Below are 72,089 nucleotides of genomic sequence, written 5' to 3'. Positions count from 1 at the left end.
CCACCTATAATAGACATATTTTGCAATATATACCATGCATTCAGGCCTCTTGCCATAATTTTTCTTAATACTCCCAATATATATTCATAATCCTGACCTCCAACCTCTCATAATATAACATTTTATCAACACACTTCTTTATATAGGTGGAATTACATTTTGTTAGGAGATGCTAAGTATGTGCCAACTTAACATGAATTGTCTGAGAAGGGTTTGATGCCATTTTCTTTTAGTATCCTTTCCTACATTCAGTGATCCACGGAGATAAAGGTGGTAATTATTAAAAATGTTTTCTTCTGTTCCTTTTGTATTGCATGCATTTTTTATGAAGCTGTCATTGTTAAATCTCTCAGTGTCCCTCAATTTCTTATGCCCAGTCCTTTTTTGTCACTAGTTAGCCTGTGGAGGCAAATAATATGCACAGAATTATTCTGTCCATCAAGTTTTCTAATAGTCAATATCCTGACAAGGATCGCTGAGTGTTTATCAGCTGAGATATGGATAGTCCCATTAAGTTATCTCATGGTTACATTATTCAGAAAGTTCTATCTCTCTAGCCACAGTTGACTGGATGTATTTATGAATGCTCTTTAGTTGCATGAAACATTTTTTGGATATGATACTTGTTGCACACCATACACATATCATGTGAACCGTGTCTCAGCCTTTGTTACTTATTAGTTGTTACATATTTGAGTCTGCAAGAATGAGGTTTAATCCTATGGGCACTGTAAAAAGCAACAGAGAGTCCTGTGGCACCTTTAAGACTAACAGATGTATTGGAGCATAAGCTTTCGTGGGTGAATACCCACTTCGTCAGACGCCGGCGTCTGATGTCGTGGGTATTCACCCACGGAAGCTTATGCTCCAATACATCTGTTAGTCTTAAAGGTGCCACAGGTCTCTCTTGCTTTTTACAGATCCAGACTAACACGGCTACTCCTCTGATACTTGACACCTATGGGCACTGTAATTGTGCACTGTATGTATCATGGAGTAAGATGATGTAAGACATGACATTATGCACTGTTCCTATAAAGTTTAAGTTTCATTCAGGTGGAACTACATGGATTACCTGTGGAGGAGGATCTGGGCCAGTAATGACCTAGACTGAAGTATTGATTTCACAGCAAATAACTGGGATTTCTTCTCTTTAATTTCAGTTACTTTTCAGTTGATTTGGCATGACTTTTAAAGGCACACACAGTAGTAGACAAACTGCATTTAGGGACAGCATATCATTATTTATTTGCTCCAGCGTGTATTACCCAAGAAAAGCAAGCAGTTCTTTGCCTTCAGTGGGAAAATTCACAGTGATTCAGCACTTATTGAATGCATTAGATGACTGTGCTAGAGTAAGAGAATTGTGGTTGTGATGGATAGCCCTCTTAGCTTTAAGTTTTGATGAATTTTTTTCATCAGAATTCAATTTTGACTAACCATCTCCTCCCCACCATTTTTTTCTGCCCACCTCTAGTCTTGAAAGATGAGACAGACTTTTTTTGCTGCCAATGTTGAGGAATATGTAAAGACCTACAATATAAGTCTTTACTAAATCATTGCTGTTGTAATTGGGAGATGATGAATGTGACCTCCCTTTTGTCTGGTGCTCATAGATACTGAAATAAAAGAGTGGGTTGAAGTGTCTGATACTGCATTCAAGTCAATGGGAATTTTACTATTGACTTTAATAGACACAGATTGAAGCCCTAAATTCACAACATGATACTGGAATTTTCTATGGACACAACATTTTAGTCACAGTCCTATGATTTTTAAATTAGGCTACATATTTTTTTTAATCAACCACTTAGAGTGTTCAGTTGGATAAGAAATTCCATTTCACAAAAATATATCTCTAGGATATTATCCACTAAGGAAGGAGACAAATTGTTAATTCAGCACATATTTTCCCACATTTTTTCTAAGGAGAAAAGAAAGGCTGGTGGCATAAAATAATGCATTATTGTTTAATTCTGAAATAAAAAATATATACAGAAAAGAAAGAAAATCTTACTATTTCTTCAGAGGTACACAAAAAACCTTTGATGTGCTGTGAGCATGAAAACAGGTTAAAACTGAAATATTTGTATATGCAACATCTCATTTTACATTACAAACATTTGTTTCTTCTAAAATCAAAATTTCCTAAGTGGTTTCATTTTTAGTACATTTTTATCAAAATTATATGAACTGCTTTCCATGAGGTCTATCCCTTTACCATGACATTTCATTTTTGATTCATCCTATAATAAAACCAATATGATTATTAAAATCAAAATGGCCACAATATTAGAGCTTTCTTTTTAGACAAGAAAAATGAATGCAATTTACTAATTGATAGGGAATAAATTGACCCCTAGTTTAAGGTATATAGTATTTACAGTATGCCTAATTTTCTTTCATTGCTGAATCCTGGTACGAGAAATGTCCCACCTCCTTATACCAAATACAACTCTCCCCCCCCCCCAACCCTGCTCACATGCACATACCATAATTTTTCTAGAAGTCTGCCTTTGTTACCATTCACTCACATTGGACTGGCCATGTAGGGTGGCCTGCTGCCAAATAAATCAGCTACATTCACCTTCCACAGTTACTAATAAAACCATGTATTTTTATGGGGTTTTTTGGGGGGGTGGGGGGGAGGTTGTCACAGATTCAGAAACTAATTAAAGTCCATCTTTCAAACAGCTTCCTTTCAAAACTGATCTAAACGTAGTTTCTAGCAGCTAAACCTGTGGGACTTTTGTACTGGAAGGGCAGATGAGCTGGGTTATCAATCACATAAACCTCTATTAATTTTATCACAACTCTGATGGCTGTTGACATTAAATGGCACAAATTTGGCCATTGTAGTCTCTGAGGTAGTGCATCTTCACATCCTATCAAATGCTAATTATATTTTTGACCTTAAAGACTAGACAAAAATTCATCCCATTATGCAGCCCCCATTCCCTTTCTCCCCATAGCAGAAACACTTTTGCACAGGCCATTTCTCTGACCACACTGCTTTGCTAGTGGGTTTATTTTTTTAAAAATGTATTTTAGCATTCTTATAAGATTTCAATAGCTATTCTAGTGAAAGGCTTGATACACAGTAGAGCTGACATTAGCGTTCACTGCGATGAAGAGAAGAGACTGCTTGGTGATGAAGACATTTCAAGGACACCACTGGTATGGAAGAGCTTTCTCTCTGAGTCAGTCAGTGTTTCAGATTGCTTAATTACAGCAAATTCACGCAGGTAACTGTGATGAACACATGGAAAGCCATTAGGAGGTCTCGTCTATTGTTTAATTTCAGAGAGGAAAAAGATAATTGTTGAAATGGTGAAAGAGCGTTCTGTACAAGCTTTTCATAGGATATCGCTGCTTGTCAGTCACCGAGGAAATCCTAAAATAATTTGTATCATATTAATATTAGACATATTGTTATTCAATAAAAAGGCCTGGACATCTCTGTTCCAAGGTCAGTTGAAGAGTAATTTTAGATGTTCTTGGAATTCAATAGGATATTGTGTGTCTTATTTATTTGGAATTGCTGCTGTTCCTCCTCCTCCTCCTCCATCCCGCCCCCCCCCCCCCGCCATTGCTGGAATTTTAGTTTCTTTACTATAGTTTCTATTTGATTGACAATTAAGCTTGCAGATATGCAGTGTGTCCCTTACTAGTTAATATGACAGGTGTTTATTACATCCAGCTATTGCTTCTTGTTGATAAAAAGAGTGTGAATATACTGGGTCTGTGTGCCAATTTCCCCCCCCAGACAGTCAGGCTAAGCTTCCACTGAAATAAATGGGAGTTGCAGGCATGGATTTAAGGGAAGAATTTGGCTCTGATTTATCGGGCGGGGGAGATTGGCATAAACCACAAACTTAGAAGCCAGATCTAAATAAAGATATGAACTCTTCATAGATCAGGGCTGCTGGGTCTAAGGATTTGTTTGATAATAAAGATAGGATCCGTTTGCAAAATGTGGATCCAGATTTTTAACAACCACAAAGGTTGTTGGATTGAACATAAGAACAGCCATATTGGGTCAGACCAATGGTCCATCTAGCCCAGTATCCTGTCTTCCGACACTGGCTAGCGTCAGACACTTCAAAAGGAGTGAACAGAACAGGGTAGTTTATTGAGGGATACATCCCTGTCATCCAGTCCCAGCTTCTAGCTGTTAGAGGTTAAAGACACCCAGAGCACTGGGTTGCAGTGCTGATCATCTTAGCTAATAGCCATTGATGGAGTTATCTTCCATGAATTTATCTAATTCTTTTTTTAACCCAATTATACTTTTGGCCTTCCCAATAACCCCTGGCAATGAGTTCCACAGGATGACTGTGTGTTCGCTGTGTGCAGAATTACTGCCTTCTATTTGTTTTAAACTTGCTGCCTATTAACTTCACATGGTGACCCCTAGTTCTCGTGTTATGTGAAGGGGTAAATAACACTTCTTCTTTCACTTCCTCTACACCATCCACGATTTTATAGCCCTGTCATAACTATAAAGGGAAGGGTAACAGCTCTCCTGTGTACAGTACTATAAAACCCCTCCTGGCCAGAGACTCCAAAATCCTTTTACCTGTAAAGGGTTAAGAAGCTCGGGTAACCTGGCTGACACCTGACCCAAAGGACCAATAAGGGGACAAGATACTTACAAATCTTGGGGGGGGGGGGAAGGCTTTTGTTTGTGCTCTTTGTTTTGGTGGTTGTTCGCTCTTGGGACTGAGAGGGACCAGACATCAATCCAGGTTCTCTACATCTTTCTAAACAAGTCTCTCCTATTTCAAACTTGTAAGTAAACAGCCAGGCAAGGCGTGTTAGTTTTCCTTTGTTTTCTCAATTTGTAAATGTACCTTTTACTAGAGTGTTTATCTCTGTTTGCTGTATTTTGAACCTGAGGCTAGAGGGGATCCTCTGAGCTCTTTAAGTTTGATTACCCTGTACAGTTATTTTCCATACTGATTTTACAGAGATGATTTTTACCTTTTTCTTTAATTAAAAGCCTTCTTTTTAAGAACCTGATTGATTTTTCCTTGTTTTTAGATCCAAGGGGGTTGGATCTGTATTCACCAGGAGTTGGTGAAAGGAAGGAGGGGGGATGGTTAATTTCTCCTTGTTTTAAGATCCAAGGGATTTGGATCTGTATTCACCAGGGAATTGGTGAATGTCTCTCAAGGCTACCCAGGGAAGGGAATCAGCTTTGGGATGGTGGCAGCGGACCAGATCTAAGCTGGTAGTTAAGCTTAGGAGTTTTCATGCAGGCCCCCACATTTGTACCCTAAAGTTCAAAGTGGGGAAGCAGCCTTGACAATTTTATAGCTCTCTCTCATCTATCTCCTCAGTCATTTCTTTTCCAAGCTGAACTGTCCCAGTCTTTTACATCTCTTCTCATATGGAAGTTGTTCTATGCCCCTAATCTTTTTTGAGACAGGATGACCACAATTGCACACAGTATTCAAGATGTGCATGTGTCATGGATTTATATAGTGACATTATGATATTTTCTTATCTTATTATCTATCTCTTTCCTAATGGTTCCTAACATTCTATTAGCTTTTTTGACTACTACTGCACATTGAGTGGATGTTTTCATAGACTGACCCACAATGACTCCAAGATCTCTTTCTTGAGTTGTAACAGCAAATTTAGACCCCATTATTTTGTATGCATAGTTGGGATTATGTTTTCCAATGTGCATTACTTTGCATTTATCAACATTGAATTTTATCTGCCATTTTGATGCCCAGTCACCCAGTTTTGTGAAACCCCCCTGTAACTCTCCACAGTATGTTTTAGACTATCTGGAGTAATTTTTGTATTATCTGAAAACTTTGCCACCCCACTGCTTACCACTTTTTCCAGATCATTTATGAATACATTGAACAGCACAGGTCCCAGTACAGATCCTTGGGAGAACCCACTATTTACCTCTCTCCACTGGGAAAACTGACCATTTATTCCTACCCTTTGTTTCCTGTTTTAACTACTTACTAATCCATGAGAGGACTTTCCTTCTTATCCTATGACTACTTACTTTGCTAAAGAGCCTTTGGTGAGGGACCTTGTCAAAGGCTTTCTGAAAGTCTAAACACACTATACCCACTGGATTACCTTTGTACACATATTCGTTGCCCCCCCTCAAAGAATTCTAGTAGATTGGTGAGGCAATATTTCCCTTTACAAAAGCCATGTTGACCCTTCCCCAACATATTTTGTTTATCTATGTGTCTGATAATTCTGTATTTTATTATAATTTCAACCAATTTGCCTGGAGCTGAAGTTAGGCTTGTAATTGCCAGGATCGCCTCTGGAGCCTTTTAAAAAAAAATCTTCATCACATCAGCTATCCTACAGTCATTAATATTAGACATATTGTTATTCAATAAAAAGGCTGATTTAAGTGATAGGCTACATACGACGGTTAGTAGTTCTGCAATTTCATATTTGAGTTCTTTCAGAACTCTTGGTGAACACCATCTGGTCCTAGTGACTTATTACTGTTTCATTTATCAATTTTTTTCAAAACCTCTTCTATTGACACCTGAACCTGGGGCAGTTCTTCAGATTTGTCACCTAAAAAGTATGGTTCAGGTGAAGACTGTAGTGAAGACTGATGCAAATAATTCATTTAACTTCTCCATAATAGCCTTGTCTTTCCTTGAGTGCTCCATTAGCACCTCAATTGTCCAGTGCCCCTATTGATGTTTGGATGGCTTCCTACTTTGAGGTACTTAAGATTTTTTGCTGTTAGTTTTTGTGTCTTTTGCTAGTTGCTCTTCAAATTCTTTTTTGGCCTGGCTAATTACACTTTTACATTTGACTTGCCAGATGTTATGTTCCTTTCTACTTTCCTCAGTAGGATTTGACTTCCCATTTTTAAAAGATGCCTTTCTCTCTAGCCACCTCTTTTAGTCTATTTAGTCCTCTTACTTTTTTCTCCTTTTTTTATTTGGGGTATACATATAGTTTGACCTTCTATTATGTTGTTTTTAAAAAGTTTCCATGCAGCTTGCTGGCATTTCTCTCTTGTGAATGTTCCTATTAGCTTCAATTTAACTAGCTTCCTCACGTTTGTGTAGTTCCCCTTTTTGAAGTTAAATTCTACTGTGGTGGGATTGTTGGTATTTTCTCCCTTACAAGGATGTTAAATTAAATTACATTATGGGCACTGTTACAGAGTGGTTCAGTTATATTCACCTCTTGGATCAGATCCTGTATGCCACTTAGGACTGCCTCTCTCCTTGTGGGTTCCAGAACTAGCTACTCCAAGAAGCAGTCATTAATGGTGTCTAAATATTTTGTCTCTGCAACCCATCCTGAGGTGACATGTTCCAATCAATATGGGGACAGCTGAAATTCCTATTATTATTGGGTTTTCTGTATTTGTAGCCTCTCTAATCTCCATGATTATTTTACAGTCACCACCACCATCCTGGTCAGAAGTATATTCCTACTGCTGTACTCTTATAATTCAAGCATGGAATTTCTATCCATAGAGATTCTATGGTACTGTTTGAGTCATTTAGGAATGTATTTGGCTCTATGCTTTCTTTCACATCTTGTGCTGTTCTTCCAGTCATTGCAAATCCAGTTATCTACATTTCTAATAATCAAATCCCCTATTACTATTACCTGTCTCTTCCTAATAACTGAGGTTTTCTCCTCCAGGGTGCTTTCCGCAGAGTGAGAGGATGCCATGACATCATCTGGAAGGAGGATCCCAACTATGAGATTGTTTCTCTCTGCTCTAGCTTATGTTCTCCTTCCCTAAGACTTTCATCCTCCTCAACAGCACAGAAGCTATCACACTGGGGGTCTCATCTGTGTATACTTCTGTCTCCCTTGGCTCCTTCAGTTCAGCTACTCTGGTCTCAAGAGCCCGTACTCGGTCTCTGAGGGCCATAAATTACTTGCACAACATATGCCACCTGCCCATAAGGCAGATAGTCATACATACTGCATTCAGTGCAATAAACTGGCTAGCCCCCACACTGGTGCTGGACTGCTGCCTTTATTCTTGTACAGTGTTGTTTTTGTTTATTTGTTCTTTATGTGTGGCTTTTTTCCTGTGGTGGAGGGACACTCACTGGCCTAAATTTAGAGAATGTTTATTAGGTGTTTCTGGCTATCATGCTCCCCCTTTAAATTCCCTTGCAAAACTCCCGTTTGCTGCTTCTGTTCGCTAGCTCCACTGGTCATGTAGGAGATGGTTTTTAAACCCCTCATGTCCATGAGTTCTGGTTGGGTCAGGCATATATCTACCCAGCAGGTAGAACATTATGCGAGGAGAATTTCACAACCTGTTTGTTCTTTAGAATTGTAGATTCTTCATCATTTGGTGCCTTTATATGTCCTTCTGAAAGATGACCTTGCTTAACCAGCAGATAGGGGCTTGAAGAAGGAATCATTGGGTAAGATTCTGTGGCCTGTGTTATGCAGGAAGTCAGACTAGATTATCATATGGTCCCTTCTGGCTTTATAATCTATGACTCTGTGTATGGTCTTGGGGAAAGAAATGAGAGCCACTTTTCTTACAATCAGCTCCTGGTGGCTCTCACACCAGGGGCAACTGTATAAATCTTAGCCAAGACTGAATATCAGCATTACGTCTGGCAGAAGGGTGAAACAGTTTTGTATATGGTCATCGCTGTTACAAGTGACCACTTACCAACAGTTGCTACACCAAATAGCTGAGATATCACAGTTATTTTCTTTTGTAAACATAAGGAATAATTCATAAACTGTAATGTGCGAACTGCTGGTAATTTATGAAATTGCAATAGTGACCCCTGTACATATATAGAGGTGAAAGAGGGATCACGGATGGGTAAGTCACATACAGATAAAATGAGTGTTCCCATAATAAAACAGTAGGAGATTTTTAGCCATTGACCTTTATAGTGGGATGATATACTCATATGTTCAGAAACTTGAGAAGAGAATGGGTACTGTGGGTGCACTTTAAGTGATTTCACCATTTTGAAATATAATAGTAAGTCAATATACATATCAGCATGGGATTAACATTAGAGCCAGTAAAATTTCCCAAACAGTAACTTTTAATTGTGTGATGCACTATGAACACACATATATGAACACAGGGTGCATATTAGTCTATTATTTAGTCCACATTTTCACCAGTGTAACTCCATTGACTTCAGTAAAGTTGCTAGAGACTGTATAACCTGGCTGGTAAAGCACAAGTCTAAAACTCAAAAGATCTAGGTTCAATTCCCAGCTATTCTAGTGGATGAGTGGAGCAGTCATTTCACGTATACCTCAGTTTCCCCATTGATTAAAGGGGGTAATGATATTTCTCTCTTTCCTGCATTGCTTTGAGATCTACGGTTGAAAAGCTCTATGAGCTCAATATTAATGTTAGGTTTACTGGTGTGACTCAGCATTGTTTGGCCTATAAACTTATATTTAAAAGAATCTGTCTCTCAAATGTGTGAGCTATATCTTACATTAAAATTCTTATAACGGAATGAGGAAAAGTGTCATTTACAGTAAACAAAGCCTGCAGAGAAACAATATTCAGCTATAATTAAATAATAAGAATCAAGAGGCAGTTCATTTCTGGGGAATTATTACTGCATGTCTCCTAAGTGAATTATGAGAGACACAAGCCTGAAGAACTTCAACAACTCAAGAAAGGGTTTGGGAAATTTCCATTTCATTTTTTTAAGGAAAAGAGACCGTACTGCATCATATTGACAGTGAATTATTGACACAAGGTATGACGACACCATTAGCAACCACTCAGAAAGGTGGATATAAAACAATAAATATACAGTGCCATTATAGTCTATCAAACGCATTTACATTCTGGCACTTCTTAAAGTTTATTTTTCAGGTACTACATTGTAACACTTTCTTTGGAATGTAAATATTATTTTGGCATATGATATACATGCAGAAAAGTAGACGGTAGAATTCTTTATGATTTTTAAAGATATTGTTTGTGCCTGCAAAACATTAAGTATCTCAGTTGCTTTTTTTTCAAAATTCCCAACACTGATTAGTCCATGTTAAGGACTAATTGCTTGCCAAATTTCATTAATTTGATTTTAAACCAACAGCTGAATTATATGAAGGCAAACAAGCTTCAAAACAGGTAAACTTCTGTTATTCATATAATTTAGAAAAACAAAAACAAATTATTTTTTTCTTTAAATTGTCAAATTTTAGCCCCAAGCACAATTTTTATTACTAGCTCACAATCCCATAAAAATAGGGCTTTATAAATGAAAACATTGACAGACCCTTAGCTATAGTGGCACTACAGGGAATAGCTATAAACAACATTTTTATTCCTCAAGCATACCTTACCCTTGAAAGTTTACACTAATTACCTGTAGTTTTGTTAATGTTTTAAGCTGCCCTTCATCTCTCCCATCCAGACATACCACTCAGATTCTTCAACAGATATATTCAACAGCTTCTGTTCACACCTGACATCAATTTCCTTTGATGTTCACAGTCTAAATGAGAATGCTACAGCAAGCTGTATTTGTGAAGTATACAGGATGCCTTTAAAATGATGGCAGGTATTTTCCTCATTAAAGCAGCCATAACAGATAGTCAGATATGATGCTGTCCCTCACCTTCTTGCTAATTAATGACTATGATTGCAACCCAAATAAGATCAGGCAATTAAATGTGATAACATTTCAGAAGCCAAGAAAATGTATAACAATCTTGGAATATCTTCCTGTAGATAAATAAAGTTAATCCAAGCAAAATTAACATACAAATGCACTATACTATCAAAAAATTGCATGAACTAAATAATCTAATAATTTTACTTTTAATTGAAACATGAGTTAGTATACAGGCTCAAACCATAAGCAAGTTGCACATCTATTTTATAGTCTATAGAGCTAAAGTTTGGATTCTTCAAAGCACAGCTCTAAAATACATTTGCAAATATGTGATCTCTACTACTAAAGAAATAAAAAAAAGATTTCCTCCCAAGAAGACTTCTGTGTCAAGATTTAGTGCCTTGCATTGTGCTCTCCCTCAGCATCCCGTGACAGTAACAAAATGGCCCACTGCATCCTGCCTCAATATCTGCCACTATATCTAACAGCAACAATTAAGCACTTTAGTCATGTGATTCTGCTAAAATGTTCAGAAGAGAAATCATTCATATTGTATTTTAATTTTCCATCATTCAGCTTCAGAGTTAACGTGTATTATGCTCAATAGAACCATTCACACTTCTTGGAGTTATTGATTCATGCTGTCCGTACACTCAAACAGACACCACTGGATCAATTTGCATTCAGGCCCTATGTTGAATGTTTTCTTTACACACATAAGGGCTAGTGATTTATTCTTTTTTTTAAATGAAAACTTAGGTTCTAAGCCTGCAATTCTGCCTCCATGTACCTGCCTACATAGCCATACTATATAGTGGTCCCTGACAATAAGAACCAGATAGAAAGGGGCAGATGGTCTGACCAGTATTTTCCATACTTAGTGTATCCTTTGTATGAATGCTCTTGACCTGTGCAATGGGGGGGGGGGGAGGGGTCAGGTGCCTCTGCAGCATGTCTCTCCTCAAACAGGCCCCACAGAGCTCTGTCAATAGAGGATCAGAGGCTGGGGAAGGGGCGGCCTCTCAGGATAAGGGATAGGGACAGGAATGAAGAATGCCAATTCTCTCCCTCCCTAGCCAGACCTAAAAGCCAGCAGAAGATGAATTCCATTTGAGTCTGTCTTAACTATTTCCCAGGCCTTTGAAAGAGTCCTTCCATTATACTCTTCCGCTCCTCCGCCTCCTGTTCTTTCCCATTGGAACCCTTGTGCTCTTGAGCAGAAAGCCCTGTAAGGTGTACCACAATGAACAACATGCAGTTCATCATCATCGAGTCGTCTTTCAGAAAAGAAAACCCACGACACATCCTGTAGCAACAAGGGCTCTTCTTCAGATACACTGATCTCATCTGCAGCATTTTCTAATTAGACTACATCAGGCCTGTATTTTCAGTACTCTAAAAGGGCTCTATGTTTTTTGTGTGCCTGCTCTTAATCAAAGTGCACAAAGAAGACTGATTTCTGGGCAGCAGATTGCCATAGTCTAGCATTAACACAAGTGGCAGATTGTGACAACAAAGCTATGCTGGTAATCCTATCACCTACATGGTATCTTTTTTTTTTTTTTTTTTGGCAGATTTTTCTCTGTCCATCTACCTTGCTTTTTCATTATGCCTGAAAATGACTAATAAAGGCAAATACCAGCAGAATAATGTTTAAGTGCCACATCTAAGGAAGAGACTTATTGCAATATTCCCCAGGCCACTTGTAAGAGCAGGGAGTCTGAGGTTATTAGGGTAATCTAACCACAAACTTCACAATTAGGCCAATGGATGTGCATGTGTGACAGTTACCACCCCAAGGACTGAACTGGGGAACCTCCGGAGCTAAAAGCCAGGACTCTATAGCTGTGTCTGTACAACTCATATCCTCTGTGATCACTCTAGAGAGGAATCTGTAACACACACTCACCACCGTTTCTGTGTCAATTAAAGTGGCAAACCATGCTGGATGTCAGAGAACACAACTGTGTTTATGTGGTTTCCTCATAGTCTTAATACTATGTAGAGAGGGAAGCAATAGCCCAGTGGTTTGAGCATTGGGCTGCTAAACCCAGCGTTATGAGTTCAAACCTTAAAGGGACCATCTAGAGATTGGCCCTGCTTTGAGCAGGGGGTTGGACTAGATGCCCTCCTGAGGTCCCTTCTAACCCTGATATTCTATGATACATTCAATAAATGTACTGGGTATATAGATGAAATATTGCTGTACAATGCCTGATTATAACATAGCACCCTGGGGAGAGGGCTGCATTCTAAATAATCCTGGCCAGAGCCCTTGAATTACCACAGTAACACAAGGTTGACAAGGTAACATAACCAACCCTTTCACAGCTAGGAGTGTGTAAAGCTCCTGGACAGAGTCCTAGCATAGAGACACCAATGAAGAATTTAGTCTGTTTTCCTTTCTGTAATGTACACCCACTTCAAGACCCGCAGCAGTGTGTAAAGGATTCAGTGTAAATGAGAATTGGGCCCATAATTTTTCACACCTCTCACATATATTTAATATTGAGAATTAGGTGTGTAAATGGCAATGGGGTGAGAAAATCTAGAGCAGCATAGGTATCGGAGAAAAATTCACAGGGAGCTGGAGAGGCAGGCCAAAGATCTTGCATGACCAAGGGGTTGCAGTATCACTGCAGCACGGCAACCCTTGGTCTACAGGCTTGTTCCCGATTCACCATTAAGTTGCATGTGAGGGTCAAAGGGGTAAAGCAGGGTTTTCATGAACTATTCATATCCTGCACATTAGGCCAAGTTACTAGCAGTGGTTTAACATTCCTTGCAAGTTTTGCTTTAAAACAGTGGCTAAGGACACGTTTATAAGGCAATTACATGAAAAGACAGCTTTGCCACCCGCTCTGACCTCCAAAGTGAACAGGCTACTGCAAAATAGAAGGTTCAGTTTAATAATGTAGTATGCTGTTGCACTTCCATATTCATGATCACTGAGAGGAATGTTTCTGTGAAAATAGCAAATATTCATGAAAGTCAAATTATTCAAGTTTAGTTTCAAAGTAAAAAAAAGAACAAAATATTTTACTGTAATATATGGCTTAATTTTATTTAAGTATTTTTTCAGATCCTACTGTGTGGTGCTATGGAAAATAATCATTAAGAAGACTGAGCCAGATGACAAGGGCCTGGATTTTCAGTGTCTTTTTTTTTTTTTTTTTTTTTAGGACAGAAGATATATATGATGTCATAAATCAAACTCATATTGTCACAGGCCATGGTGGATATGACAAAATGATGAAAGAATTTGAAAGCAATAATGGAGATGTCCCAAGAGAGTCTGTGAAACTTCGCCCCAAAAATGTCATCCTAAAGCTGAGGCCAAACTCAAAAAGTATTTTTGTCAAATTAAAATGAGGATTATTCGCTTTGAGGACAAAGACAAGCTGATCTCATAGATATGCAGCCAAGTGTCATAGTCTCATACAAATGGATAAGTATGCACAACGTCTATTTGACTAAAGTTTGTATTCTGTAATCACTGTCATTCTAAATGTGCAGTCAAGATTGGGTATCAGTTGATAGATATTTTTGCTGCTTCTTCCTGGACAACATCTCTAAGATCCTGCCTTTTCTCCTCTGTCCATACAGCTCAAGTTTTTGTCCAGGTCCCATGATCTCACATCTAGACTACAAACCCGCCTTTCTGGTCTCGACATCTTGCCATTCTTATTAAAAAATGCCACAAAAGATCATCTTTCTGGCTTCTTGCTCTGAACATGTCACTCCTCTCTTTGGATCCCTACACTGGCTACCCACTTCCCACTGCATCAGACAAACTACTTGTCCTTTACTTTAGGACCCTTCCTGGCGTAGCACCCTCATTCAAAAATCTTTTTGTTGTTTACACTATCTAGCCGTGGACCCCCTGCCTCTCGTCTCTCAGTGATTCCAGCCTCTATCATTCAACACGCCAATTTTACTTCGAACATCTTTGTGCTTCCTCCCAGGCCACTCCTTATCCATGGGAAGAAATCCTGTAAAAATACAAGCCACCATTCAGTTATTCTCCTTAATACTCCCTCTTCTGTGACGCTTGCAAAACAACCAGCAAAGGCTGGGTAGCTGGGGTGCTATCACTGCTGTTTATTATGCTAATCATAATAATCTGTTTCCTTGTGCCCCTTTTGCCTGTTAGTTGTATCCGCCAGCTGTCTCTCAACATGTACTTAGATTGTAAGCTTGTTGGGATAGTTCAGTGCCTAGCACAATGGGCCCCTAACCCTGATGAGTCCTTTAGGTGCTACTGGTATATATATTCTAGTTCTGTAATGGTATATGCTCTGTATATCCTCCAAAGTGACAATGGACTTGAGTTAACTGTAGATGTTATTATGGAACTTGAGATAACATTAAAATATGTATGATTATTCTTGGTAAATCTCATCATCCATAGAGCCAAGGAGCTGAACAACCTGCAAACAGCGCTATAAAAATATGCTTGCAATATGGATAAGTGAAAACAACACTAATGACTGGACTTCTGGGGGGACCATGTTTACTCAGTAAAACAGCAGCTAAAATGATTAGGGGTCTGGAACAGCTTCCATATGATGACAGATTAAAAAGACTGGGACTATTCATCTTAGAAAAAATATGACTGGGGGGGGGGGGAATATGATAGAGGTCTATACAATCATGAATGGTTTTATTTACCCCTTCACAAAGCACAAGAACCAAGGATCAGCCAATGAAATTAATAGGCAGCAGGTTTAAAACAAACATAAGGTGGTGCTTTTTCACACAACACACAGTCAACCTGTGGAACTCATTGCCAGGGGATGCTGTAAAGGCCAAAAGTATAACTGGGTTCAGAAAAGAATTAGATAAGTTCATGGATGACAGGTCGATTAGCCAAGATGGTAAGGGGCGCAATCCCATGCTCTGAGTGTCCCTGAACCTCTGACTGCCAGAAGGTGGGACTGGACGACAGGAGATGGATCACTCGATAATTTCCCTGTTCTGTTCATTCCCTCTGAAGCATCTGGCGTAGTCCAATGTCAGAAGACAGGATACTGGGCTAGATGGACTACTGGTCTGACTCAGTATGGCTATTCTTATGTTCTTATTTACTATTCAGAAATCAAACAAATATCATTCTTTGGTCTGGATGCAAAACAGGTCTAACAAATACTGCCACTAGGAGCCGTGGTATAGAGGACATTTAAAAATGGTGTATTGGCTTTTTACTACCTAGGAACAATTGGCAGTCTTGTGAACAAACCAAGAGACCAATGACTGTAGTAATCACCAAAACAAGAAACATATGAATGCCAGCACCTTTCCCTTTAGCTGCAGTCTTAATTCTAGCCCCCAAGAAAGAAAAAAACCCTAAAAGACGCAAATAAATCTAGTCCAGGATTCCCAGCAAGAACAAAATTAATGGTAAAGTATGGGAAGATGGAAATGGTGGCAGAGAAAATAGGAGGTGGATAGCTGTTCCCATTCTGTTTGAGGGATAGTGGCCAGAGAGAGCCCGAAAACATTCTCAGTGTTATTTTCAATATTAACAACAATCAGTAATGTATCATTGGTTGCTCACACCAGCTTATTGTCCAGGACTGGTTGCTCATATATTACCAAGGAGCAGAGGCGTAGCTAAGAGTGGAAATTTGGGTGGGCCCTGACTTTCGGGTGGAATGGCAATGACATACTGGGCTAGCTCAGCTTCTCCCCTGATACCACGTCCTCTTCCTAGCCCTGGTGCCCCGAGACACAGGGCTTCACCTGCCGAGCTGGGCATGTGCATGGGGTGACTCAGAAAATGGCAAGGCAGAGCTGCCAGAGCATAGCTTTCTGAAGGGCAGGCACATAGCTCCATCCTGGATTTCAGGTGCCCAAGTGATGCTCCGTGCCACTGTGACAGCACTACTCCCCTGCTCAGATTTGGGTGGGCCTGGATGCTAAGTGGGTGGGCTGAAGCCCACCCAGGCCCACCCATGGCTACGCCCCTGCCGAGGAGATACTATCAGCATACTATAAGCCCTTTGATTGAAACTGTTGACAAAACGGTTGACTAAAAAATCCTGAGAATGCTGGATTTGTGAGTTCTTCAAACCCCCTTCTGGTTACTTTGTACTGCTCACGCAAGACAAATCAGCTAGAAAGCTGCCTATAAACAGGCACTTGGGGATTCCCCCCAGCATATGGTTCATGAGAAGACTGGAGTGGGCTTGGGGTGGGAAGGAGTGTGACAAGAGCGCAGTGTGCTCCAGTGATTCCTAGCTGGTGAAATGGTCCCTAAAGAGCAGTTACTGCTGGTATAACTCAGAACAGACCTTCAGATGTTCTACGTGATGCTAGGGTTGGCAGACTCCTGGTCAGTACCACAATTGGGATCACAGAAAGGTGGTCTAGAACCACAATTCTTCCTCTTGGTCCTACAATGAGACATCAAGGCAGGAAGTTTGTTCCTTTCTATGAACATAATTTGTGCTAACTCACTCCTGAACATTGCCATGTAACCAGGGTGGTTTTAATCTTTCTTTTTTATTTCTTGTATTTTGGCAGACAGCCCCTCTGTGACTATAGTACTTTGTTTTCAGTTGAAAAATAGATCTGAGGACAAGCATGGCTGAAATATGTGCTTGGAATTCAAAATAAAGCATTTAAAGATTTGTCACAGACACAGGAAATTACTTCTTCCCAGCAGCAAAGCTAAAATGGCAAGTGAGATTTGGTGATCCCATGGAAAAATACCCCCCTCACCCCCGCAGTTCACACATAAAAAATAATTCTACATTATTCTACAGGAATAGTCCTAAACAATTACAAGCTGCCATGTTTGGGGGCCATAACGGTAGATTAGTTTAGTATTTCTTTGTAAAGGTTCTATGATTAAAGCACTGATGGATATTCTTAGGTATTTGGAACTAGAGGTTTGATTCTGATCTCACTTACTTCAGTGTAAATTAGGAGTAACTTGAATAAAGTTAATGGTGTGTGAGGTCAGAATCAAACCCAATGAGAATATCCCTGAGCACCAGAATTCAAACAAAGAAGCAGAAGTATATCAACTATATACTAATCTGTTTGACATGTGGATCAATTGTCTCTGAGGTTTCTTAAGGTCCCCCAAATCAATTTTAGGAACAAAGAAGATCAAGTTGTTTTAGTGTTAGGTTTTCTGCTCTTTAATCAAGTGTTATCTGTTTATCAGATTATTCTCTCCAGGCTGGTTAGGACTCTAAAGGGTAGGATCCAAATTCAGCCTTAGTTGACCCTACTGAAGTCAATATATTTACACCAAGGATTTAGCCCTAGGTCTTCTGTAAGGGAACTCAATTGAGCCAATTTTCTGCCTTTCTTTCTGTCAGTGTATTTATGTTTAGTTGTGTGCTATCTGAATTTTTTTACAGACTGGTTTTTGTTGCTGATATAAACCAGTGTTTCTCAAACAGGGGTCGCCGCTTGTGTAGGGAAAGCCCCTGACGGGCCGGGCAGGTTTGTTTACCTGCCCCGTCCGCAGGTCCGGCTGATCACGGCTCCTAGTGGCCGCGGATCGCTGCTCCGGGCCAATGGGGGCTGCTGGAACCGGCAGCCAGTAAGTCCCTCGGCCCGTGCCGCTTCCAGCAGCTCCCATTGGCCTGGAACAACAAACTGTGGCCAGTGGGAGCTGCGATCGGCCGGACCTGCGGACGGGGCAGGTAAACAAACCTGCCCAGCCCGCCATGGGCTTTCCCTAAACAAGCAGTGACCCCAGTTTGAGAAACCCTGATATAAACACAATAGAATAAATACAAAAAGTGTCTCTGATGGCTTTATAAATGTATATCTAATTGTTCCCAACCTACAAAAGAAGAGGTAAATTGTTACCAAATAGCAAATGTTCTGATCTATTACATGTTAAACTACATTCTCCTCTGCAAGATAAGATTCCAAAGAAATGGGTGAGATAGAGCTGGTTTTATACTTTATATTGTAATTACTGGACTACTTTCTATAGTACCACATTTTATGACATTTGTTTTAAATCCACTTGATCTGATATCATATGTAGAATTATTATGGACTGTAGTTGGATAGGTTCAAATTAGTCTGGGTGAACCTTCAAAACTTTGGGGATTTGGTTCTGGTAAGCATCTTGTGGGTTTTGCCAAAGTTCATTATAAAACTCAGTGATTTAAAAGATATCAGGCTATGAATCTTGTAAGAGGTGGCTTTCACACAGAATTTCCAGGAGCGCTGCCAAGAATAGTTTCTTGTAATATTTCATTGTTCTAGTTTAGGCATCTCCATGCAAAAAAAAAAAAAAAAAAGTTAACCAAACATTTTTAAAACTCAAAAAAACCTTTAGTTAACATTCAGTGTGAAGGAAAGTTTGGATTGGTTCCTATTTTATTCAGATTGTTTTGTCCATTTCCACTTCAACTAAAAGGCCAGTTTCTGGCCCATATTCTGATCCCTTCTTCAGGGCCGCCCGGGGGGGGGGGGGGCGGGGGCAAGTGGGGCAATTTGCCCCAGGCCCCGGGCCCCGCAGGGCTCCCCATGAGAATATAATATTCTATGGTATTGCAACTTTTTTTATGGAAGGGGCCCCCGAAATTGCTTTGCCCCAGGCCCCCTGAATCCTCTGGGCGGTCCTGTAAATAATGAACCAAATCAAAATCAGCCATGCATCTAATAAGGACATTTTCACAGCACTGCTTGAGGCACAGAATACTTTTCCAGGCTAGATATGTGCTTGGCAAAATTAATCAGATAATCAGTTTCCATTCTCATCTCCAGTTTAAAACATTGTGTGTGTTGGTACTGTGGTCAAGAAGACTTTGCCTTTATTGCCAATGGGTTTGGGTGATAAAAGAAATGGTTAACTGTAAGCAGGCTGTGACACCCAGTTCAATGAATAGCTTTAAAAGGGGATTTTGTGAATGTGCGTTAGAAAGCTTAGGTTAAGCTGAGTGTTCTTATTAAATAATTAGGAAATAATAGGAATTCAGAGTAGCATACTAGCAGATGCAGACTCCATCCCTGATCACGGCAATTTTGAGGACTCCGGCATAGACTTTAAGAGCCCTTCCCTCCAAAATTGTATTGTTTAGAAGAGTTATGTAGGGACTTGGCAAATCCAAGAGGAAAATTAGCAGTCTAATGTCAGCAAATTACCATTACACTATTAAATAAGATTAGGCTTAGACAGATTAGATTTTTATTGATAAATCTTGGTAAATGTCGATTTCACTGTACACAGACAAACTGACGCAAATGCGTATCCATTGATAATTGAAATTTACAGATAGACAAAGTAAGAAAATGCTGTTTGAGAACTTTTTAGAGTTTGATTTAAGGATATTTACTTTGTATAGTTTGGCATATGATGTTGACAATTTGTGTTTTAACTGTTAGAAAGCTTTAACCCTTTCAATCTCAATGTCTGCTATCATTAAATAATTATTATGAGCCCCCCCTCATAATTTCTCACGATTATGAAAATTTAAATCAATAAAAATGAAAAAATGCTTAAAAATAAACATCAGTGTTATCTGTCAAAGTTATAAAATAAAACTGAATTCTGCCAAGCCTGAGTAAGATGAAAATCTTACCAAAAGTATCTTATGGGATCCTATTGTGTGGAGTAGCCAGACTACTGGCCTTTATAAAAGTTTTTTTTATATCTAAGTTGGTTCCAAATTCAGAACTTTTTGAAAGCACAAATATCTTAGGAAGGAAAGCATACATTGTCCAGCAGAAGAATGTATTTTAGGAATTTGATCGCCAAACTCATTAAAGAAAGAAAGATACTGAAAATTCTGATTCCTGAATATTACAAGGTACTGAGTGTGCCTGAGTAGGCATTTGCTACTTTGTTGACTAATGATATAGTAATGAAGAGCCCTGAATAATTGTCAATCTGCTGCAGTGCAAGGAGGGCGGTTGTGGACTAGCTCCTCACCTATGCCAGACCACCACTCGGGCTAGGTGAAGAGGAAAATGAATTAACGTCATCACTGTCCACAAACTGATTCAGTCCCTGGTGTAACTTAGAAAAGATAACAAGGATATTATAAACGACACCATCTTGAACTTGACCCAGGACCACCAGGCCACATCTACATGGTACAATCCCAACACACCTCCTATGCCTGGTGGAGGACCCAGAAGACAGAAGCACAGAGTTGGCCACGCTGGCCCTGTGTTAGCTGAGGAATCCTCAGATGTCTCTTTAGGGGATATGTAATGCCACTTCATACATAGATTTACAGCCCTTGGAGTGGCAAGAAGGGCAGGGCTGCCCAGAGGACTCAGGGGGCCTGGGGAAAAGCAATTTCGGGGGCCCCTTCCATAAAAAAAGTTGCAATACCATAGAATACTATATTCTCGTGGGGGGCCCTTTGGGGCCCCGGGCCTGGGGCAAATTGCCCCACTTGCCCCCCCCCCCGGGCGGCCCTGATTATTTATTCAAAATGTTGGCTACTGGCTTATTGTCTTGTGGTCTGACAGCTCCCCCCACCTCCCTTAATGATTGTGGCTAATGTTAGGAATACTATTTCCTCTTTTTAAAGTTGCATTTCTTTTTATTCTCCGCTATCTCCACTGACGTGGTGGATGCCCTGGGTAAGAAAAAATCAGGAAATGAAATGGATAACCTTACCCCCAGGTAGGTCTGACACATCAAGTGATGGGTCGCAATGCTGAGACTTCATGTTTGAATATGGAAGGAAAATCCTTTCAAATACACTTTCAGACCATTTAAATGAAATAGTGCAGGAAGGACTGAAAGCAGAAGAGGTTTTCATCAACTATTTAAAGAATGTCTTCCCTGGTGGGAGAACTTTATAAGCAAAATCTAAAATCTTACTGTAAATTGTATATGTCTGTTTCACAGCATTACTTTATCCTTTTGCCATTTGGCTTGGGTAACCTGATCCACTGATATGGAGTCAGGATTTCTTTCTGCAGTAGAAATATCAGTACTGATTTGGTCCTTCCTCTCTCATCTTTTCTATTAGAACTTCAGTTTGTCACTGTACTCTCTTGAAACTCCATTATAAATCTTAAATATTCTTCAATTGGACCTGCTAAAAAGAGAGGCTAATGTAACCTCTGTGTTGTTGGCTTCATCCTGCATGTTTATTTCAGAAATGTCCAGTACTAAAAACCATCCATGTGAAATACAAGGGGGTAAAACAATTTCAAGGTAAAGTTTTCCACTGAATATAAGGACTCTGTGGGAGGATTAAATGAGTTCTTAACTCTCCCTCTCCTCATTTGAAACACATGTTGTTGGCCAGCAGAGTTGTAGGAATTTTAAAGAATAATACCAGAGCAGGGTGAAAACTGCAAAATAAAGTCCATGACTTTTATTGGAAATATACAGCAATCTGATTGAGTTCATGACCCTTTTGTGTTCACTTTCTGCAAATGAGTTGACTGGCGGGAATGTACATGGAAACAAAATTTTAAGTGACTATCGAAGAATATTCCTGTATGGCAAGCGTTATGAATTTACAACGGTACGTGTTCACAGCCTGACTTTAAGAGTTACACTCACCAAATAAGGAAGAGGAACAATGTTCTGTGACCTATATATCCAATTGCAGCTAAGCAACCCAACTCAGTTTTTGAATACAAATTACTTACAGCTAACTGCTCATGCCCAGTCTACAGGTCAATGATTATCAAAATTATTTGGTGGATAATTTCATATAATGAAAAAATGTAAGATAATTGTGAGCTGTCTGCGTACAATTGTGAATATAGAAAGTGAGGCAAAAATCATCACAAATTATTTGATGGAAATTATATTCTCAGATCTAGATATAGGTCACTTCAGAAGCATGGAACCACTCATAGACGGGAAGAAATCTGTCCCCTGACTTCAGTGAGAGTTGTGGGTACTCAGCACTTTGCAAGGTCTATTTCTATGTCGCCATGAAAGATTCTAAAACACTCAAAATTTAAGGGAGGTCCCTAATAGTGAACTTGACACACACAAAATGCATATCTGATTCTTAAAATAAATTGATTAAAAAACTGAAATGGTGCTCTGTTATGAAATAAAACCACAAACTTCAAAGTCTTTGGAGTTGCCAAAATTAGCTGTATATTTTGTTTACAAAATTAAGAACTTGTGGAAGAACATTAAAAAACAAACAGTTTTCAGTTACAGTACAATCATTTCACTTTAAGGAAATATCTCAATATATCCTGTAGCATTTCTTTTTGTATCAGCATTAAACAATTTACAAATACTTTTTAGAAATAATCTATGATGAATGTTCCCTTTATAGAAAAGGTTATCAAGTAGTTAATAATCATGTTTCAAAAAATTAATGAGCTGGTGTTTCATACAGTACATATCCTCTGGTATCTGGTACATCCAGCCCTTGTCCATATCATATATTCAAAGACATTCTAAGCAACTGGTCTCCGGGAAATCAGAACTGTCAAAAAGACTTCTTCCTCCTCAATATGAAATTCCTTCTCAAGTTCACTTTTTCTTTACCCTAACCTGAACCATTCAAAAATGGAAGGAGCTTTTCCACTATAGGGTTCATTCTTGTTCCTCATTAAATCAATAGTAGCAAGAATGGGGGTGGAAATACATACAAAGCAGGTTCCCTTCTGACATGTCACTTTCTAGGAAAAATAATCTCATGTTCTATTACTTGAGAAGAACTGCTGTTGGTCAAGTCTGACACCACTGGTTTTTAACATGAAATTGCTTACTAAATATCTTGAAAGTCCTGATCTTGAAAGAGAAGTACCCAAAACTTTAACTAACTTCCCTGTGAATTCTGATGCATTCCACCTTCCATGATCAAGCTTTAGATGAGGTATTTGGGAAGAAAACTATCACTAGTTTCTTTAATGACTTTCAACCATCACATGACATTTCTTCTTTTCATAATCTCAGAGATGAAGGCTATTGTGATGAACAGAAGAAAGAAAAGCTAAGACTACAGTTTCTCAGTCAAATTCTTCCTGTCACCATGGCAGCTTCTTACACCTACCTTCCCCCTCCAGTCTCCCCCACCACACCCCAACCATCATTACTTTGGAATTCACCAGCAAATACATGGGAGGTTTGTATTATGCGGCAGATGCTCCAGCTAGTTCTCTAGTACCTCTGGAACATAATATTCTATTAATAGAGGTAAAGGTGCTAATAGAGAATGGAAGAATTAATTAAACAGGCAACACCTGTGAGTAATTCCAAGTGTGTTAATGGGACATTCAATATCTAAATTATTTTAACTGGATTATCTTCCTTTTTTGAATTAAAAATATAATGGCCAGATCCTGAAAAATGCTGAGTACTGCAGCCAAAGTGGAAGTGAATAGCCACTGAGGTCAGGACTAGGATCTAAACTATTGATACTATATTTTAATTAAAATAACTTCTGTGCCATACTTTGGTTTTACCTAGGTTTTAAAATGCAGGAGTTCTTCAGTCAAGATGTACAATTATGGGTCTGAGCCTATTGACTGGTTATGTGAACTACTGCAATATTACAATTTTTCAGGCATTAGTACTAGTTGTAAATGATCATATAAAGCAAAACATTGAACAATTTAGCTTATTACATGTTATATGAGGTGAGCTGAATGCAGAAGATGATGGTGAATTTTGAGACAGTTTATTGATCCTTTTTCATTAAAATTTGATATACACTCATAACTGACAGTGGGCAGAACAGTTTTCTGTTTTACAATAAAATGTTCCATATATCTAATTATTAAAAATAAAATAGTAGTTACTGCAAACAAAGCATTTCATATTTAGTTGTAAAGGATCAATGCAACAATTGTACAGTTCTAATTATAATTGTTGACAAAAATAGTCATCTTAAATTAAATAAAACACAGTAGACAGATCACATTTAAGACTTTTATAAATGTATGTTTTAGATAAGAATTAAATAGCCATCAAAATTTTCACCACAGTGTTTATCTGATACATCTGCACAATTATCTACTTAGGATATTAATAACATGGCCGTCACCATGATATCTGAGCCCAGTCAAAGTTATGGAAAGTAAGCAGTAAGTCTAAAAGTTTGTATGCTCCCTCCAGCCAAATGCTAGTGTCAGGCCCACTGAGGAAAATTTGGGGTCCTGGTAAATCATGTTCACGGAGACCCACCCCCCCTTTCCGTTTCATCCAAGTTAGACATTTTGGGGGGAACCCTCATCTCAAGGCCCCGGTACAATTCTTCCCCGCTTCCATCCACTCTCGTCAGTCCTGGCTATGCTGCGTGGAGCTGGTTGGCCTTTTTTCCTTGCAATTTTTTTTTTGACTTTTCAGTGAAAAGTCAAAAACCAAAATATTTCAATTTGGAAATGTTGCCACAGTGCCAAGTGGGAGCTGTACTTTGGATGCCTCCCTCTGCCATTCCCTTCTATAGACTGGATTCCCGGGTCAGATCTCCAGGGCCGCCCAGAGGATTCAGGGGGTACCTGGGGCACTTCGGCAGCGGGTCCCGGGGCGGAAGGACCCCCGCCGCAGGTCTTCAGGGCACTTCGGCGGTGGGTCCCAGAGCGGAAGGGGAAATTGGAACGACTTTTTCTTCAAAAATGCAAATTTTTTCCCAGAAAAATTCCTCCAAACCAGGACAAATAAGTCAAAAATGTGATTTTTTTTTTGTGGGAAGGGATTTTCAGAAATATCTGAATATCAAAATTGATTTTGATTCAATACAGTAATTGTGATGGGGTTGCGATGACACCCTAGAATTCACAATCCCTCTACGTTTTACTTTAATTAACAATCCAAAAGTTATTACGTTTAACGTAACTGACTAACGTATTAAATTCCTACTTAGATTAGCACATCTTCAGCATGCCATCAGTGTTCATGATTCTCCAGTCCAAGTTGCTGCTGCTTCACTCTCTATGCAGAGGCTTTCCCCACATAAGCCTGTCTCACTTTTTAAGCCCCACTTAAGCCTATTTTCAGGCTTAAGTGATGAACAGGTCTTGTGTGGGTACATTGCACAGGAGGGAAATTCACCTTCTCTGAACATAACACAGGGGGCTACTAGCTGGATGACCACAGTGCAACGGTACTATATCAAATATTACTTTTTGTCCCATAGTCAAAATATTAATAGATAATTTTCTGCCTAGAAGGACATTTTATTGAAATGAGGAATTTTTTTCCTTTAAATTGTGTGCTGACCCTATCTCTCATTGATTGAATAAGAAGAAAACAAATGAAAAAAGGAAACATACATAAGACTATGTTATGAGAGAAAGAAAATTAGCAAATGGAGATGATCAAACTGCCTGTATGCTAAATCCCTTTCACCTTCCCTTTGTCTGTTTTATCTATTTAGATTGTAACCTCTTCAGGCCAGGAACCTTCTGTTACTCTGTATTATTTTTGGTCCTTAGGTAGGTACTGTCATAACAACAACAATAAAAACTCCTTTTTAGAAACTTAAACATAAAGGCTGGGATTTTCAGAGGAACTACTGCATGATTCCCATTGAATTTCACTGAGAACTGGGCACCTAACAGCTTTGGGCTCCTGTCAGAATCCTAGTCACATTAGTTATTTTTTGCCAGTCTGTATTGTTTTAAATACATCTCTCTTATTTCTAGGCTGATCTATTTGTTTACATGCATTTCCTTATTTCAAAATTGTCCTGGCCACCAACTCTATCTAGTGTAGGCAAATTTAGTACCCAGAATATCATTGTGTATTTTCAACTGATTTTCGTGATATTTGAAAATACACAGAATATTTATGTCACTCAACATTATCATGATATCCCTTATAGAAATACTTATCTTATGGACATTAACATTTGCTTAAGCAGTAGTTTGAGGATGCTGGGAGCTATAGTGAAATGCAAATGTGACTCCACCATCTTGCTCAACATACCAGGGATTGAACTGGGGACTGCCAGAACTAAAAATATAAGGGGCTAAAGCTTGAACTAATGTTTTGAAGCTGGGGTAACAATTCCTAGCCTTGCACAGAAGAGGACCGCTAACCCACTGCCAGTGGATTATACCAGTGGCTCTCTAACTTTCCAGACTACTGTATCCCTTTCAGGAGTTTGATTTGTCTTGCGTACTCCCTAGTTTCACTTCTCATAAAAACAACTTGCTTCCAAAATCAGACATAAAAATACAAAAGTGTCATAGCACACTATTACTGAAAAATTGCTTACTTTCTCACTTTTACCATATAATTATAAAATAAATCAAATGGAATATAAATATTGTACTTACATTTCAGTGTATAGAATATAGAGCAGTATAAACAAGTCATTGTCAGTATGAAATTTTAGTTTGCACTGACTTTGCTAGTGCATATTATGTAGCCTGTTGTAAACCTAGGCAAATATCTACATGAGTTGATGTACCCCCAGGAAGACTTCTGTGTACCCCCAGAGGTACATGTACTCTTGGTTGAGAACCACTGAGTTATACAACATTTTTTGCTTTTGTACATTTTTGGGAAAGAAAGAAAGGCATAGACTTTTGCACACCTCTGCTTGTGGCAACACGAACTACCTTCACGTTTATTCTGTGAGAATACTCCCTGCTCTTATGCATCTCCTCATTACATTCCAGAGCCACAAGGAAACTATCCCAAACAGCCACTCCCATTGAGGAAAACAGTGATGACTCAGAAGCCATTTTTTTCTTTCAGTTGCTGTTCTGGAGTGTTTGATAAATATCAGACTGCATTTTAGCATAATACTCCAGAGCTGAATAAAGCCTACAGAAAGAGAAGACTAATTAATATGAATGACATCTCACCAACACAATAGATTTTTGGTAGGAGGAGAATAGGATGACTTCACTAGAGCCATTTGCCAGCTGCTCAGTGAATAGGTCACAGGCATAAGAAAGATAGCTTTCCTGTTGAAAATGTTGGTTGCATTGCTCATTCATCATTCACAGTCCTGTATTCTGTAATAGGAGAGATAGGTGAAGCAGTCAAAGGAAGTCAGAACTGACTCCTGCTTTCCAGTGAAGTCATAATCCTGTTTGAATTACATCAGTCACTTGCAATTTTACTGATTATGATGTTCGACGTCAGCACTGTTCCTTCAGTTCAGCACCATTGTGTTGATATACTATATAATGGCATACACATTCATTTTACAGTTACATTGTTATGCATCATAAGATATCATGAACATATGTTGTAGAATGTCACACACAGTGCTTGCTGTGAGTATACTGTATAGAAAAAGAAATATATAAGCCAATGTCCTGGCTGCTTGAAGAGCGGGGAAGGGATCTGCTTTGCACTCTGCCTGTTCTCTTACAAGAAGAGTAAAAGGAGCTCATCTCATATCTGTGGCTTCCAAAAAAGCCACATGCAGCTCTAGAATCACAAGCTGGATAGCTCTGATTTAGACTGCTTTCATCTGCAAGGATCCCCAAATGCTTCACAAATCATTACATCCACCACTGAAGTGCAGCCACCTATGGAGTGAAACTTGGCAGCTGTTTAACAGCACACATAAATCCTACACAATAGTTTAGGGAAATAATTTTGAAAGAATACCGCAGGTAGGAGTTAGGGCAGTAGAATGTAATTATGTGAACCAGACTCACACATCAGAGAGATTCAGATCATCCTAAACAAGTGCCAATGAAAACTTTTCACCACACCATACATCATATATTTTGATATACCATTGTGACGGAGTTCACTCCAGAGTGGGGCCTCCTGCTGGCCATCTCGGGGATTAGCTCTCTTAGCCAGCATGCCCTCTCCTGGTGGTGCCTCTCCTGCTGCCTTCTCTGCCTGCAAACCCATCTCAGCCCCACAGCCCCAAAACCACAGCATTCTTTTCATGACTTGGCCCTCCCTCCATGTCACCATCCATGTTTTCCCCTTCCGGGGAGGGGGGTGAACTAGGCCCACTCATTACTCTGGGTCCCAGCCCAGGGACCATGGAGATAGCAGCCTCCTGCTGCCTTTCCTTAACGTCTCTGCCAATACTGCTTCAATTCCCTGGGCCACCTCCCCATGACTCCAGCACCTTCTTCACCCTCTTCTCAGGGCCTCCAGCCCTCAGTCCTAGCAGCCAGCCAGGAGCTCCCTTTTACTCCCCCAGTCCCTGACACCAACCTTTCTGTGCTACCTTCCTGCAGCCCGCTAGGAACACAGTCCTCTCTCCTTGGGCTCCATGCAGCCTGTCTCTGGCCCTGCAGCTCCTTTTATGTAAGCCCACAGGGCCCTGCTTGGCTGCTCCCTGTGCAGCCTCCCTAGGCTGCTTTTAACCCCTTCCTTTCTGGTGTGGGGTGAACACGCCAGCACAACCATGTATGTTTCAGAGAAAATTATTTTATAAATCTTTTGGAGGTCTTTTTGTTTTCATTATTATTTGAATGGGACTACTTTTGTGTCCCTCCACCTGCAGAGACATGTGTCTTAGTTATCATGAATTAAATTGAACAGGGCTTAGAGAGAGTCAGTAAACCCTCCCTCTTCCCCCCCTCAACCACACACACACTCCATCCCTTAAACACTCACATGACCTAATTTAATATCTCTTTACACAAAACTCAATATTCTAAATACCAGATATCTCCAGACCTTCCAGAGCTAGAAGCAGGCGCTTCTGTGACACTCACTGAGAAATCTGGAATCTCCTGTTTTCCACAGGAACAAAATCCCATTTCTATCCCTTAAGGACAATGACATAATAGACTTCAAAGTTGTGATACTCTTATGTACAGAAAAGGTCTGCCACTCCATGACTCAATATGCTGTTCATTCTGGGCCTCAAACAGATGTAATTTTTGAGGGAAATTCCGCATATAAGTCAAAAAGGAGGAGGAAACATTACTATGGTAGGTTTCTTTTATTTAAAAAATGGCTGCTGTTCGAAGTTCCTCAGGGAATTGGAATGTTGGAATACACCTGGGTGGTGTGGTTTCTCTCATCCCTGAGACACATAATGCAAGGAATTAATACAAATAAAACATATTTACTATATTTTGAGTTAAATTAGTTCACAGAGGGAAGTTGCATAGCTTTCTGGTGTATGGCTTCTGACAGCATAAACTTTATTATTATATGGAGATATACCTATCTCAAAGAACTGGAAGGGACCTTGAAAGGTCAAGTCAGTCCCCTGCCTTCACAGCAGGACCAAGTACGGTCCCTAATAGATTTTTGCCCCAGATCCCTAAATATCCACCTCAAGAATTAAATTCACAACTCCGTGTTTAGCAGGCCAATGCTCAAACCACTGAGCTTTCCCTCCCCATGAGTTAGATGCTGGGTAAGTGATGTAGCCATTCTATCACGGCAGCAGCTTCCAGAGACGTCAAGTGCATCCATCCACCATCAAGACAATAAAGAGAACCGTCCATGACCAGATGGCATGCTGATTGTTCTTGAGCTTCACAGGGAAGCTCACATGGGGAGCTCAAGAAGCCCCAATTAAACCACCCATGGCCACAATCTATTCTGTTGTAATGAAGAAGAATCTTTCAGGTCATATGGTTATTCTGGGGGGCATGCGTGAGTTGATCCGAAGAGACTAGAGGATGTGGATCTAACTTATCTATTTGGCAAGAAATGTAACATTCATCCAAAATATAGTCCTGCACAATCTGTTGCTACTGTTCCTTAGAAAGGTTGTATCTGATGTACTGTCTGAGAGGCTCAACTATTTCAGAAAAAGGGCATCTTGACTTAAGCCAGCATTTTTTTATGTGGCATTGAGATTGAATTGTGAAGTCAGCTGTCTTGATAGTTGTCTGCGTGCGGTAATGTGATCAGTGTCGTGCCTTCATGCCTAATTGCTGGGGGACCAATTCCAGCCAGGACTGGAAGTTTGGACTCTGGAGTTTCAGTCCTTTGAACAGGGCTAAGGCAAAATCAGCAAATGTCTAAAACATGAAACTTGGTATGTATACAGCTCTTATTGAAAACCAGTGCCTTTGCACAGTTTGGGGATTTTTTTTTTTTAAATCACATCTCAGCATGCTCAGTGGTTTTAGCTAAGATTTTAGCAGAGCCTAATAAGGCTCATCCCATTTTGTAAAAGCACTGCCCATTTTCTCTGCACAGCCTGCCAGGAGTTGCTGCTTAGGCAATTTGCATGGGATGAATGTAAATATCTCATTGAAACTAGAGATTGGTACAAGCCTCATAATTCATATCTTCATTTTGAACCCATACTCCCTTATTGTGAAAAAGCTGTTTGGATGTTTGGTTCAGGCTATTACCAAGATAGGAGTCATTTGCAGAATTGTAGATGTAGATGAGTTTGAAATTTTGAACATCCCCAAAGTTTTCTTTAGGTAAGTGGTTTTGGCTCAGGCCCATCTCTAATTGAAACACTTACAACAAAAATGTCCAAATACTCCATTAAGGCAAGTAAAATGTCATTAGTGTGGGATTTTTTTTCCTTTCATTAACTTCATCATAAAAGTAAAGGGTGGCCGAATAGGTTGTTCCTGGGCTGGTAAAATTTTATGACAGTTTTGCAAGGCTGTTTTCTCCAGATAAAGCAAGAACAGCAGCAAAAGAGGAAACTTATTGTTCCACATTTCATTTGCCTGAGTACACTGTGAACTGCAGAACCTAACTGGGACCATTAAACATCAACATCAATAAGCAAAGGTAATTAAAAAAATCTTTTAAAAAAGCCTGGAAATGAAATGAAAAATGGTTAAATATTTTGGGTAATTGCTGTTTACAGTATGTTGTCAAAATGCCACATACTGGGTGTGTGTTATGTGGTGATGCTGTTGGACCGTAACATTTTCCCTTTAACCTGATTTTATTTAGGATTATTTCAACGCAATATAACATTGCACTAATTTGGCTTTTTGCATCAAGTATTTTATTATATATATATTATATAATATATAGTATTATATATTATAACATATATATATCCTTCCTCCAAATTGACCATAAATACACAATAGCTAACTTTCTGTAGTGCAGCAATGATGATATATGACACTTGTGTTTATTATTATGCATTTACATCATTAAGAGAAGTGACATGTGTGATGAATCTTTGACTTTTAACTAATAACTTAAATAGGTAAATTAAATTGACTAACTTATTCCTACTCCACAAAAACAATTATTTGGCATTTGCTGGTGCCTTTTTATAAACGGTTGAATGTAATGCTAATAAAATAATAGTGTCTGGTTGGTGCATCAGGTAATGCAACTACATAATTTGCCAAAGGGACAGGTGCTAACAAGTGTTTTGCTTTTCTTTGACAGAGTCGTTACTGTGCAGTGAATATTTGACCTTTGCTTTAAAGTTTTGGTTTATAATATAATGTTGATAATGTCGTCTGAGCAGATTTGCCAGGGCTGCTGAAAGAAAGCGGCAAATCTTTTTTCTTTTTTAATTCTGAAAGAAACAACAGTACAAAAATAAGAGAGATGTCCATTCCTTTGTATTTTAAAGGTTAAAAATATTAGGCTGCTGTGCTTTACACACACACACACACACACACACACACACACACACACACACACACACACACACACACACACACACACACACACACACATGTTTACTCACAGGTAGCAAGGCATTATGTACTGCCATCCATCCAAAAACTAGGCTTTGTCATGACCTGCATGCAGTTGAGCACCAGGGAAGCCATGAGCAGCCTGTCCCTCTGATTATATGGTCTATGGAGAACAAGGGATTTAAAAGAAATGGAGCCAACATTAGCTGTTGGTTTAAGTAGAATTGGTTGGCTATTGCCAGAATTTACAATACAAAGGGACGTCCATTGCCAGCATTTGAAATATAATTGGGTCTTGCCAAAAAGCATGATTGGCCTGAGTCAGAGCTCCTTAGTACTATTTCTGGGAAAGGCACTTTTCAAAGGAGGGACTGGGGTTATTGTACACAGCGTAATTACAATGTGTGGCTAAGTACTAAATCCTTCTTTCCACAAAAAGCCACTAACAAAGCTGGCTGAATGGCTGCTATCTACTCTTCTGTCTGACTTGCAAAATGTGAATAAACCTTTTCCAAGCTTGACACTAATCACAGTATTCCATCCTTCTCAGTGCCTTGAAGATTCATGGGAAATGGAAAGGAGACAATACTACATGATGCTTCTTTATTACAAAACCATGGTAGGGACTCCATCATAGAAGTATAAAACACTTCTTATGATCAGCCTGATTTTTGACTCCTCCTCTGACGTCCACAAGTGTCTTTCCCACTTCAACTATGTAGTATCCTGCCAGAGAAAATGTTTTGGGAGTGGGGATGAAGGGGCAGAGTTTGAGGAAGATTTGACCCATCCTTTCTGAAGTATAATATTAAATAATAACAATTAGAATAAATATATATCTACATTTTGCACTATCTGTCTCAAGACCAGAGTGTTCTAGGAAGCTGAACTGCCAAGTGTGATGACTAACAACAACAAAAGTAGACAAAGTGCAAAAAAAAGAGCGACCATTTTGTCAAAATTCTTTTTACATTTTTTCAATGAAATTAGAAATATTCAACTATCAAAATTTTGAAACTTAAAAATATTCTACCAGCTCTGTAGTATTAGAAAAACACATCACAAAAGTGTGAAAATGTCATCAAAACTTTCTAGGTGATGGTCAGAAACTAAAAATATTGATAAAATTTGTTGAAAATTTGAATTTTGGAAAATTTTGATAAGTTGTGGCTCACATATTTTTACCCGTTCATGTGTTTAAGCAGCTCTGCTGGAATCTCAGGCATCCAGCTGCAGTGGGAGGAGCAAGCAGCAAATTCCTCTGCTATATCTCCTCCTGGGCAATTAGGACCAGTGTGATGTTTGTAAGCAGGCAGCCAGTCTCTCTCTCTTCCTCCTCTCTCAGTGGAACTGTTCCCTCCAGTAGGGGGCAGAACGGTATAGAAGGGATGGAGAGACTGAGGAAGAAGGCAGCCAGCAAGACTCACAATTAGGGCCTAATATCACCCTTCCAACCTTGTTACCACGGTAAGTACGCAGTCAGACTGTAATCACCCTCCTGAGGGGACAGTGGAGGAGAAATCTAGCTAAGAACTTTACAAATACTAATTAGTCAGCAAAGATACTCCTTAAATAGTCACTATCATTTTTGACCTGGGGTCCAAATGCATGAGCTCCACATTTTGCCACATACCTACCTGCCTAGTAAACGAGAGTCACAAAGGCAACTTCCAAGTCTGGGTCTCCCAGTCACTTAAGTATATTGTTTTTTTTTTTAAATCATATCTATAGTTTGCAAATTCCATTTTAAGTAGACAAAGTCCTAATAGGGCCAGAACATGTTGAACATTCGTCAAAAACAAAATTAGAACAGGATTCTGTACACAAATACAAATTAAAGCCATCTGCCAATTTTGTAAAATACTTCACCTAAAGATCTTGTAATTTTTCTTGTACTCTGAGTATAAAAGACAACCTACCTCTTAAGCAACCTTTCTATGATGGGTTTAGTAGGCATCATATTTTCTAGTAACTGCTAAGCATCCGAGAACTATCTCCTTGTTGATGTTTTCCTTCAAAGAGAACATTGGTAACATGTTTGCAGAGAAGGGCCACACTTTTTGTATTATTTATTAGTTTGTTTTAGGTCACTAGAGAGCTTCTGAAAGACACCTTTTCCTTTTTATCTTATAAACCATCAGAGAGTTCTCAAATAAGCACAATTTACAGTTTGTCATCCTAAAATAAAATCATGATATATTCCTAAATTGATAGAAATTGCATAGCACCAAATGAGAAATAGGGATTTTTATTCTCTCATTTATACATGCCTGTCTCTATGTCTATAAACATATGTTTGCACATACTGTGTATTGATAGATTAACATATAAAATTACAATATTGCATTTGCAACATTGTACTTAACGTTGTGTCTGCATTTTTACTTCAGGGGTTTATATCTCAGCCATAAAAATTATCTGTAGGCTGAAACTTGGCATAGATTGTCAAGATAGGATGTTTTTATTTCTTTATTTTTTGTAAAATTAGAAGAAAATTTCCAGGGAACAGTCTTTCTCCCCATCATTTCCTCATTCCCTTGTAGAGCCAAAAGAGGCTTGAGGAAAGATCCTGAACGGTGTCAATTTGGCATAGCTGAACTGAATTCCATGGAGCTAGGGTAATTTTCACCAGCCCTCTGTCTTTCAAAATGAAATGTTGCAATCCATTAGCCATAAAGGTGGAATACATCATTTGTCTATTTTTGGTCATTTAAAGAACACATTATTTCATTTAAATCATCATCTTTGTGCATGTAGGACAGCCTTGCTTACCAAAAAATCCATACTGAATTTTAACATAAAATATTAGGATAAATTGAGTAAGGAGCAAAACTTATCCCTAACCCCCAGTAGCTGCTTTTGGTGTTTGGGAGCCATTGAAGGGTTTCTGCAATAGGTTTCTGATGTCTCCCATGAACCAGCCCATGCCTCCTCTCCTGCCCTTTGTGCATCATCTTTCTGTCCCCTGCTTCCATGGAAAAGGGGCTAGATTTGCCCCTTTACTGTATATATGTGATAATACCAGCCTCAAACTGCCATAGTTGCTCAGATCAATGATTTGCATAGTTCAACTGCTACCTTCAATTTGCTAACTTTACATGTTAGCATTTATACCAATAGAGCTTAATAGTTTAAAAGGAAACAGCGTGGCCTGTTGGGCGAAACATTGACTTTGAAAACATCACAAAGTGCAATGCAGATTTACTCAGATGTGCATAGAAAAAAGCTGTTGAGGACAGTTAGGCACAGAACACGTATTTCTAACACGACTGTTTTTGTACACATATGTCGTCAGCCAATCTCTCTGGTAAACAATGAATGTATGTAAACACTGTACATAGAACACATAAATAATCAGTATACCCGGCATGATAAATTCTGCCCTCTGCTAATGGATGTGGGTGCAGGGAGTGGAGACTGAGTCTCCCCCTGCATTAGGTGGTAGGCAGAATCCTACCATAGTTCAGAGGAGTGGGACAGAGACGAGCCAGGCCTGCTGATAGTGGGGGGCAGAGTGAGGGCAGCCAGCTTCAGCAGTGTTACTGAGCATGCTTAGTCCGTGTGAGCATGTGATCATGCTCAGTGGAAGCCAAGCAGCATGCGTTGCCTCTGAAGTGGAAGGTAGCTAGGACACGTTACTTTTCCCCATAAGGTGTGATCTGATGCAAAAGGTGATGAGTCCAGCCTCCTTGCAGGCTAGTGCATATGCTGCAGTATGTAGTGGCTGAGAACAGAACAGGATGCACTTCACTCCTGCTCAGAAGCAAAGCACAGTATGTGCCACATCACAAGCCTCCAGCCTGTCATGAGGTATCTTGGCCTGCAGCAGCCGGATGTTCTTTGCCAGTGTGCGTGATCAGACTCCTTGTGCCAACTACCTCCAACAACAGGCATTATTAGCCTTAACGTGTAACATATGTGCACTCTATAGAATAATGTACACAGCTAAATAGGTGTAAAGCATGTGCTTTAATACAAGCCTAAGTACTGATAGAACAGAATTGCTCATTCAGACTAAACAATGTGTTGCATCACTTTCCATAAAGCATTTTATTTGTCTTCATTCAACATCAAAGCCTCAAATAAATCCATGTATCTAATGTATTTTAATTAAGCAGAGGGTGGATAAAGAGTTTTCCTTTCAGAATCCCCAGTTGCACACTACTGCTCTCGTCAATGGGAGCAAAACTAAGAAACCTCCTTCACTGTTAACAGTAATTTTAGCTACGGTAATTTATTTTCATTTTCATTTCCATAATGGTGGGATATTGGTTCATTATTGACCAAAACAGCTTTATATGTATACTAAACTAGATCACCAAGACCAACTGTTTGCATGTAGCACTTGAGTTTTCCCTGGAGGGCTCATCAAAGAACCGACCCAGCCTGATCCACTTAGCTTTGAGATCACAGCTCACATTTTATAGATTGGCCAGCTGTAGAATCACAGAAGCTCTGAGGGTTTCCTTGGCTTTCCAGCCCCAGAAACCATGTAAGGGGGAAAAAAATAATTGCCAGACTGCAGAACATCACAAAGAATGTATGCCTTTTCTCCTATCCCATGACTTAGAACAATAGTTTCATGTCACACTGTCTGTTAGGTGGGTAAGTGGTGATTATGAAATACTGTAAATCATAAGGATATGGGTACACTGCAATAAAACACCCACTGCTGGCCCATGCCAGCTGACTTGGGCTCGCGGGGCTCAGGGTGTGGGGCTGTTTAATTTTGATGTAGATGTACTGGCTCAGGCTGCAGCCTGAGCTCTGGGATCCTCCCATCTTGCAGGGTTCTAGAACCAGGGCTCCAGACGAAGCCCAGATGTCTAGACTGCAGTTAAACAGCCCCCCAGCCTGAGCCTCGTGAGCCTGAGACAGCTGGCATGGGCCAGCCATGGGTTTTTATTTGAGTGTAGACTTACCCTAACTGTTCAAGAGAGGAAGGCATAGATGGGCTTATAACCAGAAAATACTATATCTAACAAAACATTCACCTTTCCAACTATGAAATTGATTAAACATTTTTCCTAGAGAAGAAAAACAAAGAAAGAAACAGCTTTCCCCCCCCTCTCACATCAGCAAACTCCTTTGCCCACATCAAATTAGTCCACTGTACAGGCAAAGCTACTCTGTACTCATTAGTTAGAAATTGGCCTTACACAATGGTAAATGGTAAAATGGTAATAGTTGTTGGACTCCTGGCTCTTCTGTATGCTTTCTCAGAGTCTTCAAATGGAGCCAGTATGATTTCCAGGAAAATATAAATTAAAAATCCAAGCAAACAACTGTCCCCAAAGTCATTGCAAAGTCACTCTCAGTCATATTCTACCTACCTGTTTGGTCATGTACTGGATGGAAATCAGTTGTCCTAGAATGATGTTGGTCAGCTCCTTGAAGCATCCTCCAAAATGTCTCCATTATCTCCTTTAACAAGGGCAAACTCATCTGCAAGTGATTGACATTACAGAATTAATTCGCTTGTAAGTTTAGGACAATTAACGTTAAGAGATTAATCTGTTTAAATGAGTTTTTTCCCCAATAACTACTCTTAGATAGCAAGCAAAGAGACATGCTAAGAACAAGGAAAGAGTATAGAATTCTGTTTCGGGGAAGACTTTCAAAGACACAAGTGGTAATTATGCAACTAACTGTCGTTGAAAGTCATCGGGAGTTGGGCACCTCACTGTAATTTGTCCTTTTGAAACCCTGCCTCTAAAATGCTACATTTTTTGCTTGATTTAAATAAGGTCATTGTTCAGATACCTCAGTGTTATATGTTTAAAGGAAAGAAACAGATGGATACATAGATAATCTAAGCATTTCCTTAGAATGGTAATTGTTGTATGCTAGTTATACTGAATTAGATAGTCCCGTAACACATTCATGAATAGCTCCTCCTGAATAGCTACTGAAAGATACTTTGAAATCACCTGGTAAAGAGGTCTATGGCTGGGGTTTGTAGGAGAAAAGGGATTTAAATAACGTATAAGTTTTAAAGCAGGATATGAAGGAAAGTGTGTGACTAGGAAGTGGAAGGATATTTGAAGTCTAGGGAAAGCAAGGTTGGAAGGTGAGAGTGGGAAAAGGAGACAAAGGGAGAATTAAAAAGAGAGCAGATCACAGGAAAGAGGAGGAGATGAGAACAAAAATATAGTCAGAGGCAAGACTGTGTGGAGCCTTGAATGTGAGGCTGAGTAGCTTGAATTGTATATGGTAAAATACAGGGAGCCAATGAAGTTGGGAGGAGATGGGTTAACAAATAAAGCCCAGAAACAGAACTCTCTAACTCAGCTCTCATTTATTGTATTAATTTAGCCTAATAAGTTCATACATCTCACATAATGCACCTATAGTAAGTATTTAATGCATGGAGGAAAATGTTTCTCTGACCCACTTGTGCAGAGCCGGATCAACCTTTTGTGAACCCCAGCTCCTGGACATGGCCCTGCCCCCTTCCCTGCACCCGCCCACCGCTTGCACAGGGAGGGGGGCTGAGAGGAGCGAATAGCAGGTAGGACCTCGGGGGGAAGAGACCAAGCGGGGGCAGTGCCTCGGGGCAGAGTGCAGGCGGAGCCTATGCAACTATACCCCAACCACCACCACCGGAAAAAAAGTGTCCTGATTTTTCACATTTGCTATCTGGTCACCCTAAGTCCCACTGACCTCAATGGGATTCTGCAAGGGTTCAAGGGTCCACACTAGTGCTTCCTATTGCAGAACCATGGCAAGAACAAAATCAGCCTTTTGCTTTAGGGAGTGGAAAGTTATTTTGCTGACGAGTGTAAACCAAAGCAATGATGGGTTTTGCAAAGAACTTTAGATGCTTTACAATAAATCTGGATGTGCTTAAAAATCCCATCAGAGTTTTAAAAAAAATCTGGATGTGTTTTCTCAAGTAACTATTTAAAGCATATTAGAGTTTATTTAATTGCACTGGGATTTTTCAAAGCATATCAGGGCAAAACAGCAGACTATAGGCCCCAATATGCTAATTAATAGCTAGCTAGACCCCTGAAATAAACCTGCAACACTTCATTAATCAGACAGTAATTGAATTGGCACAGTACTTCTGTGCAAACTGTATGTAGATTGAAATACCAGTCTTGACAAGGGTGAGGGTAACTTTCTTCACAATAGTATGTTTTTGGACATTGAATTTACATTGTTCAGTGGGCAGTTGGCCTTCATATTTCATTTTCTGCACAGAAAATCCCACATGACTGAGCCCAGTGAAAAATTCCACATGCTGCCATGGTCTTTGAGGTATGTACTTTTCAATGGCCACAAGCTCAGCTCAGTGGAAAAGAACAAATCAGAACTGATACATTTACTTCGTCATCTAAAGACATCTGCCAATTAATGCTATTATAAAATAACAGTGTTGAACAGATGTTTCATTTGCTAAGTTTATATTTGACTGTTTGAAAGCTAACTACCTGGGGATTTAACTGACAAATACTTACGGCTTTGCTTATGAAAAATGAAACAATAAATTTTCCTGCAGAATTGATGAAGTATAATTCTGGATATTGATTGCCCATAGTAAGAGCTCAGTGAGGAGCTGATTGCCCCTAAAGCAAGAGAACAACAACAAAAAGGTAATTTAAGCTGTTTGCTATGAAGTGATCATTAAGTATATACCCATGCTGTTGTGTGAGCTTCGGTGAGTCACTTGGCCTCTGTGTCTCTGTTCTCCTTCCCATGGAGGTCAGAGGAATTGTTCGCAATCTTAAAGTTAAGGACGTGTTTAAGTGTTTTACTGAACTGGGTCCTGAGTGCCTGCCAGTTTTTAAGTCTCCATCATCTTCTGCTGAGGTGCTAGAGCTGGTCTAAAAAGGTTGCAATTTCTCTTTTGTCTTAGCTGAATTTTATTCACTCCTTCTAGACTTGCAGCCATTTTGATGAAGCTTTCAGAAAAAAATCCACTGCAAGCAAGCATATCAAATTTCAGCTGTAAAGTAAGAGAGAGAATTGATAAGCAACAGAAAATGACCCATGATAATGCAAGCAGTTGGGCATCCTTAATTAACTATCAGCATTGACACTTACACCAGCTATAATGTTTGTGCACTCAGTGTACTTCACAACCCCAAGAAGCTGAATTCCCATGCCAAGATGAAACCAATAAGCTATAGTAAAAAGAAACGAGTAAATCTTAATGTATTGTATATGCCTATGAAGGGACCAATAATGAATTGATTTTGGGTTAGAGGAAACTAGGAAAGCAAACAGCTGTGATACTCACATCATTTATCAGAGGAAGCTACAGCTCTTTGATCTAAAAAACAAAGAAAACTACCTAGTGTTTTTTCAACAAACAGTTTAAACCGATTAGGTAGTTTGAACTTCCATGGCTGTTCAGGGAAACACTATCCTTGGAGCTGGCTTGTTAACAAAAACTACTGTAACACTTTGGGGAATATATTCTCTAGCTATCTGATTTCTTCTAATCATTGTCCTCTTTCACTTGAGAATTTCCCATTATTCAGGAACATATGGACTAAACATTTCTTCAGTAATCATGTCTGAACAAAGTAATCATTCCCTCATTAACCAATTATTCCTCAGAATCAAATGAAACAGACATATTTGCTAAGACAATTTTCATTAATAAACCCTATGGAACCATACCTAACATATCTCCCATTCAAATGGCTTAATTCAAAGACCTCAGTGTAGATAACAAAAAGGGATTCTTGTTTTACACTAACAGTAAATGATCTCAGGAACAAGGTTAGAGATGGAATGAATACCAGATTAAAGAAAAAAGAAATGTTAAAAGAGCAGTAATTACTGGTTAAGTTATTTAACCTTTTGTGTGCTGTGAGCCTCTCCAGTATGCTCAAAACTTTTAGTACAAATCTGTTGATTTCAAAGACACTGTAAGAGCACTGGGAACACAGGCTGACCAAAGGGCTTTGTGTGATAGCTGGAGGGGGTTGGGGGGGGGGGGCAATTGGAGATGCATGTACACAGCCAAACAAAATAAAAAACCAAGAGAATTTTTCTAACCACCAAGGAGGAATACAGACTGCTGCTGTAGTAGCACTGAGTATCATATTTTAGAAACCACTCACTTAAACTGTATCCAAATGAATCTTGGAACACTGCATATTATTTGGATTTTTAAATAGCTGATGAAAAATCTGACATTGAGGAGTTAAAAGAAGAGCGTATCTAGCACATTTGTTTTTAATTACTTGTTGCACACAGTAGTTTGATACACCTGTTCAGATACCATTCAGTTCTATGACAGGGCAGGAACTTCTTTACAGCACCAGAAAACAATGTAATTTTATCCCAGCCTCTTTCATTTGACTACTGAAACAGACAGTACTGAAATACAATGCACTCCCTCTTAAAGACATTGCCATGGACTCTGCATTCTGCAGTTCATTTCTCTTTTCTCAGCCAGAAGTACGCATGTACCTATCTGAGAGTTATGTTGTAAGGTTAATTAGTTAAAGAGCCAAATCCTTCAGCCCTTACTTGGGTAGAATTCCCAAGGACTCAAGGTGATGGCCCATAACTTGAGAAGCACTTTGAAAATGTAAAGCTCTGCTTAAGTGCTACATATTATCATCAGCATCTATTTCTGATTTACAATCTGTAGTCTTCCTGATGCCCATACTAACTTGAATATCTATTTGCAGTGGAAAACAACAAGTATGACTGATTTTTTTACCCATCAGATTCTTCACCATTCTCTCTCCAGTATCTTACAGTTCTTTAATTTTTATTGCTGTCTTCACTGGGAACAAAGAAGGTGTTATTTAGTGTTGTAACTTCTGGCCCAACTGGCAACAGACTTCAGATTGCCAATCTCGAGAACAGCTAGGATACATACACCAAAATATCTTCAAAGTTGTTCATATAGCTTAACAACCTGAATTTATAATCAGGTTATCCTGTTAGTGGAAGGGTGCTGATTTCAAAATCCTTATATTAATTTCATTTCCCTGTCTGTAAGTCAGAATGTTTCAGCCTATTCCTTGGTTAGACATTCATGAGTGCCAATGGCAAAATGGCCAATGGCAAAATGGTGATGACAGCTGTCATTTGATTGAGAAAGATGTAAAAACAGTTTTATCCATTGCCAGGATCTGGACACTTGATGCAGGACTGCGGTTTTGTGCTGGAATTTTCTATATATGGGTACCCCCTCACCGGCCAGCTGATTCACAGCTGTCTTTACTAAGGGATTCCTAGATAAAGTCAGTATATATATATTTTTTAAAGCACAAACCATTCATTTCCATATCTGATTTTATTTTTGAGATAATAACAGTAATCATTTTTCCTTATATTTTAGAGGCATTTTCTTCATGTTATTATAGTGTTGTCTAACAGAGTCACCGTAGTTCAGGATCAGCCATCATTTCTATGAAAAACAGATAACTAGCCTTTAAAAATCTACTCAGGTCTGAAGTTTGGCATACAGGCCTTAGCATGAAAACAATTAAAACAAAAACTTTGTTTAACGCAATTGGCTATTAAACCAGGGCAGGGCAAAACATGTGTTTGTGGATTAAAAGATATTTTTAACACTTCAAAGTCTTCTCTTATAACACAAAATTAGACAGATGCTTAGTCCATAATCCTTTTAATACCTGAATTTGCAGAAGAGATCAAATGGCTGGAGGCGGGACAGTAATGAAACTCCTAGCGATGCTTATAGGAATTGAGTTGCTAAATCTTTGTATACCAATTTTAAAATTTAAGATTTTTTTTAAAGTAAATCTTGACATATTGGGGATTTATAATCACCTGCTTGATACATTGGGTAGACAGCAAATACAATACTTTTTCAATACACCTCTATGACATGTACTAGTTATGGATGCTAGAGTATTACATATTTTATAGATAAATTATGCAGCTACTATTTTTTAATTAATTTTCTACTCACATATTGTACCATAATTGTTCCAGGGTTATTATGACAAACTGAGATCCATAATCTACACATTAAGTATCCTTAATAGTGTACATTGATATGATAGACTTTAATGATTTGGAAGGCAAACATGTCAATGGTCTGGGGATTAAAGACTCTCAATGTACTGATTCATATGATAGATTGTTACAGTTCTGGAAGCCTCCTTAGGGTCTGTCTTGACAAAACTCAATCCATACAGACATTAGAAGAGAACCCATTGCAACACATCATGGCAAACACTTACTAATGCCTTCATACTATGGATTCAGGCTCAGATGCCCTATGATGTTTTGTATGACACAACCTTGGAAAGGATTACTAATATACACTGGTATGCAGATATCTGCACATGTGCTTTAATACATACGTGCCTGCATATATGTATGGTGCAATACTGTTTTTAAATGTGAAAAGGCTAGGAAACTATGTAGTCCGGTCTCTTCTCTGATTTAGCATATGTAGCCACAATGTCTTCTTATTCAAAATGTGAAGCTTGCACTAGTTACTCCTGTTACTGCTTTTTCTCTATGCACTGAATATTCTTTTATATAATGATTGATTGTACACTTTGTTTTATATACTGTACTCATTATAGATATTTTTCTAACTTCTTTTGCGTCTGGCCGTTTTCTAGTTTATGTTGATGGTGTTCATTCCTTTTATTTGGAACTAAATGTAACTTGATTCCTCTAATAAGGCCCCAATCCTGCAAAGTACTTAAGGATGAGTTTAAATGTAAGTACATCAGTAGCCTCTTGACTTAACAGCATTACTATGGTCACCATTAAAAGTCAGCTACCCAGTAGGCCAGTATTGACTTTGTTGCAGTGACAATTAAGCCTCAGTGGGGTCCCCTTTATGATCATCTTTTCCAAAGAGCACAGACAGTTTCCCTAACACTCCTAATAAATTAAGAACCTTGAGCCAAGCATGATTGCCCTTTACTGCAACTTTTTCCTATTTTAAATTGATATGGCATAGAGGGTGTTAAAATTTTATAAAATACAACTGGCACAAGAATAAAACAAATAAAAAACTCATAACTAACCATAGGTTACCAACCTAAGAGAGTGAAATACATATCAATAACTTAGAGGGCAACATAAAAACAACCCACCAAGCCCTTTGCTTAGCCTCTAAGTCCTCTCATTGCTTCTGTAGGAAATTCTAAGAACAGCTGCCAAACTAGACCAAAGACTAATGAGAGCTGAGTCAGGTGTTTGAAAGCAGCAGTTACTCTCATTTCAGAGAATAGGTTTCAGGGGACAGTGTAATAACCCGAGGAGAGGCTGCCGCCTGAAGTTTCTTGTGGATATATACAGTATATTGTTGACATTTTCCCAAATAGATTTTGAATGCTTCAGTATCAGAGCAGAGTTCAGCCATATAATCCAGTTTTTGATGATCATATTTAGTAAGGTGTCTTGCCATGAACTATATTTACTAACAGGCTGGTGGCCAAGGTCGAAACAGGACATACCCTTTCCATTCTTGCTGAAAACAAGTGCTTCAGCTCCAGGTCTGTATTGAGGAGTCCTCCCTACTCTCTTTGTACTGTTTTGAAGGGGAAAAAAAGTCTTATTTGGAGATCATAGAAACTATGCATGATATGTAGTTCTTTGAAGCAAAAGCACTGACAAAATAAACACGGAATCCCACAACATTCCATCCCATTCTTTAGGGCCAAAATGTTGCTGGCCCTTAGGAGGATAGGCAGGGTCGGGGAAGGGGACAGATGCAAGCAGCCCGAATCCCACCCCCTCTTTGCGCAGTCCACATCACAGCCAATCACAAGTGTGGTTCCAGTGCTCAGGTGACTTCTCTTCCCATGCATCACCTTAGAGTCAGGGTCTCACTTTTATTTTTGGGGGTCTGGAGGAGAATATTATATTTATTGGTATTTTAGATCCTTTATATTGACATTACAATTACAGTGTCTTGACACATATAGGGACACATCTTTCTTCAAAATTAAAATTTTAAGCAATATATTGTCTATTGAACAGATATTGTGATATCATTAAATTTCTCCTCCTTTTTTTTCAAAATTATTTAAATATAACCTTAACATGATAAACCATTCAATGATTTGGGGAGGAAGCTGGATGTTTTCCAAGATGGAAAGAAAAACAGGAGTAGCTTCCTTATTTCTGGTCTGAATCTTTTTAACAAGCCAACCCTCAATAGACATCTTTAAGTCCTGTGCAAGTTCTATCGCCAATATTTGTATTTATTTATTTCAGGATGGTTTTCCTTTTTTTTTTTACCATTTGGTAGTTCCATACCACACATATGAAAGAGAGTCAGGTTGGTTTGCATTCCATGCAGATACCTGGGACAATATTATGTATTTTAGTAGATGGAGATGGAGAAATATATATCTGGTAAACTAAATAGTATACTGAACTTGCATTCTTTTTTTAGTATTAGAACCAATATTTATTGTCTTCATTATCTCATTCCTTTCTTTCGCTGTTATTTCATATTTACAGTCTGTACTCTATCACTTAATAGATGTACGTGATTTGTCTTTTTAAAAACACAGTCACAAGATGTGTTTTAGACATAGATGTGTTTTAGACATAGTCTTGATTGCTCAAATTTCAAGGGTCTAGCCCTTAAGTTTTCTTTTACTAGGAATTACATTAGTTTCAGATGGGAAATTCTGTGATTCTAAATTTGTTTTGTTCCAAATTGGAATGAAAACAGAATTTTCACAAAATAAAATTTCAACAACTATTTGGTTGTGGATCAAATGTTTCATTTCAATTTTGACTTTTTTATTTTTATACTATTAAATAAAGAATGAAAAATCATTTAAAAATGAAAAATCAAAATCCTCCATTCTGCAATTGTCAAAACAGAATGTTCTGACCTTATCAAAATGCCTGTTTTCAACTCCCCCCCCCCCCCCCCGCCAACATGAAATTTGGTGAAAACTGACACCTTCCTATGCAAAATTTCAGATTTGACAAAACAGCATTTTCCAATGGAAAAACATTCCATCAGGAATTTTTTGACCAGCTCTAGTGATTGTATGTTTGTGAGCAGCTTTAGTCTCATTACAAAGGGTGAGAACAGGTTGTTATTTGACTCATTTAATCTATTTTAAATTCACTATCCTTGAATACTCTCATGTATTAGAGTTTGATACAAATGCTCATGGAAACGGAGTCTCAATCACTTGAAAGTTCATAGAAAGTGAACACAGAAGAGGCATGAACACAAGAAACCCATTTCTAAACTGGAGTACTCATTACTTCCCCCCCCTTTTTTGCAATACCCATTCAACTCTCCAAAATATTCACTGTTTATAAATAAATCAAAAGAACTTACATCTACATATACAGTAAGTTTAGTTTCAGTTAGTGTGGCTAATTTTAGAGCTGTGCAAAAATGAATAAAAATATTTTCACAAAACTTGGCTTAGCTTTCCATTTTGTTACAGACAATGTGGCATCCACAAAATGTTACTTTTCTGTTCACCCTGAAGAACTGAGAAACCACCTTTGGCTTGAAATTTTGTGTGCATGAACTTAAGTGGAAGAAATGTACAACTTGTTCAATATTTTTCTTCTGTCTATTGTAGGTGAGCAGAGTCAGAATAGAATATTGTTATGCTGCTGGATGCGGCTATTGCTCATCTCCTCTCTACCCAAGTTCCTCGAAGCTGAATCACTGAGTATGCTCACACATACAGGGTGAAGTCCTGTCCCCACTGAAATCAATGGGACTTTTTGTCTTTGACTTCACTTGGGTCAGGATTTCACCCTGGTATCAGTAGTCTGACCATGGGTAGGTTGAAAGTGTAAGTTGAAGTATTTTTCAAGTTGCAAGTTGAAGTGTTTTGCTTAGAATTGGGCAATATTTTTTTTGGGGGGGGGCAAATAGGTTTATTTGCTGTAAAAGGCAGTTTCAAACCACCCCAAAACTATTTGTGAATTTATGTTGCATTAGCTGAATAGTGATGACTGAATCAAAAAAACTGAAATGTTGAAATGAAACATTTAGTTTCAACCCAACTCTAAATATTTCCTTCTAATTTCTAAATTCACATAGTGCCAGGGTGGAGAGGAAGATCTGTCTTATAAAAGTTAGCCCAGGGATTAGGGTACTCTTCTACAATGTAGGAGACCCAGGGTCAAATCCCTCCTCCACATCAGGCAGAGGGAGGAATTGAACTGCGTCTCCAACATCCCAGAAGCATATCTAAATCACTAGCTACAGATTAGAAGGGAATTCTGACTTTGATAAGCTGAAAATCCGGAAAAAAATGTTTTTGTTTGACCCAAAACAAAACTTTATTTTTGATTTTTCGGAACTGCCAGCCAACCAAAATGTCCATTATTCACCCAGTTCTAGTTTTGCCCGTGCAGTTTCCCCACCAAAATTCGAACAAAAGACTATCAACGTACTAGCATTTTGATCAGCTTGGCATGAAAGAAGAGGATCATGGGATGTGAATGATAGGATTTGGGCCAGGCAAGAAAGAGAAAGTTCTGCTTCACTTATCAGCAAACAGCACCAGCACCACTGAAAGCAGAACAAGCAGACAAACAAGCATAGTCCCAATTGCACACGGAGTACAGTAGCAGCAGATATGTTAGACTGTTTCTCTAGCAGGATTCCAAATTGTATCCAAATCATTACTGATTCCTATGACATGTAGACGGCAAACAGGAGTCATGATGATGATCCATAAAATGGTAAATGTGTACAGGAGCAGCATCACATGGACGGAACTTCTGACCTACTTCCCCATGATCATCCTTTCTCACTATGTGTAGCCAAAGCATTACTGAGTCATACTCTCTGTTGAAAAAAAACACTGGAAAATACAAACTGGAAGGGAAGTATGATATTCTTATCGACAAACTAGGCAAATACAATTTAGATGGGGCTACTATAAGGTGGGTGCATAACTGGCTGGATAACCGTACTCAGAGAGTTGTTATTAATGGTTCCCAATCCTGCTGGAAAGGCATAACGAGTGGGGTTCCGCAGGGGTCTGTTTTGGGACCGGCTCTGTTCAATATCTTCATTAACGACTTAGATATTGACATAGAAAGTACACTTATTAAGTTTGCGGATGATACCAAACTGGGAGGGATTGCAACTGCTTTGGAGGACAGGGTCATAATTCAAAATGATCTGGACAAATTGGAGAAATGGTCTGAGTTAAACAGGATGAAGTTTAACAAAGACAAATGCAAAGTGCTCCACTTAGGAAGAAAAAATCAGTTTCACACATACAGAATGGGAAGAGACTGTCTAGGAAGGAGTACGGCAGAAAGGGATCTAGGGGTTATAGTGGACCACAAGCTAAATATGAGTCAACAGTGTGATGCTGTTGCAAAAAAAGCAAACATGATTCTGGGATGTATTAACAGGTGTGTTGTGAGCAAGACACGAGAAGTCATTCTTCCGCTCTACTTTGCTCTGGTTAGGCCTCAGCTGGAGTATTGTGTCCAGTTCTGGGCACCGCATTTCAAGAAAGATGTGGAGAAATTGGAAAGGGTCCAGAGAAGAGCAACAAGAATGATTAAAGGTCTTGAGAACATGACCTATGAAGGAAGGCTGAAAGAATTGGGTTTGTTTAGTTTGGAAAAGAGAAGACTGAGAGGGGACATGATAGCAGTTTTCAGGTATCTAAAAGGGTGTCATAAGGAGGAGGGAGAAAACTTGTTCACCTTAGCCTCTGAGGATAGAACAAGAAGCAATGGGCTTAAACTGCAGCAAGGGAGGTCTTGGTTGGACATTAGGAAAAAGTTCCTAACTGTCAGGGTGGTTAAACACTGGAATAAATTGCCTAGGGAGGTTGTGGAATCTCCATCTCTGGAGATATTTAAGAGTAGGTTAGATAAATGTCTATCAGGGATGGTCTAGACAGTATTTGGTCCTGCCATGCGGGCGGGGGACTGGACTCGATGACCTCTCGAGGTCCTTTCAGTCCTAGAATCTATGAATCTATAAGTAGGGAAGTAAATTTCACACTCCATGCAAGCACATGTGTTAATGCTGTCCAGAATTTCCTTTGCTTGCTTGTGAATCCTAACCTGAAATAGTTGTTTTTTCTCATTAAAAATATTCTTAGCCTGTTTCTACAGCTATAAACACCCCTCTGATATAGAGCAAAAGTCATGCAAATCTGGTATTGAATATCCCCAAGTTACATGTAACAGCACTCAGTAAACCAGTCCAATAATAGAAACACTACCGGTAAATACATGCAATAACCATCCTCAACATGGTCCAACCACATATAAATATAGTGATAGGGACAATCACAATATTTGAATATGTGGATGCTTATTCAAACTACTCCAAATAAACCTGGAAGCTGAGAAATGTTAGGAATGTTAGGATAAATCCTATTCTGGCACATAGGACTAACATGGCAATGGAACCACACATCATCAGTTGAAGATCTTGACTTGGGTCTAAAGAATTTCTGATTTCTTGGTCATTTGTTCTGCCATGACCCTGATTACCTTCAGTACTTGGCTATTTCTGGGATCTGTCCTCCTTTCCCTTTTGTGAACAAAACATCAAAGAGAACATTTAAAATCTTCAGAAGTATCTACCACCTCTGTCAATAAATCCCCCTACCATTTTCTTTGAGGTGCTGCTGTCTCCTTCCCTGACCTCTTGTTCCTTAGGCACTAGAAAAATGCCTTCATATATATATATAAACTTTTCTGCAATCTTCCTTTCATTTTCACCTTTGCTTTCCTTATATTTTTTTTGCACTCAAATTCATTCTCTAATATTTTCAGATCTCCTCTATACCTGGATGTCTTATACCTCACATATGCCTCTTTCTCAACCCTGATTACTTTTTCACATCTTTATTTATCCACACTAAGCTTCCCCCCCCCAGTTCTAGTGTATTTATTGCTGAATGGATCACATCACCCTTGGCCATACATTAATTTAGCATTGAACACTTTCCACTTTCCCTCTGTGCCCTTTGCAGAATTCCATTACTTTATTCCATTGGATTTCTCCCAACTATTACCATATGTTTTCAGATTTCTTGATCTGAAATTCAGCATCCTTATCATCTACCATTTCAGCCTGACTTTACTATTGATTACAAAACCCAGGCCCTGATCATACAACCAGATACACACATGGTTAACTTTATGAATGCAAGTTGTCCCACTGAAGTTACATATTATGCAGTAGGATTTGGCCTGAGACAGTATATAGGACTACACACAAATGTAAGTTTAAGCGTATGCGTAATTGGTTGTGGGATAAGCAACAGAGGGTCCAGTGGCACCTTTAAGACTAACAGAAGTATTGGAGCATAAGCTTTCGTGGGTGAATGCCCACTTCATCAGACGCAAGTTGTGGGATGTGGGATAAAGATCATAGTTAGGTTATAGGCATTGTTTAAGTGCTTTTTCACCGACTTATCCACGGGCAGGTTCTGGATGGAATCTGATCAACTGAGGAAATCATAATGAATAACGCATTCAATTAATTTCATCTCTTTTTCTGTTTGTGGAATGTCTGAACACCTTTTCCCCTGAAAACTGTCATAAATTTTGTTTACTTTGGGCTTTCTATTACAGCTGGGCTGCCTAGCTGTGACTGGTCACAAGTCACATGGTATTATTTCTGTTCTGTATTGGAGGAGGGTAACCCTTATAGCGAGGTTTCTTGTTGTTACAAATGCAGAAAAATAATTTTAAATGTTACTTTCCGTGAGTGATCAAGTATCTGAGCTTAAACTTCACTTCCCATAAGCATTTGTGTTGAAAAACTAGATCAGACAAGTGTTCTCAGAGAGCAAACACAAAAAGGGTGTGAACATGACTGAAGTGAATTAACTGGAAATTTTAAATGAATATTCATAGGAAGTTCTCTGTAATATTCATCCAGCACTATTCACTACTGATTGAAGAACTGCTCTTTTCACTCATTTACACAGGACTAACTCTTGCCCTGGATGCTGTAGTGATAGGGAGCACACATGTAGCTTGATACATCCTTTGCTCCACCATCCTGCTGTTTAAGGAAGGAACCCACAGAGGGACAGGTCCAAAGTGTGTGTAGAGAGATGACTACTGCTTTTCTGAGCAGCAATGATGTGCCTAGCAAGTATCTGCTGGTTAGGGCTCACTGCGGATATGTGCTCGCTGGTCTGGGAAGTCGAATATGGCTCCTAATCTGTAGAAAATCCCTATTAGGGATGTGGTTTGTAGGCTGGTCTGTTACGTGGGCCTATCTCCTACCACATTCCTGTGCTCTATTGTCAATTGAAACGAATGGGAGCTACAGGTGCTCACCACTTCTGAAAATCGGGCTCCAGGGTACTCAAGTTGGACATCCAAAAAGGAAGGCAACCAAATTCAGGGCCCACTTTTGATACATTTGCTGGTGGTATGTGTCTATTACTTTAATCTCATTATCTTTTACTGTTGTAGGCCCTGTTTTTGCCGTATTCATTCCCACCATTTGGGCTCCCCCATTCCCTCCATCTGTTTGTGGCACCCACTTCTAGCATATTTTATTCAGTTACATTTGTAAGCTCTTTGGGACAGAGACAATCTCATACTACGTGTCTGTACAGTGCCTAGCACAACGGGACCCCTTGTGCTAGGGCCTCTGCATTCTGCTTCCATATAAACAAATAAAAAACATGGGCTAAAATTCTGAGTATGAAAAACAGCAGAAGATTGTGGGCAGAAGTTAGTAGCTATAGTGCCAGAGCAGTGGTGAAGGAAGTCATGATGTCTAGGTAAGATGTAACACCTCCAGGGGCTTTGGAGAGACGGTGCTCTGAAGTGGTATTTGCTTCACATGTACAAATGTGTAGCATGTACAGCTCTACAGAATTACTCACCCTGGACAAGCTGGGGTGGAGGAACGTGGATCTGTAGCCATTGTGTTTGCGCTGTTTCATATTTAATAAAGATTTTGGTGAGCAGAAAGCATGCTATCACAAAGCTTATCCATTAGTGATGTTATAAAACTGTCTCACATGGCATCATATGGAGGCGCTCCTATCTGCATACCTCTGATAATGAAAATAGAAAATATTTTATATACCGAGAAACAGATATGACCTGAAATATCCATGATTTTGAAACAGAGTTCCAAATATGATGTTATTTGTGCATTTCAGTGTTTGTTATTCGTATTCATTCACATTCCTAGCAGGCATATGGGCAGAGTCTATACAGAAGCCAGCAGAGAGGAAGAAGCAACTAAAATAAACAGATGGGTGGACAGGGAGGAAATAATATTAAGTAGTTAAACCCATAATATAGTATCTAGAAAGAAAAATAAAAGGGCTAAGAGCAAAAAAAAAAAAAAGAGTTAAGCAATAGCCCGCCCTGCCTTTCTCCCAACACACAGAGAGAAAGTGATAAGGCCACTCAAGGAAAATTATAAGGTGTCCGTAAACAAATACAAAGATCATAAAAATTAATAAAGAAGGCAGAAACATAAATACAGGGGTCAGACCCCACTCTTTGTTACGCTGATATAAGTGGAGAGTAACTGTATTGACTCTTTAATGGAGTTCTTCCAGATTTACACTGATGCAATTGGGAGCAGAAGCTGGCCCAACAAAGGATTTGATTTTAACCAAAACATTATGATGAAATGAAAATTCAGTGGAGGCTAAAGGAGTGATGGATATAAACTTCAGCTGGTCAAATAATGAAAGACAGATTCATGAATAAGTGACTCAAATTTGATTTGTCATTATTGGTGCATGATATTATTCTCCTAACCTGAGTTAAAAGTTTCAGTCATCCAGTCAGGGAGCAAAAATAATGCTAGAACCTGGCGACATTTTTCAGATGAAACTTTTTTGTTGTTGTTGAAAAATGCAGATTCTAGTTAATCGAAACATTTTTCAAATTTGTGTTGAATTTGCCCAATTGTGATGGTTCAAAACAAAACACAATAAAATTCCAACATTTCCAAACATCAAATATTTCAATTTGATATTTTCATATTTTAAAAAGGTAAAACACCCTCAAAATTAAACATTTTGTTTGGGGTCAAACAAAACATCTAGTTTGAGCCAAAATGAAATGTTTGCCACTTTCCAGTTTGGAAAACAAACAAACAAACAAACAACAAACAAACAAAAACCCCAACATCTTTGTAGTGACCCAAAAGTGATATTATTTTAGATATTTTGGTTTGGCCACTGAACCAAAAACTCAGTTATTTGCACAGCTCTAACAATACCATGTGAATAATCGTACCACAAATTGCAAACAATGAATAGTTCTAGTAAAAGTTTACTATCTCAGCCATTCAAACTGATTAGCAAATACTGATAAATATTATACATTATCATCAGCAATCTGGAGTATATTAATGGAAATGATTCACAAATGAACAAAACAAAAAAGTCCTGAAATTTGTCACATCTTTGGTTCAACTAATACTGTTCAAACAGCTCTAATATTAATTTATTATTATTAATTTGCATTACTGTAGCACCTAGGAACCCTAGCTATGGACCGTGACCCCATTGGCTAGGTGCCGTACAAACACAGAACAAAAAGACATTCCTTGCTCCAAAGAGCTTAAAATCTACATATAAAGCAAGAGACAACAGATGGATACAGGGGAGTACAAGGAAACAATGAGACAACATTAGTTAGCATGATTGGCAGTGGTCTCAGCATACCAGTGACCTAAGTGTTGTCAAGTTTTATGCAGGCATCAGATCAAAGGAGAGTGAGAGTTTTAAGGAGGGTTTTGAAGGCGGACAATGAGGTGGCTTCATGGATGTTTATGCCAAGCGTGAAGGACAGCATGAAAGCATGAAGGTGCTCTTTGAAAATGTAAGGGGGCGATGTAGGCTGGCATCGTTTGCCAGTTGGAGGCGAGAGTCAACAACTCTTTTTTTAAAATATAAGATATGTTTGGGTCCCTGTAATTCACATACATTTGGTCTTTTAATATTTGAATGTGGGGTGAGGAGAGACCATAAACCTAAATGTCAGTGATGACTGGGAATGCTGATGTTTTAATAGACTGTTACCTTGAAATATGCAAAGCCCACCTTCGTAGAATTACTGGGGAGAATCTTGTAGAGATCTTGTCCCCTTTAGCCCTTCATTAATCTCCTCCCATGGGAAAGGGTGATTTATCCCTTTGATATTATTCCTCAGTTAATCCAGTGGTTATCTGTATTGGAGACATTGGGAGTACTGTGGTATTTCTGAAAAATAAAATAAATGGAAAGGGAGGGACAGGTAAGCTTAATTATCGTCCTTCAGAGGCCAAGAAAAGGCCTCAGGGGCCTGTATTTACTGATAGGCACCATTTTTACTTCATTGTGAGGATAGTGCACAGAGCGCTCTATATATGAAAATAAAAACATGACTACTCAGATTACTTGACTGGGAATTGACTTTGAGCTGCTGCTGGGAAGCGGTATCTAGGGGAGGAAAAAAGAGTAATACTGAGCTACAGGGGAAAGGAGGAGAAAGAGAGCAGGGGGAAAGAAAGAAGGGGAAAAGGGGAGAGGTGGGGAAAGAGAGAGCACTGAAGCACTAAATATGTTGTGTTCCTCAGGCAGGGCTGTGCTAGTGTTCCTTTAACCCACTGATTTCCCATATCTGTAGGCTAAAATCTGAACTCAGCCTTAATGTAGTCTATGGAAAATGACTTTTCTCAGCCCTCAGGGTTAGTTTAGCAGTAATTAAAGCCTAACACTGCATTTTTGTCCTCTTACTATTTACATGGTCTTGACGCTTTAAAAACAAAAACAAAACAACCAAAGTGAAAAAAACAGTTCTGGTTCTGAATAGAAAATAAGAACAAATTAAATGTCAGAACCCTACAAATGACTGGACCTTATCCCTAATATGTAACATACCACTGTCCCCTTTTTACTTTTGCTTTTAAATGTTTACAGTCAACTCTTTCCATCTGTTAGGCAAATACATTGATTGTTTTTTCTATTCAGAAGAAGCTTAATACCAATAGAAGAGGCCTTATCTGCTGTAAAGGCGATGGAGTGCCCTACTGATTCAAAACCTTAACATTGTTCAGCACTATATTTATATTTTGAATATATGTATCCGACACCATACCAAGTTGCCAATATTATTCCTTGGAACAGGCGCAAACACACTCACTGAAATCATGGGTATTTTTAGAAATAACCATCTTGCCTTTCACAATATATAGAGTTGGTTATTGTTCATTTTATACATTTTACTGTGCATATGAAACTCCCTGATTTTCAGTTTCCTTTGAGGAGTGGCTATTATATGTTTATGCTACTATACCCTCCAATTTTAAATTAAATGCTTTCTTATTCTACCCCGGGGTAACACAAGAGTAGGTTTGCATAAACCCGTCCTTTTGGAGTCATTTGTTCTTCACCTAAAGATGAGTAAAGAAATTGGGAAACAGGGACTTTTTGGGGTGTAGTTTTACTGTGATATATGAAAAGTTTTACCTATATTTATAAATAAATAAGACATTATAAATTATGGGGATTATCCCCCCTTTGATGTGCATGCATTACTGCCATTTGTAAGAATTACATGTACATATCAGTCGGAGAATACAGCACTTCATTTCAGTTCAGAAAACATGGGGATAGGTCTTTATTTTCTTAATTATCATTTGGTCTAAAAAGCATTGGTATTGTCTTACAGATGGTCACCTATGCTGGAAGCTCATGAAAGAATCCTAAATTGTGGAATGATTACTCTGAATTTAGGGAAGCATCAACTCCCTAATGCTAAAGGTGGAGCCATGCTGATAAACATATTAGTATTTCTTAATTCAAACACCTGTTCTGCCCGAAAGATACATAAAAAAGCTCTTATTTATTGCTTGCATCTCCGTTTCAGATTTAATCTCACTATAAATTCATCTCATGTTAATTTATGTGCAAACAAAGACACACACATTTTAAATATCTGAAATGCTGGAAATAAACTTATTTTTAATTTTGTGCTTGTTTTCCATTTGTCAACCAGCAAATGAAAGGACTGAATAAATCATGCACTAATTGCCAGCGGTGCTAAATTTAGTGTGAGATCTGGAATCCTTTTGATCAAAACCGCTGAATATGAAATCGTCCTCAGCTCTCTAGGCAACTTTATCCGCCTTTCTATTCTCCATCTGTCAGTCACCTGGGAATTTGTGAACTATTCCATATGTCAGGCTTGTCAATCACAATGGAATGTGGGAACTATCTGCCTACTGCATAGGAATTCTTGTTAAAAATTAATCTGCTTTAAACTGGAAGTTCTATATTTTGAATACCATATTGTTTAGTGTTTCTAAAAATTTTTACCTGTATAAGGCTAATGAGAAATTATAAATGACATGGTTATTCACATATCTTTATAGGCTATTTTATATATACAATATATATTCCTCTGGTTTTGAAGTTTACATTGGTTTCTATCATCCACTTTCAGTTGCTCAGAGCTTTCTCGATTAATTCCTTAGGGGCTGAAAGTTTAGATTCTTTATCTTAGCCCAAAGGTGACTTTTTTAAGTATGAGTAAGATTGGTTTAGCCATTTTTGAGTAGGTGAGCATGAAAAAAAATCCATTTTCCCCCATGTGTTTTGACTGAACTTTTCTTCACAATTGGAGCCAGAAACTTAAAACTTGGCGTGTTTTGTAGTCTGCATTAAAGAAAACAGAACAAGTATGAAGAAAATTGTTGCAGGAGTTTAAAAATTTAGGTAAGTTTCAAGTTGACATTTTTTATATAACTTTGTATTAGAATTTTCGGTTAGTTGCCTCTATGCCTTCATAAAGGATACTTCAGTTTAGGACAGCTTTCATTACATTTGGATCAGTACAGGACATATTCATTTGGTCTTCCTCAGTTAATGATGTATTTGTTACAGATACTTCTTTCTTTAAGGAATCGTCACTTACTTGTGTCGAGGTTATGTCCATATAAGTTTAAGTCAAATCAACAAAGGATACACTGCAACTTATTAGCAATATTTCATATAAAAATAAGGGAGATTAAAAGTACAAGCTAGTGCCAAACATCCAAAAATCCCAAAGCTAAAATTTCTACTAAGACATTTTTCCAGCTGTTTTGTACACATTTTCTTGTTAAATTAAAGCTTAGTGAGTTATTCTTTTATTTACTTTAGATCACTAAATATACAGGATCCATATATACAATACAGTGGTGAGACAGGTGAAATCTTGGGTGAAATCTGGCCCTGTTGAAATCAATGGGAACACTCACACTGACTACAATAGGGCCAGGATTTAATCTCTTAAATTTTGGAATGTCCTGATTTATGAGTGTTTGATTTCTCAACCATATATGTTGTCCATTAAGTATAAACAAAATGAAAATATACATGAAACATTAAGGATCCAATCCTTCAATCACTTGTGAGTAACCTTATTTATAGTCATCAATGGAACTACACATGAGTTAAGTTTCTTGTGTGCCTAAGCATTTGCACTGTTGAAAAGAGAAAGCAAAGGCAGGATATTATAAAGTAAAATCAAAGTATCTACAACAATGTTAACTCAGCAACACTGCAAACAGGCAGTATTTTCTGTACATGCTTTTTTCTTGTTGAATATGCAGCTTAAAACATGATATTCTTCTTGTGTTATTCCACTGTATCCAATGCAATACATAAAATAAGAAAGGCTTGATTGAGATACTCCCACTAGCCCTGAGGAAAGAGTGGCACCTAATTGTACTCAAATGGTGACAACAATTCTTCCCCGGCCTCCTCCCTTGCTGCTAGCAGGTGTGAGAGTGGGGAGGGCAGGGGACAGGAGAAATTTCTACAATCTTTTACAGCGTGTAGCATAGATTTCCTCTTGTACTCACACAGTTCCACCAGCTGATGCACTCAAAGCTCCACCCATTCCCTACCCCACCCTGACCTCTTGCAAACAGTGAGTAGCAGTATACCCACAGAGTCTGCTTGTCTCTGCACCTTGTGGTCTGATTCAGGCAAGCTATACAGGGCCATGGTGCTGACTGACTCAAGGTAAGTAACAATCTTGTCCAAAGCATCCACATTATCATTGATGTAGGAATCTTAATCTTATTTCTGGCTTTCTTTGCACTGAAGACATAGCATTACTGAACATGACACTGATGCATTTATTTTATATATTTAAATAAAAAATCAAGTATTTTATATGTAATGTGTGTGTTTTGCATACACACACATACACTTATACCTTCTTATATGTCATTTAGAAACTTGGAATCACTGTGTTATCAAAAGAAAAATGCTCCTTAACCTAAAATATATGTTAATATGCTTAAATACACTTAGCAAAATTGCATCTGAGTGTATCTTATATCAGACGTCAAAACCTCATGAATGTAGATACACATATTACCAAATTCACGGTCCATTTTGGTCAATTTCACGGTCATAGGATTTTTAAAATAGTAAATTTTGTGATTTCAGCTATTTAAATCTGAAATTTCACAGTGTTGTAGCTGTAGGGGTCCTGATCCAAAAATGAGTTGGGCAGGGGGGGGGGTCACAAGGTTATTGTAGGGGTGGTTGCAGTACTGCTACCCTTACTTCTGCACAGGTGCTGGTGGCGGTGCTGCCTTCAGAGCTGGGCAGCTGGAGAGTGGCGGCTGCTGGCCAGGAGCCCAGCACTGAAGGCAGAGCCACCACCACCAGCAGCAGTGCAGAAGTAAGGATGGCATGGTATGGTATTGCCACCCTTACTTGTACGCTGTTGCCTGCAGAGGTGGGCCCTCAGACAGCAGCTGCCGCTCTGTGGCTGCTCAGCTCTGAAGGCAGCAGTGCAGAAGTAAGGATGGCATGGTATGATATGGTATTGCCACCCTTACTTCTGCACTGCTGCTGGCGGGGCGCTGCCTTGAGAGCTGGGTGCCTGGCCAACAGCCACTGCTCTCTGGCTGCCCAGCTCTGAAGGCAGCACAGAAGTAAGGGTGGCAATACCGTGACTCCCTGAAAGAACCATGCGACCCCCCTGCAACTCCCTTTTGGGTCAGGACCCCCAGTTTGTGAAATGCTGGTCTCCTCTGTGAAATCTGTATAGTATAGGGTAAATGCACACAAAAGACCAGATTTCACAGTCTATGACATGTTTTTCATGGCTGTGAATTTGGTAGGGCCCTACATATTATCTAATGAAAACAATAGATGTTTAACAAATTTATGTTTCAATGCATTCTATTCATACTTGCATAATTCCACAAAGCAAAAGTTAGTAATATTAAACTGAAATAAAGGTTAGCACACTTTATTACTTTCTTTATGTTGTTTCTCTCTATGCTGTTTCTCTCTATATAATCTGCTAAACCATACAAAATAAGAGATACCAAGCTTCATATTCAATTTTCCCCTCCAACATTATCAAAGTTTCTCAGTTAAATGTATTATGATTTTTGTGGTATACTAGTCTCTGTCAAGATCTATGTGCACCACATTTTTTTCTTTATCTGTTTTTTCCCCCCAACTTTTTCCCTTCTTTGGAAGCTTCAGATATTTGCCGACATACCTCCATTTCATTATTAAGGTTGCATCTTTACATGTAACTACAGTACTTAAATGTAAAAATCCCCAGAGATTTCCTGGAAATACTTGGCTGCTTTGGATAATACCATACATCTGTCCTTCCGATCATTTCAGATTCTGAGAAAAGGCATGGTGTTAAAATAAAACAGTATGCAGTAAATAAGTATCCTGTATTTTCCCCCAATACACACATAGGGTCAGATCATGGACACTCAGCACAGGAGAACAGGGCCCACAAATGTGGACTGGCAGGAACAAGTCTGGTAACAAAACACAATGTATAACATCCTCCCTCCATACTGAAATTGACCAATTATTTCTACTCCTTATTTTTTCTCTCTTAATCAGATTATAACCCATGAAAGTGTTCTTCCTCTAAATTTATGACTACTTAATTTCCATCATAACCTTTTATTAAGGAGTTTATTAAAAGGCTTTTTGGAAGTCCAGTTATATTTTGCTGACTGGTTCTCCTTTGTCCATTACCATAGTGACTACCTCTAAGAATGCTAATAGGTTGAAAAGGTAGTTTTCCTTTTCAGAAGTCCAAGATGCTCTGTGCCTATCAAATCAGACCCATGTAAGCATTTTATACCTTATTCTCACCCACTCAACTTATTCTCTGCTGCCTTCATGTTAACTAGTACTTGACATGCCACAGAGTGCCCTAACCTTGTGTTTCCCTAGTTCCTACATTACCAGCAGCAGTAGAGCCTTTTACTGCCTGACTGCTGTTGGATAGGTATGGAAAAGCAGCCTGACATGCCATTGGGGGAAAATGGGCCTCTTGAAGTTAGGTCAGTGGTGCATAAGGCCATTGAAGCAGGATGCTCTGTGTGGTCGATTAGTAGATGTAGGTTTCTGGCCTACTTTGTCCCAGCTGGCTGGTCTAGGCAGGCAGAGTTAGGAACACTGGTCGGCACTCAGAGGTGCAGCTGGCTGCTGTGAGCATTGATGAAAATAACAAACACAGAGACTGGAGTCTCAATATCCATGAGCTGATAAATAGCACTGATATTCGCCATACCTAGCAAGTCTATTATGCAATTCACACATCCGGCATCAGAAATGCTACTCTGAATTTATGCAAATTTTTAGTGGAATTTAAGAATTTTCAAAAATTTCCGTCTCATAAATGTATAGTAGGTTACTAATATTTCAGCTCCTGGAAATGTCATTTTGAGTTAACTGGATGGTTTTGGTTTGCATTGTTCTTTAATGAACATTTTACAATAAAGCAGATTTTTAAAAATAAACAACTGAAATTAACAAAAGATGCTTTTGCTCTACCATTTTCTGTTCTAGAAAGAGAATACCAAGTTGTCACAGCATCTTCCATGAAAACTGGAATCCAAGTATATATTTCTTCTCTCCTATTGTATTGTACCTGTTGTAGTAATGCCTTTTGTACTTCACCTTCACTTCAGGTTATCACATAGTGTTTTCTGAATGCATGCATTATTCTTGGTACTGTAGTGGTAAAACAGTAACTATGTGGGCAAATTAGACAGCTTAATGCTGCCAATATAATTGTTCACTCAGGACTAGATTCACAAAAGGAGTTAAGCACCTACCTGCCACTTTAGGCACCTAAATTCCAGAATCAGTTCCCACTGGGATTCACAAAACCCTCACACAGCTGCCCCTGAACCATGCGGGTGCCTAAGAATCACTCAGTGCTTACATTTTTGCAGCAGAAGTTCCCTGCGTGCTTATGTTTCTGCCTCTACACATGCACACTGCAGCCCCATGCCAGGTATCCCGATGCCTACCCTCAGGTCCTCAAGGAAACCATTTTGAAGCAGTTGGAGGAGAGGAAGGTGATCAGGAACAGTCAACATGGATTCACCAAGGGTAAGCCATGCCTGACCAACCTGATTGCCTTCTATGATGAGATAACTGGCTCTGTGAATATGGGGAAAGCAGTGGACGTGATATATCTTGACTTTAGCAAAGCTTTTGATACGGTCTCCCACAATATTCTTGCCAGCAAGTTAAAAAAGTATGGATTGGATTAATGGACTATAAAGTGGATAGAAAGCTGGTTAGATTATTGGGCTCAACGGGTAGTGGTCAACGGCTCAATGTCTAGTTGGCAGCCAGTATCAAGCGGAGTGCCCCAGGGTTCGGTCCTGGGGCCGGTTTTGTTCAATATCTTTATTAATTATCTGGACAATGGGATAGATTGCACCCTCAGCAAGTTAGCAGATGACACTAAGCTCAGGGGAGAGGTAGATATGCTGGAGGGTAGGGATAGGGTCCAGAGTGACTTAGACAAATTTGAGGATTGGGCCAAAAGAAATCTGATGAGGTTCAACAAGGACAAGTGCAGAGTCCTGCATATAGGACGGAAGAATCCCATGAACCGCTACAGGCTGGGGACTGACTGGCTAAGCAGCAGTTCTGCAGAAAAGCACCTGGGGATTACAGTGGACAAGAAGCTAGATATGAGTCAACAGTGTGCCCTTGTTGCCAAGAAGGCCAACGGCATATTGGTCTGTATTAGTAGGAGCATTGCCAGCAGATTGAGGGAAGTGATTATTCCCCTCTATTCGGCATTGGTGAGGCCACATCTGGAGTACTGCATCCAGTTTTGGGGCCCCCACTACAAAAAGGATGTGGACAAATTGGAGAGAGTCGAGAGGAAGGCAACAAAAATAATCAGGAAGATGGGGCACATGACTTATGAGGAGAGGCATGGGGGGAGGGATAGCTCAGTGGTTTGAGCATTGGCCTGCTAAACCCAGGGTTGTGAGTTCAATCCTTGAGGGGGCCATTTAGGGATCTGGGGCAAAAAATTGGTCCTGCTAGTGAAGGCAGGGGACTGGACTTGATGACCTTTCAAGGTCCCTTCCAGTTCTGTGAGATAGGTATATCTCCATATATATAACTGGGCTTGTTTAGTCTCCAGAAGAGAAGAATGAGGGGGGATTTGATAGCAGCCTGAAGGGGGGTTCCAAGGAGGATGGAGCCTGGCTGTTCTTAGTGGTGGCAGATGACAGAACAAGGAGCAATGGTCTCAAGTTGCTTGGGGAAGGTCTAGGTTGGATATTAGGAAACACTATTTCACTAGGAGGGTGGTGAAACACTGGAATGGGCTACCTAGGGAGGTGGTGGAACCTCCATCCTTAGAGGTTTTTAAGGCCCGGCTTGACAAAGCCCTGGCTTGGATGATTTAGTTCGTGTTGGTCCTGCTTTGAGCAGGGGGTTGGACTAGATGACCTCCTGAGGTCTCTTCCAACCCTAATCTTCTATGATTCTATGATTCAGTGCGATGAACAAACCAGGAGAAGATAGGCCTTCCTCCATCTAACTCACCTGCAGGGCTCAATCTGATAAGTGAGCCCAGACTTCACTTACTGGATTGGGCCCCTATAGGTGAGTTTACACAAAACATTGGGGGGGGAGGAGAGAGAAGGAGGACAAGCTCCCTCATAACTGTTAGCCCAGAAGTGAGGGTACTCACCTTAGATGTGGAAGACCCCAGTTCAAGTCCTCCCTCTGCTTGAGGGGAAAGAGGGATTTGAACAGGCATCTGCCACCACTGAGGTGGGTGCCCTAACCATTGCGATAGGGGATATTCTGATGTGGGGCTCCCTCAGTCTCTGCTGATGAAGCTGTTCCACTGAGGATAATAAATACAAGAAGTCATTGGAGCAGTGGGCCTGGATGGTGTCTCCCCCAGCTTCTAGGTGAATGCTCTAACTAGACTACTAGAGGTATGCTCAAGACTAAATTTTAGGCCTGATTTAGACCTAAACTGGACTGAAGCCCACACAACCCAACCTGAACCTAAGAGGGTCAAGTCATTTTCTGACCTGTCCCTTCCCCCAAACCAGAGTCAGCACCGCCACCACCTCCTGCCTGTGGGGTTGGCACAGTGGTAGCCGTGCTGTGCTGGCAGTTTCTGTATGTGCCGGCTGCTGCGAGCCCTGCTCTGGCCATCTGCCACTTCCTGCTGCAGTGTGTGTGTGCTGCGGAGCGATAGGCCCTGTGATTCCTCGGGAGACTTGCTCCAGAGCGCACACAGCATGGCGAGGTGGTAGCAGCTGGCAGAAGTGGGGCACACAGCTGAAGCCAAACTGACTACCTGGACAGGACGAGGAGAGATGCCCTTAGCCAAGCCCAAGAAGATGTAATGGTTTTCCCACCCAACGTGGCCCTGACACTGGTAGCCAGATCCCATTGGGTTTGGGTCAGGTTGCAGGGAACTAGCTCTAACAATCAGGCTATAGATTCTTGTTCTCTTTCTCTCTGGCCCAAGTGAGAATATCCCAGAGTCCTGTGGGCTGTGGCACTCACCCGAGAGGTGGCAGATCCCTGTTCAAATCCCTGCTCACCCTCAAATGCAGGGGGGACTTGGACCAGGGTCTCACACAACCCAGGTGAGTACCCAACCACTGGTCTAAAAGTTATGAGGAAGCTTCTCTGTCCCTTCTCCCCCCCGCCCGCTTCTTGCTAAAACAGTGGAGGTGCCTAATGCCCAGAGCGGGTTTGCAGCTGAGAATCCTAAGCAGAGGGAAGCAACTCCCTGCAGCCCAGACCTAGGTGCCTATCTCCAAGAGAGGGGTAGAGCTTAGCAATGTCCCACCCCTCTCAGCTTGGCATCTCCCACCGGCTAGTTTAGGTGAGGAGCCTGCCAGCGAGCTGGCTTTTGTAAATCCCATTGTGAAGTGCCTCGCTCTCCCCATTCATGGTATAGGGAACCTAGATGCTGAACTCAGGCTTTGAGAATCCCAGGGATTGTCTAGGCACTAAATTCCTTTGTGAATCTATCCCTCTGAATGTACGTCTACACTGCCCTCCCTACAGCAGCATGTAGAGCACATACACTATAGCACTCCCCTCTACCCCCAAATGGGTATGAATAGCAGTGTAGATAGAGCGGAACTGCTTAGGTGAATAAAAACATGCCTGAATCCTGTGGGCATGTACCTGACTATGTACCACACGGTTCTCTTCTTGCCCATCTACATTACTATTTTTTGCAGAGTGGAGTCTTGCTGTTACCTTGCTGCTGGAGCCTTTTCCTGCCACAGGTAAAGGGTCCAGTATCAGGGAAAAGAGTCTGGCAGTGGGGAAGCAGCTGGGAAAGGCTCTGGCAGCTCCCTACTGCTGGAGCTTTTCCCCATTGCAGAGACCTGCTGGAGCCTCTCCCTGTCACAGGGAAAGGCTCCCGCAGCAGCAAGCTGCCCAAGTCTTTCCTTGCTCTGGCAGCTTCCCCCTGCGTCCGGAGTCTTTCCCCACTGCATCCACCCTGCCAGAGCCTTTCACTGATGACTGTAGCTGCACACCGCAGCGTGGACACAGCCTGCTTTTCCCTGTGGCATGTAGCTACACATACCTTACACACCAGTGCAAATGGTGTGCAGTATAGACATAGCTGAGTCTTGGACATCTGTTTATACTGAGAAGATATTTCCAACTGAGAAACAGAAGTTCTTCTTTACTCCTTTAAAAAATTATTATGGACTCTAAAACATCTTTAAGAGAGCTATCAGAGCTAGAGAGAGATGTAAGGGACATCTATATGTTTTAAACAGAAGACTGCACCTCTAACAACACAGTCCCACAGAAAGACACTGTGGTGTAGCCAGTGTGTTTTGTGTATAGTAGAAATATGTTATCAATGAACTATATGATTTCTTTTGAAATAAAAGAATAATAGGTCGATGACACTGCAACTGTCAACATTTGTTTTTACTGTTACTACTAGCAGCAACCGTTGTTTGAAAAGGGAGCAGCAGAACTTTGCTATAGAAGAGAATGAAACAGACAGTGTACAAAGAGCAGATATTTTTAAGATTAGACACCCTCTTTGCCTGCACCCAAAAATATAAGCATCCCAGGGCTGAACTTGATTTCTCCATGAATTCTGAATCTTATCTACACTCAAATTAAATTGTTTCCCCTGTTTGATTGTTGGAGGCTGTGCCGCTTCTGACCATTCCAACAAACATCTGGATAGCCAATGTAGATTCTCCATCATCTCTGACCCAACATGCTTTGAAGAAATTAGTAGATGATTCATAAACTCATGAGAGTAATAAATCTAACTGTGAAAAATTCATTTTTCTTCTATTAAATTAAGTTTTAAAAACATTATACAGAATTTATTGGCCTTATTTTTCCTAATGTTTAAACAATGTTATATACACATTAATACTCAGTGATCATCATTAAAAGTCAACATTTAACAAAAGCTAGCACATTTTTTTTTTCCGTAAAGGACCAGAATGTGATGTAGGAAATAAAACCGATGAGCATCGTATACACACACACACACACACACACAGAATCGTTGCTATGAAGAGTCAACTTTTGCCAAGAGTTACAATGTGTATGACATACCATAGCATTTTCATAATTCCAAAAATAACTAAAAACAGGTCGTAACCGGTGACTTATTATGACAACCACTGTATATCCAAAATACACTATCATTAACATTTGAAATCATCTTTTTTTTACTTGTTAAAGGTAACTTAATTCTTGTGCTGCTGCCTAGCACATACTCCTTTGTGCTAGTTTCACTAATTCTCAGCTATGAGTAAATTTCACTTCAACTTCTGGCTGAGAACAATGGATTGGCATCAATGTCAGAAGAGTCCCTGCATAAGGCAATATGAAGAAACATTTCACTGTAAGAACACAGCCATATTATTTAACTTTGGTGGATAGTTGCTTAAAAAAAAATTACTATTGCTTAGCCTCCTACCTCCAGTGTTTATGTCTTCCATTGAGGAATTCTGCTCAAAGCCTACATTCCTTTTTCTCACTATAATGGAGATCTTCAGAGGATACCCACTCATGGCTTGAGCTTATGCCCACTCCCAGGGCTGTCCCTCACTGTCCACTGTAGTTATCAGGCTCACGCAAACTATGAGCAGTTTTTGTTTTCTTCCACTATAAGTGATAGACTTTGGACCTTATTACACCATCTACAAGATATTGCACTTTGTTTGCACTTACAGGAACTCAGAACAAGATATTTTTATTGTCAATAAACTTCACATTTTTGTTCCTGCTTTGTGTTTCAAAATTTCATGCTTGGATTCTGCTAATAACTACTGCTGTATTTATTTTATAGTTATATTTTGAGGTAGGAGATCTTGTCTTTTTAAAGACAGTAGAAGAACACCAAAGCAATACTTTGAAAAATGCTACAATGTATAAATAGCACTTCTGAGAACATAAAGTAAGCTTTGTTGTGTTATCACACAGCAGATCCGACAATATACTTCAGATCTGTCCTGTCAACAGGAAGAATTAAAAAACCCCACCCACAACAGTTCTACAAGAATGCTTCTTAGGAAAACCACTCCATTTACTTGTGTGTCTCTCAAGGCCCTGGCATCTTATCTCTGCACAAATAATTTTTTTCAGTGAGTAACAGCAATACTTTTCCAAGCTATTTTCTGTTTTGTGTCATAACAGACTTTGTGTTGTTGTTTCCAGAAAAGTCTCTTCCATGATGTTAAAAAATCTCACACTGGGTATATTATTAGTGTAGAGTAAAAATACTTTTCAGTATTAGCAATTATTGATTTTCTTATTTTACTAGACTGCAAAGGTGACCCTTTTGTTACACAAAGTCTTGAGACTCTTCTCTCTCCCCCCAAAAAGAAACCAGTTCACACAATGACAGCTACTTCTAATTGTGTAGCCAATTGCTCAGTTACTCTAGCCAATGCTCAGACTTTGGCTTCAGTATACAAGACCAATTAAAACAGGAACACTGGCAAGAAAACATAATAATGCTTCCTTCAATTTATTACTTACGGTAAATGGGTTACAACAAAACAAAAGCCTCTAACGGATTCTGGGACTGATGTATTGCTTCTGTACTGTAGATAATTAAGTGTTTTAGTGGGAAATTGTTCATAGGATGGATATACAATTAGACAAATTTGTTCACATATCATGTTTCATTGAAGTCTGTATGAGCTTTCTATACTTGGCAATGGGTCCTGATCCTAGATACTTTTATGCCTGATTAATTGTCAATATTAGGCAGGAGTTTGCTCATTAGCTCCTTGCAGGGCACATCTCAAATTGCAGCAAGCTCCATTTAGAGATGATATGCAAACTGTTAATAAACTACACTGTGTTTCACACACACAAAAAAATAAAAAAAAATTAGCTGGATATGCATACCAGTACATTTGCTATGAGAACTGAAAAAATACAAATTATTCTCTTGTATACACAAGTTGTGGCTGCTAGTACTGTTCATTTATTAACTTATTCAGGACTCCCTAGTGAATAAAAGCATCCCAACATAAATTTGCTGTGTATTATTCATGCTACATTTTAAAGTTTTCAATCTGTCATGTCAACGACTTTAAATCATATCTACACCGATGTGCTACACCGGCGTCATTTTTAAACACAAGGAAGTAAATTAGGGAACATCTTGCCGCACAACAGACATTTATTTTGTATATTCCTTTCCAAGGACTCATTGCCTTGATAGAGAGATTGAAGGATGACAGAAAAGTGGATACATATTTGCATCTGATAACATACTTTTTTTTACATTAGTTTTGTTTTCAGTCTAGTAAAGTTATAGTTCACTCAACAGTTCACTTTGAGTGGCAAAAGCCTGTTCTTTCCCATTAAGTAGTCTTAAAGCACTTAGCATATCTAAAATTTAAGCATACTTTATTTATAATTGGTCATGCTCCTGGATTTTGAAACCATTTCTGATAGCTGCAGACAGAAGTCATGTGACATTATTAGTACAAGTCTTTGCCCAGTAAACCAGGAGGAGTCAACAAGGGAGGCAGCAGACTACCTACATCATCAGATTGTTTTAGGTGCTGAGCACAAAACAAACCAACCCCAGGAAAGCACCTATTAGATCTTCACAAAGGTATCAAAGTAGCAGCAAGGGCTATTTTTTAAGCATAAAACAATAAACTTATGCGGAGACCTTGCTGCTGTCCCTATTCAGTGGGACAATGCTGCCTCCACATTCTCTGATGCTGTTATTACAGTTCAAGGATGCTGACAGTGAGATACTTATCCTGAGGTCTTCTATAGCAGAGAGACTAAAGAGGATCTAGTTGAGGAAATGGTAGTAGGGGACAACCTTGGCTCGAGTGACCATGAGCTAATTCGGTTTAAACTAAATGGAAGGATTAACAGAAATAAAACTGTGACTAAGGTTTACGATTTCAAAAAGGCCAACTTTAATAAATTAAGGCAACTACTTAGGGAAGTGGATTGGGCTAACATACTTAGAGAGCTAAAGGCAGATGAGGCCTGGGATTATTTCAAGCTGAAGTTGCACGAGCTGTCCGAGGCCTGGATCCCGAGAAAGGGGAAACGATTAGTAGGCAGGAGAATTAGACCTAGCTGGATGAGCGGGCGTCTCAAAGGGGCGATTAAGAAAAAACAGAAAGCGTACAAAGAATGGAAGAGGGGACAGATCGGCAAGGAAACCTACCTTATTGAGGTCAGAGCATGTAGGGATGCGGTGAGAAAGGCCAAAAGCCGTGTAGAGTTGGACCTCGCGAGGGGAATTAAATCCAATAGTAAGAGGTTTTATAGCCATATAAATAGGAAGAAAACAAAGAAAGAGGAAGTGGGACCGCTGAAGCATGTAAATGGAGTGGAGATTAAGGATAATCTAGGCATGGCACAATATCTAAATGAATATTTTGCGTCGGTGTTTAATAAGGCTAATGAAGGGCTTAGGAATAGAGGGAGCGGGACAGAGGGGAATAAAGGAGGGGCGATTGCAATTACAGTATCAGAGGTGGAAGCCAAACTTGACCAGCTAAATGGGACTAAATCGGGCGGACAGGATGATCTCCATCCTAGAATATTGAAGGAGCTGGCGCGAGAAATTGCAAGCCCCTTGGCGATAATTTTTAATAAATCTGTAAACTCGGGGGTGGTACCGATGGACTGGAAAATAGCTAATGTGGTTCCTATTTTTAAGAAGGGGAAAAAAAGTGACCCGGGTAACTACAGGCCTGTTAGTTTAACTTCTGTAGTATGCAAGGTCTTGGAAAAAATTTTGAAGGAAAAAGTAGTTAAGGACCTTGAGGTGAATGGCAATTGGGACAAATTACAACATGGGTTTACGAAAGGCAGATCGTGCCAAACCAACTTGATCTCCTTCGTTGAGAAAGTAACAGACCTTCTAGATAAAGGAAATGCAGTGGATCTAATTTACCTCGATTTTAGTAAAGCGTTTGATACTGTGCCGCACGAGGAATTATTGGTTAAATTGGAAAAGATGGGGATCGATATGAAATTCCAGAGGTGGATAAAGAACTGGTTAAAGGGGAGACTGCAGCGGGTAGTACTGAAAGGTGAACTGTCGGGTTGGACGGAGGTCACCAGTGGGGTTCCTCAAGGTTCGGTTTTGGGTCCGATTTTATTCAATCTATTCGTTACTGACCTCGGAACCGAATGTAGGAGTGGGCTGATAAAGTTTGCGGATGACACAAAGTTGGGAGGTATTGCCAATTCGGAGAAGGATCGGGATATTCTGCAGGGAGACTTGGATGACCTTGTAAATTGGAGTAACAATAATAGGATGAGATTTAATAGTGAGAAGTGTAAGGTGATGCATTTAGGGATGACTAATAAAAATTTTAGTTATAAGTTAGGGACGCATAGGTTGGAAGTGACGGAGGAGGAGAAGGACCTCGGAGTCCTGGTTGATCGCAGGATGACTATGAGTCGGCAATGTGACGTGGCTGTGAAAAAAGCTAATGCGATTTTGGGATGCGTTAGGTGAGGTATTTCTAGTAGGGACAGGGAGGTGCTGCTTCCGTTATACAAGGCGCTGGTGAGACCTCATTTGGAGTACTGTGTGCAGTTCTGGTCTCCTATGTTTAAAAAGGATGAACTCAAACTGGAACGGGTACAGAGAAGGGCCACTAGGATGATCCGAGGAATGGAAAACCTTTCCTATGAAAGGAGACTCGAGGAGCTCGGTTTGTTTAGCCTAACCAAAAGAAGGCTGAGGGGGGATATGATTGCTCTCTTTAAATATATCAAAGGGATTAATACCAAGGAGGGAGAGGAATTATTTCAGCTCAGTAGTAATGTGGACACGAGAACGAATGGATATAAACTGGCCGTGGGGAAGTTTAGGCTTGAAATTAGAAGAAGGTTTCTAACCGTCAGAGGGGTGAAATTTTGGAACAGCCTTCCGAGGGAAACGGTGGGGGCGAAAGACCTTTCTGGCTTCAAGATTAGGCTTGATAAGTTTATGGAGGGAATGGTTTGAAGGGATAACGTGATTTTAGTCAATTAGGCATTAACGTGCCATCGCGGGTAAAATGAGGGTCCGGCTGTAGAATCTTGCCTGTATGCTCGGGGTTCTGCTGATCGCCATATTTGGGGTCGGGAAGGAATTTTCCTCCAGGGTAGATTGGCAGAGGCCCTGGAGGTTTTTCGCCTTCCTCCGCAGCATAGGGCAGGGGTCGCAGGCTGGAAGATTCTGTTGTGGGTGGGTCAGCTTTTGTGGCCTGCATCATACGGGAGGTCAGACTAGATGACCATATTGGTCCCTTCTGACCTTAAAGTCTATGAGTCTATGAGATAATGCCAAAAGTCTTCTGACATGGAGTGGGGTTTTGCAAGGAATTCTACTTAAGAAGCAAAAGTTATGGAGTTGGCTCATTCAGTACTTGAGTCCTGGACTAATGTAAAAGGAATATGCAGGAATATGAAGTTCTCTGTAGGGAAGTAAAGGAAAAGCTGGAGGTAGGGGAAGGGAAACTTCTCTTCAAGTATCTAGAGCTGGCACTAATTTACTTAATAACTTTCAAAGTATTTACCAAACATGGGCTTCCAGTATGAAAAATAATGACACTAACTCAAACAACAAGGAGTCTGGTGGCACCTTAAAGAGTAACAGATTTATTTGGGCTTAAGCTTTCGTGGGTAAAAACCTCACTTCTTCGGATGCATAGAGTGAAAGTAACAGATGCAGGCATTATATACTGACACATGGAGAGCAAGGAGTTACTTCGCAAGTGGAGAACCAGTGTTGACAGGGCCAATTCAATCAGGGTGGATGTAGTCCACTCCCAATAATAGATGAGGAGGTGTCAATTCCAGGAGAGGAAAAGGTGCTTCTGTAATGAGCCAGCCACTCCCAGTCCCTATTCAAACCCAGATTAATGGTGTTAAATTTGCAAATGAATTTTAGTTCTGCTGTTTCTCTTTGAAGACTGTTTCTGAAGTTTTTTTGTTCAATGATAGTGATTTTTAAATCTGTAATAGAATGACCAGGGAGATTGAAGTGTTCACTTACTGGCTTATGTATGTTACCATTCCTGATGTCCGATTTGTGTCCATTTATTCTTTTGCGGAGGGACTGTCCGGTTTGGCCAATGTACATGGCAGAGGGGCATTGCTGGCACATGATGGCATATTAGTGGATGTGCAGGTGAATGAGCCCTTGATGGTGTGGCTGATGTGGTTGTGTCCTCTGATGGTGTCGCCAGAGTAGATATGGGGAGAGAGTAGGCAATGAGGTTTGCTACAGGGTTGGTTCCTGGGTTGGTGTTTCTGTGGTGTGGTGTGTAGTTGCTGGTGAGTATTTGCTTCAGGTTGGGGGGTT

This window comes from Emys orbicularis, chromosome 1 (assembly GCF_028017835.1).
Source record: "Emys orbicularis isolate rEmyOrb1 chromosome 1, rEmyOrb1.hap1, whole genome shotgun sequence".
Classification (NCBI taxonomy): domain Eukaryota; kingdom Metazoa; phylum Chordata; order Testudines; family Emydidae; genus Emys; species Emys orbicularis.
Note: the sequence above shows the minus strand (reverse complement) of the source record.